General features: G+C 46.6%; 2 protein-coding genes across 4 annotated transcripts; one reads left to right on the forward strand and one right to left on the reverse strand.

The window, feature by feature from the left end:
- Positions 1–10,180: 10,180 nt before the first annotated feature.
- LOC142925714 (uncharacterized) lies at positions 10,181–21,656 on the reverse strand. Of its 2 annotated transcripts, none has more exons than XM_076069110.1 (7): positions 19,947–21,656; positions 16,829–16,959; positions 15,055–16,026; positions 14,045–14,253; positions 13,595–13,722; positions 13,183–13,341; positions 10,181–11,533 (listed from the first exon to the last, which is right to left on the reverse strand). In XM_076069110.1, exons 4-7 carry the CDS (start codon positions 14,217–14,219, stop codon positions 11,378–11,380), a joined length of 618 nt encoding a protein of 205 aa, XP_075925225.1. In that variant the 5' UTR covers positions 14,220–14,253; positions 15,055–16,026; positions 16,829–16,959; positions 19,947–21,656; the 3' UTR covers positions 10,181–11,377. The 2 variants fall into 2 exon arrangements, with proteins under 2 accessions (XP_075925225.1, XP_075925226.1); XM_076069111.1 differs by having other exon boundaries at positions 11,444–11,642.
- A 160-nt stretch (positions 21,657–21,816) lies between these two features.
- On the forward strand, positions 21,817–30,195 carry LOC116945282 (uncharacterized). 2 transcript variants are annotated; one of them, XM_076069108.1, is made up of 11 exons: positions 21,817–22,012; positions 22,165–22,492; positions 23,302–23,419; positions 24,769–24,838; positions 25,134–25,222; positions 26,527–26,634; positions 27,853–27,962; positions 28,264–28,300; positions 29,136–29,213; positions 29,760–29,810; positions 30,054–30,195. In XM_076069108.1, the coding sequence occupies exons 1-11, from the start codon at positions 21,952–21,954 to the stop codon at positions 30,054–30,056; spliced, it is 1,053 nt and encodes a 350-aa protein (XP_075925223.1). In that variant the 5' UTR covers positions 21,817–21,951; the 3' UTR covers positions 30,057–30,195. The 2 variants fall into 2 exon arrangements, with proteins under 2 accessions (XP_075925223.1, XP_075925224.1); XM_076069109.1 differs by having other exon boundaries at positions 22,195–22,492.
- The last annotated feature ends 41,894 nt before the right edge of the window (positions 30,196–72,089 follow it).

Here is a 72,089-nt window from a genome sequence, read left to right on the forward strand (position 1 = left end):
GGTGAGAGTGGATGTTGTATGAGTGAGCATGCACGGTGTAGAGGTGAGTGTGGATGGTATAGGGGAAAGCATGGATGGTGTAGTGGTGAGCGTGGATGGTGTAGGGGTGAGAGTGGATGTGGTGGGGGTGAGCGTGGATGTGGTAGGGGTGAGCGTGGATGTTGCAGGAGTGAGCGTGGATTTTGTATGAGAGCGTGGATGTTGAAGGGGTGAGTGTGGATGGTGTAAGGGTGAGCGTGGATGTTGGAGGAGTGAGCGTGGATGATGTAGGAGTGAGCGTAGATGGTGTAGGGGGTGAGCATGGAGGTTGTAAAGGTGAGCATGGATGGTGTAGGAGTGAGCGTAGATGGTGTAGGGGGTGAGCGTGGAGGTTCTAAAGGTGAGCATGGATGGTGTAGGAGTGAGCGTGGATGTTGTAGGAGTGAGAGTGAATGGGGTTGGGGTGGGCGTGGATGGTGTTGGGGTGAGTGTAGATGTTGGCGAGGTGAGCGTTGATGTTGCAGGGGTGCGCGTGGATGTTGCAGGAGTGAGCGTGAATGTTGTAGGGGTGAGCGTGGATGGTGTAGGGGTGAGAGTGGATGTTGTAAAGGTGAGCGTGGATGGTGTTGGGGTGAGAGTGGATGTTGTATGAGTGAGCATGGACGGTGTAGAGGTGAGCGTGGATGGTATAGGTGAAAGCATGGATGGTGTAGTGGTGAGCGTGGATGGTGTAGGGGTGAGAGTGGATGTGGTGGGGGTGAGCGTGGATGTGGTAGGGGTGAGCGTGGACAGTGTAGGGGTGAGCGTGGATGGTGTAGGAGTGAGCGTGGATGGTGTAGGGGTGAGCGTGGATGGTGTAGGTGTGAGCGTGGATGGTGTAGGAGTGAGCGTGGACATTGTAAAGGTGAGCGTGGACAGTGTAGCGGTGAGCATGGACGTTGTAGGGGTGAACGTGGATGTTGTAGGGGTGAGCGTGGATGTTGTAGGCGTGAGGGTGGATGGTGTAGGGGTGAGCGTGGATGTTGTAGAAGTGAGCGTAGATGGTGTAGGAGTGAGGGTGGATGTTGTAGCGGTGAGCGTGGATGGTGTTGGGGTGAGGGTGGATGTTGTAGGGGTGAGCGTGGATGTTGTCGGGGTGAGGGTGGATGGTGTAGGGGTGAGTGTGGATGTTGTAGAGGTGAGCGTGCATGGTGTAGGGGTGAGCGTGGCTATTGTAGGGGTGAGCGTGGATGGTGTAGGGGTGAGCGTGGATGGTGTAGGGGTGAGCGTGGATGGTGTAGGGGTGAGCGTGGATGGTGTAGGGGTGAGCGTGGATGTTGTAGGGGTGAGCGTGGATGTTGCAGGAGTGAGCGTAGATGGTGTAGGGGGTGAGCGTGGAGGTTGTAAAGGTGAGCGTGGAGGTTGTAAAGGTGAGCGTGGATGGTGTAGGAGTGAGCGTGGATGTTGCAGGGGTGAGAGTGGATGGGGTTGGGTGTGGCGTGGATGGTGTTGGGGTGAGAGTGGATGGTGTCGGGGTGAGAGTGGATGGTGTCGAGGTGAGTATGGATGTTGGAGAGGTGAGCGTGGATGGTGTAGGGGTAAGCGTGGATATTGCAGGAGTGAGCGTGGATGGTGTAGGGGTGAGAGTGGATGTTGTAAAGGTGAGCGTGGATGGTGTAGGGGTGAGAGTGGATGTTGTATGAGTGAGCATGGATGGTGTAGATGTGTGGATGGTATAGGGGAAAGCGTGGATGGTGTAGTGGTGAGCGTGGATGGTGTAGGGGTGAGCGTGGATGGTGTAGGGGTGAGCATGGATGGTGTAGGAGTGAGCGTGGACATTATAAAGGTGAGCGTGGACGGTGTAGCGGTGAGCGTGGACGTTGTAGGGGTGAACGTGGATGTTGTAGGGGTGAGTGTGGATGTTGTCGGGGTGAGGGTGGATGGTGTAGGGGTGAGCGTGGATGTTGTAGAAGTGAGCGTAGATGGTGTAGGAGTGAGGGTGCATGTTGTAGCGGTGAGCGTGGATGGTGTTGGGGTGATGGTGGATGTTGTAGGGGTGAGCGTGGATGTTGTCAGGGTGAGGGTGTATGGTGTAGGGGTGAGTGTGGATGTTGTAGAGGTGAGCGTGGATGGTGTAGGGTTGAGCGTGGCTATTGTAGGGGTGAGCGTGGATGGTGTAGGGGTGAGCTTGGATGGTGAAGGTGTGAGCGTGGATGGTGTAGGAGTGAGCGTGGATGGTGTAGGGGTGAGCGTGGATGGTGTAGGGGTGAGCGTGGATGTTGTAGGGGTGAGAGTGGATGTTGCAGGAGTGAGCGTAGATGGTGTAGGGGGTGAGCGTGGAGGTTGTAAAGGTGAGCGTGGAGGTTGTAAAGGTGAGCGTGGATGGTTTAGGAGTGAGCGTGGATGTTGTAGGGGTGAGAGTGGATGGGGTTGGGTGTGGCGTGGATGGTGTTGGGGTGAGAGTGGATGGTGTCGGGGTGAGAGTGGATGGTGTCGGGGTGAGAGTGGATGGTGTCGGGGTGAGTATGGATGTTGGAGATGTGAGTGTGGATGGTGTAGGGGTGAGCGTGGATGTTGCAGGAGTGAGCGTGGATGGTGTAGGGGTGAGAGTGGATGTTGTAAAGGTGAGCGTGGATGGTGTAGGGGTGAGAGTGGATGTTGTATGAGTGAGCATGGATGGTGTAGATGTGTGGATGGTATATGGGAAAGCGTGGATGGTGTAGTGGTGAGCGTGGATGGTGTAGGGGTGAGCGTGGATGGTGTAGGGGTGAGCGTGGATGGTGGAGGAGTGAGCGTGGACATTGTAAAGGTGAGCGTGGACGGTGTAGCGGTGAGCGTGGACGTTGTAGGGGTGAACGTGGATGTTGTAGGGGTGAGCGTGGATGTTGTAGAAGTGAGCGTAAATGGTGTAGGAGTGAGGGTGCATGTTGTAGCGGTGAGCGTGGATGGTGTTGGGGTGATGGTGGATGTTGTAGGGGTGAGCGTGGATGTTGTCAGGGTGAGGGTGTATGGTGTAGGGGTGAGTGTGGATGTTATAGAGGTGAGCGTGGATGGTGTAGGGGTGAGCGTGGCTATTGTAGGGGTGAGCGTGGATGGTGTAGGGGTGAGCTTGGATGGTGAAGGTGTGAGCGTGGATGGTGTAGGAGTGAGCGTGGATGGTGTAGGGGTGAGCGTGGATGGTGTAGGGGTGAGCGTGGATGTTGTAGGGGTGAGAGTGGATGTTGCAGGAGTGAGCGTAGATGGTGTAGGGGGTGAGCGTGGAGGTTGTAAAGGTGAGCGTGGAGGTTGTAAAGGTGAGCGTGGATGGTGTAGGAGTGAGCGTGGATGTTGTAGGGGTGAGAGTGGATGGGGTTAGGTGTGGGGTGGATGGTGTTGGGGTGAGAGTGGATGGTGTTGGGGTGAGAGTGGATGGTGTCGGGGTGAGAGTGGATGGTGTCGGGGTGAGTATGGATGGTGTAGTGGTGAGCGTGGATGGTGTAGGGGTGAGCGTGGATGTTGTAGAGGTGAGCGTGAATGGTGTAGGGGTGAGCGTGGCTATTGTAGGGGTGAGCGTCGATGGTGTAGGGGTGAGCGTGGATGGTGTAGGAGTGAGCGTAGCTATTGTAGGGGTGAGCGTGGATGGTGTAGGGGTGAGTGTGGATGTTGCAGGAGTGAGCGTGGATTTTGTATGAGAGAGCGTGGATGTTTAAGGGGTGAGTGTGGATGGTGTAGGGGTGAGCGTGGATGGTGTAGGGGTGAGCGTGGATGTGGCAGGAGTGAGCGTGGGTGTTGTAGGAGTAAACGGAGATGGTGTAGGGGTGAAGGTGGATGGTGTAGGGGTGAGCGTGGACGTTGTAAAGGTGAGCATGGATGATGTAGGAGTGAGCGTAGATGGTGTAGGGGGTGAGCCTGGAGGTTGTAAAGGTGAGCATGGAGGTTGTAAAGGTGAGCGTGGATGGTGTAGGAGTGAGCGTGGATGTTGTAGGGGTGAGAGTGAATGGGGTTGGGGTGGGCATGGATGGTGTTGGGGTGAGTGTGGATGTTGGCGAGGTGAGCATGGATGTTGCAGGGGTGAGCGTGGATGTTGCAGGAGTGAGCGTGAATGTTGTAGGGGTGAGCGTGGATGGGGTAGGGGTGAGTGTGGATGTTGTAGAGGTGAGCGTGGATGGTGTACGGGTGAGCGTGGCTATTGTAGGGGTGAGCGTGGATGGTGTAGGGTTGAGCTTGGATGGTGAAGGTGTGAGCGTGGCTGGTGTAGGAATGAGCGTGGCTGGTGTAAGAGTGAGCGTGGATGGTGTAGGGGTGAGCGTGGATGGTGTAGGGGTGAGCGTGGTTGTTGTAGGGGTGAGAGTGGATGTTGCAGGAGTGAGCGTAGATGGTGTAGAGGGTGAGCGTGGAGGTTGTAAAGGTGAGCGTGGAGGTTGCAAAGGTGAGCGTGGATGGTGTAGGGGAAAGCATGGATGGTGTAGTGGTGAGCGTGGATGGTGTAGGGGTGAGAGTGGATGTGGTGGGGGTGAGCGTGGATGTGGTAGGGGTGAACGTGGATGTTGCAGGAGTGAGCGTGGATTTTGTATGAGAGCGTGGATGTTGAAGGGGTGAGTGTGGATGGTGTAAGGGTGAGCGTGGATGTTGGAGGAGTGAGCGTGGATGATGTAGGAGTGAGCGTAGATGGTGTAGGGGGTGAGCGTGGAGGTTGTAAAGGTGAGCATGGATGGTGTAGGAGTGAGCGTAGATGGTGTAGGGGGTGAGCGTGGAGGTTCTAAAGGTGAGCATGGATGGTGTAGGAGTGAGCGTGGATGTTGTAGGAGTGAGAGTGAATGGGGTTGGGGTGGGCGTGGATGGTGTTGGGGTGAGTGTAGATGTTGGCGAGGTGAGCGTTGATGTTGCAGGGGTGCGCGTGGATGTTGCAGGAGTGAGCGTGAATGTTGTAGGGGTGAGCGTGGATGGTGTAGGGGTGAGAGTGGATGTTGTAAAGGTGAGCGTGGATGGTGTTGGGTTGAGAGTGGATGTTGTATGAGTGAGCATGGACGGTGTAGAGGTGAGTGTGGATGGTATAGGTGAAAGCATGGATGGTGTAGTGGTGAGCGTGGATGGTGTAGGGGTGAGAGTGGATGTGGTGGGGGTGAGCGTGGATGTGGTAGGGGTGAGCGTGGACAGTGTAGGGGTGAGCGTGGATGGTGTAGGAGTGAGCGTGGATGGTGTAGGGGTGAGCGTGGATGGTGTAGGTGTGAGCGTGGATGGTGTAGGAGTGAGCGTGGACATTGTAAAGGTGAGCGTGGACAGTGTAGCGGTGAGCGTGGACGTTGTAGGGGTGAACGTGGATGTTGTAGGGGTGAGCGTGGATGATGTAGGAGTGAGCGTAGATGGTGTAGGGGGTGAGCGTGGAGGTTGTAAAGGTGAGCATGGATGGTGTAGGAGTGAGCGTAGATAGTGTAGGGGGTGAGCGTGGAGGTTCTAAAGGTGAGCATGGATGGTGTAGGAGTGAGCGTGGATGTTGTAGGAGTAAGAGTGAATGGGGTTGGGGTGGGCGTGGATGGTGTTGGGGTGAGTGCAGATGTTGGCGAGGTGAGCGTTGATGTTGCAGGGGTGCGCGTGGATGTTGCAGGAGTGAGCGTGAATGTTGTAGGGGTGAGCGTGGATGGTGTAGGGGTGAGAGTGGATGTTGTAAAGGTGAGCGTGGATGGTGTTGGGGTGAGAGTGGATGTTGTATGAGTGAGCATGGACGGTGTAGAGGTGAGTGTGGATGGTATAGGTGAAAGCATGGATGGTGTAGTGGTGAGCGTGGATGGTGTAGGGGTGAGAGTGGATGTGGTGGGGGTGAGCGTGGATGTGGTAGGGGTGAGCGTGGACAGTGTAGGGGTGAGCGTGGATGGTGTAGGAGTGAGCGTGGATGGTGTAGGGGTGAGCGTGGATGGTGTAGGTGTGAGCGTGGATGGTGTAGGAGTGAGCGTGGACATTGTAAAGGTGAGCGTGGACAGTGTAGCGGTGAGCGTGGACGTTGTAGGGGTGAACGTGGATGTTGTAGGGGTGAGCGTGGATGTTGTAGGCGTGAGGGTGGATGGTGTAGGGGTGAGCGTGGATGTTGTAGAAGTGAGCGTAGATGGTGTAGGAGTGAGGGTGGATGTTGTAGCGGTGAGCGTGGATGGTGTTGGGGTGAGGGTGGATGTTGTAGGGGTGAGCGTGGATGTTGTCGGGGTGAGGGTGGATGGTGTAGGGGTGAGTGTGGATGTTGTAGAGGTGAGCGTGCATGGTGTAGGGGTGAGCGTGGCTATTGTAGGGGTGAGCGTGGATGGTGTAGGGGTGAGCGTGGATGGTGTAGGGGTGAGCGTGGATGGTGTAGGGGTGAGCGTGGATGGTGTAGGGGTGAGCGTGGATGTTGTAGGGGTGAGCGTGGATGTTGCAGGAGTGAGCGGTAGATGGTGTAGGGGGTGAGCGTGGAGGTTGTAAAGGTGAGCGTGGAGGTTGTAAAGGTGAGCGTGGATGGTGTAGGAGTGAGCGTGGATGTTGCAGGGGTGAGAGTGGATGGGGTTGGGTGTGGCGTGGATGGTGTTGGGGTGAGAGTGGATGGTGTCGGGGTGAGAGTGGATAGTGTCGGGGTGAGAGTGGATGGTGTCGAGGTGAGTATGGATGTTGGAGAGGTGAGCGTGGATGGTGTAGGGGTGAGCGTGGATATTGCAGGAGTGAGCGTGGATGGTGTAGGGGTGAGAGTGGATGTTGTAAAGGTGAGCGTGGATGGTGTAGGGGTGAGAGTGGATGTTGTATGAGTGAGCATGGATGGTGTAGATGTGTGGATGGTATAGGGGAAAGCGTGGATGGTGTAGTGGTGAGCGTGGATGGTGTAGGGGTGAGCGTGGATGGTGTAGGGGTGAGCGTGGATGGTGTAGGAGTGAGCGTGGACATTATAAAGGTGAGCGTGGACGGTGTAGCGGTGAGCGTGGACGTTGTAGGGGTGAACGTGGATGTTGTAGGGGTGAGCGTGGATGTTGTCGGGGTGAGGGTGGATGGTGTACGGGTGAGCGTGGATGTTGTAGAAGTGAGCGTAGATGGTGTAGGAGTGAGGGTGCATGTTGTAGCGGTGAGCGTGGATGGTGTTGGGGTGATGGTGGATGTTGTAGGGGTGAGCGTGGATGTTGTCAGGGTGAGGGTGTATGGTGTAGGGGTGAGTGTGGATGTTGTAGAGGTGAGCGTGGATGGTGTAGGGGTGAGCGCGGCTATTGTAGGGGTGAGCGTGGATGGTGTAGGGGTGAGCTTGGATGGTGAAGGTGTGAGCGTGGATGGTGTAGGAGTGAGCGTGGATGGTGTAGGGGTGAGCGTGGATGGTGTAGGGGTGAGCGTGGATGTTGTAGGGGTGAGAGTGGATGTTGCAGGAGTGAGCGTAGATGGTGTAGGGGGTGAGCGTGGAGGTTGTAAAGGTGAGCGTGGAGGTTGTAAAGGTGAGCGTGGAGGTTGTAAAGGTGAGCGTGGATGGTTTAGGAGTGAGCGTGGATGTTGTAGGGGTGAGAGTGGATGGGGTTGGGTGTGGCGTGGATGGTGTTGGGGTGAGAGTGGATGGTGTCGGGGTGAGAGTGGATGGTGTCGGGGTGAGAGTGGATGGTGTCGGGGTGAGTATGGATGTTGGAGAGGTGAGTGTGGATGGTGTAGGGGTGAGCGTGGATGTTGCACGAGTGAGCGTGGATGGTGTAGGGGTGAGAGTGGATGTTGTAAAGGTGAGCGTGGATGGTGTAGGGGTGAGAGTGGATGTTGTATGAGTGAGCATGGATGGTGTAGATGTGTGGATGGTATATGGGAAAGCGTGGATGGTGTAGTGGTGAGCATGGATGGTGTAGGGGTGAGCGTGGATGGTGTAGGGGTGAGCGTGGATGGTGGAGGAGTGAGCGTGGACATTCTAAAGGTGAGCGTGGACGGTGTAGCGGTGAGCGTGGACGTTGTAGGGGTGAACGTGGATGTTGTAGGGGTGAGCGTGGATGTTGTAGAAGTGAGCGTAAATGGTGTAGGAGTGAGGGTGCATGTTGTAGCGGTGAGCGTGGATGGTGTTGGGGTGATGGTGGATGTTGTAGGGGTGAGCGTGGATGTTGTCAGGGTGAGGGTGTATGGTGTAGGGGTGAGTGTGGATGTTGTAGAGGTGAGCGTGGATGGTGTAGGGGTGAGCCTGGCTATTGTAGGGGTGAGCGTGGATGGTGTAGGGGTGAGCTTGGATGGTGAAGGTGTGAGCGTGGATGGTGTAGGAGTGAGCGTGGATGGTGTAGGGGTGAGCGTGGATGGTGTAGGGGTGAGCGTGGATGTTGTAGGGGTGAGAGTGGATGTTGCAGGAGTGAGCGTAGATGGTGTAGGGGGTGAGCGTGGAGGTTGTAAAGGTGAGCGTGGAGGTTGTAAAGGTGAGCGTGGATGGTGTAGGAGTGAGCGTGGATGTTGTAGGGGTGAGAGTGGATGGGGTTGGGTGTGGGGTGGATGGTGTTGGGGTGAGAGTGGATGGTGTTGGGGTGAGAGTGGATGGTGTCGGGGTGAGAGTGGATGGTGTCGGGGTGAGTATGGATGGTGTAGTGGTAAGCGTGGATGGTGTAGGTGTGAGCGTGGATGTTGTAGAGGTGAGCGTGAATGGTGTAGGGGTGAGCGTGGCTATTGTAGGGGTGAGCGTCGATGGTGTAGGGGTGAGCGTGGATGGTGTAGGAGTGAGCGTAGCTATTGTAGGGGTGAGCGTGGATGGTGTAGGGGTGAGTGTGGATGTTGCAGGAGTGAGCGTGGATTTTGTATGAGAGAGTGTGGATGTTTAAGGGGTGAGTGTGGATGGTGTAGGGGTGAGCGTGGATGGTGTAGGGGTGAGCGTGGATGTGGCAGGAGTGAGCGTGGGTGTTGTAGGAGTAAACGGAGATGGTGTAGGGGTGAGGGTGGATGGTGTAGGGGTGAGCGTGGACGTTGTAAAGGTGAGCATGGATGATGTAGGAGTGAGCGTAGATGGTGTAGGGGGTGAGCGTGGAGGTTGTAAAGGTGAGCATGGAGGTTGTAAAGGTGAGCATGGATGGTGTAGGAGTGAGCATGGATGTTGTAGGGGTGAGAGTGAATGGGGTTGGGGTGAGTGTGGATGTTGTAGAGGTGAGCGTGGATGGTGTACGGGTGAGCGTGGCTATTGTAGGGGTGAGCGTGGATGGTATAGGGTTGAGCTTGGATGGTGAAGGTGTGAGCGTGGCTGGTGTAGGAGTGAGCGTGGCTGGTGTAAGAGTGAGCGTGGATGGTGTAGGGGTGAGCGTGGATGGTGTAGGGGTGAGCGTGGATGTTGTAGGGGTGAGAGTGGATGTTGCAGGAGTGAGCGTAGATGGTGTAGAGGGTGAGCGTGGAGGTTGTAAAGGTGAGCGTGGAGGTTGCAAAGGTGAGCGTGGATGGTGTAGAAGTGAGAGTGGATATTGTAGGGGTGAGAGTGGATGGGGTTGGGGTGGGCGTGGATGTTGGAGAGGTGAGCGTGGATGGTGTAGGGGTGAGCGTGGATGGTGTAGGGGTGAGCGTGGATGTTGCAGGAGTGAGCGTGGATGTTGTAGGGGTGAGCGTGGATGGTGTAGGGGTGAGAGTGGATGTTGTATGAGTGAGCATGGACGGTGTAGATGTGAGTGTGGATGGTATAGGGGAAAGCGTGGATGGTGTAGTGGTGAGCGTGGATGGTGTAGGGGTGAGCGTGGATGTTGTAGAGGCGAGCGTGGATGGTGTAAGGGTGAGCGTGGCTATTGTAGGGGTGAGCGTGGATGGTGTAGGGGTGAGCATGGACGTTGTAAAGGTGAGCATGGATGATGTAGGAGTGAGCGTAGATGGTGTAGGGGGTGAGCGTGGAGGTTGTGAAGGTGAGCATGGATGGTGTAGGAGTGAGCGTGGATGTTGTAGGGGTGAGAGTGAATGGGGTTGGGGTGGGCGTGGATGGTGTTGGGGTGAGTGTGGATGTTGGCGAGGTGAGTGTGGATGTTGCAGGGGTGAGCGTGGATGTTGCACGAGTGAGCGTGAATGTTGTAGGGGTGAGAGTCAACAGAAGGTGTATATCGGATTAATTGTTTATGTGGCAGCTGCTACATTGGACAGACGGGACGTAACATCAGCGTAAGACTTAAAGAACATAAGAGAAATATTAAATTATCTCAAACACAACTGTCGGCAGTGGCAGAACATGCTTGTCAACAAGGACACTCAATTGATTTTGACAATGTTGCAGTGTTGTGTAAAACTAATTATTACTGGCAAAGACTAATTAGAGAATCCATTGAAATTGAGAGGAACAAGAATAACTTTAATCGCTCTGACAGCTACAGGCTTAGTGCGGCCTGGAAGCGTATAATTAAATAATACACATTACATTTTGATTTAAAGAATTACTAATCTACAACTCATTACTAATCATAACCAATGACTGATTACTAATCGATCATATAATTACAATACCCCCCCCCTCCGCCTCTAATCACTGCACCTGATATGAGTTAAGTGATGACGTCACCCTGCTGCTCTATATAAAACCGGGAGCAAGGGAGGGCTTTACCATTCTGGCGAATTGCCCGATGATGCTGGTTGTATTTACCAGCGAAACGTCGTACTCAAACTGTAAATGTGGATTCGCTCTTCAACACACCGGTGGGCTAAAGTAGTGAATTATTTGTCTTTTTGTCAACGTGACACCTTTTTTTGCTGATTGGCCGTGTCGGGTGGTGGAGGGTTACGACACATTTATAAATAAACGCGATCTAACCCAAAAAACCTTTATTATGAATTCGTCAATCTAGATAATTTATAAGTGCATAGCTCCATTGGCTTCCTAATATCGGAAGGAAGAGCGTTCCAGACGGCCGCAGAAGTGCATTTGAACGCACGCGATGTGTTGGGGCGAGCACTGTTATTGAGCGTCTATAAACGTTGTCACAGCACACAAGGAGGCGGTGTGGCCAGAGCCACACATTCCCAGCGCTGATATTTTACACACCGCACCGGATGCTCGTTTAAGGCCGAGCCAACCTAGGGGAGGCCCCAGACCGGTTCCGATATCCGATATCGCTCTCCTCTAACGTTTGACATAGCCAGGAATTCAACTTACAATGCCGGGTTCATAGAGCGGTGGCCACGGCCATGAATTTGACTCGGGAACGCCAGGTTCAAAGCAGCAATTCATAATTTACTTTGACAAGTGAAACATAAAAAAAACAATATATCCGCAACAATAACAGCAAAATAACGACACTGCTGCATGTCGTGACGCGGCGAGGCGACAGCATGACGACACCTGCGTGGGGTTCGCTGTGCTGCATCGCGTGGTTGAACTTCTTTTGCTCCGTACGTAGCCAACCGCGATAATCGGACTGCGGGGCAAGGACAGTTGTTCCCTCCACATTTAGAAACGTGCGTTTAAACAGATTATTTGATGTTCGGTTGGGGGCGAGGGAGCGGGGGGGACGACAATGCCGGCATGGCTCTCTCACCCAGCAGCACGTGGCCTCCTTCGTGCGAGAAGCACACGCCGGGCGTCGTGGGCGCGGAGGTGCAGGGCGTCACGGCGAAGCGGCGTGCTGGCTCCCCCAGGGACGCTCCGTTGAGCCGGGCCCCGCGCACGCAGCCCGGCCCTCCAGCGGCCCTGGGGTGGGGGGGGCGGTGACGGCACACCCGGGGCGCGCGACGCCTCCCGATAGAACGGCGCTCCTCCTTCTCGGCCCGCATGGCTACCGTCAGCGCCACGTAGCGCGCTAATGCAAGACAGGAAACAAATGCATTACGAGCGCAAAACAGAGCTACATACAAACAACACCAAACACCGGCATAGACTCGGCCTTGAACATGTGATCTCTCTCTCTCCACTGTTAATAACACAAAATAACTTTGCGCGCCATTGTGGAGAACATAACAAAGATAAATAAGCAGACAATTCGTTCTCCTTAACGTATTTGATTAACGTAAAAAATAAATGTATGGATTTGTACAGATCTCATCAGCCGCATCGTGGCCTTATGGAAGTGAATATAATTCTCACGTGGAAGGGCGGGTGGAAAAGTGCTGCCCCTTATTCTTTGGACAAAAGTATCTCAGAACTAGTTCAGCATTATCCGCTTCCGCGGGCTATTCTCTAGCAGGGGGCGGCACACTGCTTTGCGAGAGACACCAATAAGTCTGTCAACGAGCGTGAGCGCTCGCGATCGTGTGCTCTTACGAGTCCGTGCCATCGGAAATGCGCGCCGCTCACACGGAGTAGCAGCGCCACTTTAAGTGTCGAACAAAACTGGTCTGAGACTCAAGCATGGATGAGGAACGTCTCCCACAGGTGACCGCCTCCAGTTCCTCAGGTTTGGAGACTCCCGGCGAAACTGCACTGGCCGCATCGCCGCACAAGGCTTGCGGGCGGGAACGGGAACAGGAGCAACAGCAGGAGTAGCAGCAGCAGGAGTAGCAGCAGCAGGAGCAGGAGCAGCAGGAGTAGCAGCAGCAGCTGGAGTAGCTGGAGTAGCTGGAGCAGCAGGAGTAGCTGCAGCAGCAGCAAGAGCAGCAGGAGTAGCAGCAGGAGCAGCAAGAGCAGCAGCAGGAGTAGCAGCAGGAGTAGCAGCAGGAGCAGCAGCAGGAGCAGCAGCAGCAGGAATAGCAGCAGCAGCAAGAGCAGCAGCAGCAGGAGCAGCAGCAGGAGTAGCAGCAGCAGCAAGAGCAGCAGCAGGAGCAGCAGGAGTAGCAGCAGCAGGAGTAGCAGCAGCAGCAAGAGCAGCAGGAGCAGTAGCAGCAGAGCAGCAGGGTAACCGTGGGATGCGGATCATTGACGGCGTCGATTTGGGGTCCTGTTAAGGCCGGCGCTGTGCACTGCTCAGCAAGATAGGATGGGGCAGATTGGTACAGACCCTTGTAGATCAGACGCAGAATCTTTATTTAGACTGCAGGAGGAATGTGATGAGTTATGAGGCTCTTTTTCATAGATGTCCAGTATGGGTGGGCCAACAAGAAGAGCAGGCATGGTTTGTAAATAATCCTATGGTTTGATGGGTCACCAATGTAACCCATCTCGTATTGGGAACGTTATCGGATAAGATTTCCGCTTTGGAACTCTCAGGCGAGCCGCGCCATTTGACACAGCCCCGGGGGGGGAAGGTGGATGTCCGGTGCTGGCACAGCCGGAGGCGCCATCGCGACAGTCCACCGTTTCACGGAGTGACGCTGACGGCACAAATCGCAACAAAACTCAGAATAAAACCCTCGAATCGGGAAAAACGCCCCGACACAGCACGACGAACGTGGGCGGCTTTCTACCTGCAGGTGTCGCCGGCCCGTGCCGCTCGCGACGCCACCCAGGTAGAGCGGGGAGCGCAGGCCGAACTCCGGGCCCCTGCGGCGTGTCGGGGCGGCCTTCGCCGCCGAGCCGTCCACGTTCAGCTCCCCGTGAGCCTCGGGGCCCACCACCACCTCCACCTGCGCGACACGAAGCGGCGGACCGGCGGGCAACGTCACGCTGGGGGGTTGCCACCTCTGGGGTGCAAACACAACCGGGGCGCATCACGATGTCACATCTAAAGTGATGTACAGATCACTATGAGCATCGAGGCCCACAGGGCTCCCCCACTACGCTGCTTTCTCTGTCTATACGGCTAGAAGGGAGATGTTTCGACTGTTGTAAGTAATGAGCTCCAATGTGTAACATCTGCAAATAACGGACTGCATTCACCATCAGCAGCTGCTGGGACAAGGGCTGCGCCTCCAGGTGCATGTCCAGGTGCCGCCTGTCGTCGTCCCCGCCGGTGGACGCGTACGCGAGCAACCCGTTGGCGTCGGTCTTCAGCTCCAGCGAGGTGCCTGTGAGAGGCACAGAGAGGGCACCGCCAACGTTGCTCACACATTAAAACTACACTATTTTTATTTGACCAGGTAAGGTGTCCTGAGCTATATAGCTCTTTTTCAGAAGTGACCCGCTTAAACACTCACAAATACGCCCACACACACACACACACACTCTCCCACGTACACAAACTCCCACATAAACATTCACCCACGTAGATCTAAAACTCATTCCTTTAGAACTGCTTTTTGTGTACAGTTTGTTGGTCTTTTTCCCTGCACCTCGGACAAGCACGGTTGGCTACATACGGTGCCAAAGAAGTTCAACACACGTACGTACATTTCCACACTTCGTCAGCTGCGGTGGATCGCGCTGCGCATGCGTTTCCCCCACAAGAGGCGGTCGTGCGTGGCTCCGGCACCGGCACTGTTGCCCCCCTGCCCCCGCACGCCCCCTGCGTGTCCCCCCCACGGCCCCGCACAGCCACCCTCGCCGGGCCACGCCGGCACACCATCCTGCACGGGCCTCAGGTGCCGCGCTGATGAACCCTGGCCACACGGTCACCATCGGTCACCACCAGTCACCACCACAACCAGCCATGGTCACCACCGGTCACACAGTCACCTGTCTCTGTTTATTGTATTACCGTACTAAATTACCAGCATAAGTCTGGCCCAAGTGTGAACAATGGAGGAGGTGGATCATTTCTGTGGATGGATCCAAGACAGTCGTGGATATTCCAGACTTTTATAGCCAGGACCCATGTCTGATGACTAAGTGTTGAAGATGACAATATTGACGACGACAATGACAATGCTATCGACGATGATGTTGAGGATGATGGTGACGATGACTTTGTACGACGCGCGAGTGTGATAGCCACGTGTCCCCGCGGCGCTGCAGAGACACAGATGCACATGCACATACGCGTAGACACAGACACACGCAGAGACACAGACGCACATGCGCATACGTGTAGGCACAGACACACGCAGAGACACAGATGCACATGCACATACGCGTAGACACAGACACACGCAGAGACAGACGCACATGCACATACGTGCAGGCAGACAGACGCAGAGACACAGACGCATATGAGCATACGTGCAGGCAGACACACGCAGAGACACAGACGCACATGCGCATACGCAAAGACACAGACACACGCAGAGACACAGAAGCACATGTGCATACGCGTAGGTACAGACACACACAGAGAGACACAGATGCACACACACGCAGGCAAAGACGCACACGCGCAAGAAAGAACGACAAAGTGACACGAACACACGCACGCACGCGCTAGGGGGGGTGCACACGCATCGAGCTTGTCTCTTCTAACAAACCAGAGCCTGCGGTGGCAATACGGAAATTCCACGTTCCTATGGCCAAGACAGGGGAGACCGAGGCGGCATCTGGAGGAGTTGCACAGAGCGAAGAGGTAAATGGTTGGAGCCTTCGTTGTATCCGTCGCTCATGGTCCGCAGGGTGTCCTCTTTGTCTTCAGGACCACCGCCCCCTCTTGAGGGCGACGGACAGAATCTCACCCTGCCCACACACACAGACTGTTGGGATGAGTGCTGTTCGCGAGCACCTGTGAAGGTCAGCACGGCACACAAGAGGGTGAGTTACCAACACCATGCCCGACCACCTTTGTCTTCCTAGTGGCGATGTTTACACACTGCAAAAAATACTCATTTTTGGCCAAGTCAACCTAGGAGAGGCCCAGGACCAAATCAGATAATCGTCACTGCTGTTGGCCGTGAGTGGCAATCGAACTCAGGTTGCCGGATTCGTAGCGCATTGCGCTAACCGTTGCACCACCACTCCCCACGATGTACCACTCCCCGCAGTCACCTCTCGATTAGCCTGGGTAAGAGTGTTAAAGGCTGTATGGGGGACCTTTTGTCTTTGTTTTTATTATTGTTTGCAGTGATCAAGAAGGGCAACGTGCTTCACTTAGACATGGATGGGGGATGTGAGCCGCGTCAAGGGCCCGGTGCCCGGGCTGCTCACACACACACACACACAGCAGGAGCTGCACGTTGGAGGGCTGCCCCGTGAGTCTCTCCCCACCGCACCACTACCACCACAACCACCGCCACCGCGCGTCACACGTGACAGGAGTCACCGACCGTTGATACTGGGGTGGGTGGTGTGGCCGGCTTCAGGCCGGGCCGGTACTTGCAGGGAGTAGTAGAAGAGCAGGCCGCTTGGCTGCATGGTGCGGAACGTGAGCCTCGTCTCAGCACGGGGAAGGGCTCCTTGACGGCCAGCGACATGAACCCGTCGCCCGCCAGGTAGGCCTTGCGCGACACCTGCACGCCGAGGTCAGAGGGGGTGCGAGCGCTTGAGAGGCCGCGGGGCCAGCGGCGGGACCTCGGGGAGCACGGTTGCAAGTCGAGCGTCTCGGCTGCACGCGAGGGATGCGTGACAGACGCATCGTAAAGGTTTTTGGGTTAGATCTGGCAAATCGCCCGATGACCTGGTGAAAACGTCACAGTACTCGAATTGTAAACGTTGTGGATTTACACACAAACAACAAAACCAAGTCTGCTGAAGTAGTCACTATTTGGCACGTTTTGTTCACGTGACAAACCTTACTAATTGGCCATGTCGGGTGGTGGTGGGTTAATGAAACATTTATATTCACACGGTCTATCCCAAAAATCCTTTACTATGATTAATATTGGTCACGAAAGCCTTCTACGTGTTAGACTGCGTAACACTTTCTTTCTAAACATTGTGTGACGTTACTCTTCTAACGAGACGTTTCTTTCTCGGAGGTTTTGCGAGCATGTGAGCTCTACGCACATTTTAGCGGGTTCAAAGCGTGATTCACATCTCATTGGGCGGCTACAAACCGACAAGTTGAGAGACTTCCAGTGACAATCACCCGGGTTCAGTTACGCAAACATTTGATCCTTCTAAAAACGAAATAACTTTTTTTTAACTAAGCTATTTTTATTTCACCTGGCCACAAGCCACAACTCAACAAAAGTGGCTTACAAAGTGGACATTTATAGCTGCCAAATACTTTAAACGCACGTTGATTGTAAATGTGGGAGGGAAATAAACTGGAGGACCCGGAGAACGAACGGCAAGGTGCGGTGCGCGTACCAGCACGTCGTCTGATCAGCTGGCGCTCACTCCGATCATGTTCCTTCTGCAGGTCCAGGTTGGTGTCCTGCACCTTGAGGCTCAGGAAGCAGCACTTGAGCCCCGTCTCCATCGTCACGTGGGTACGGCTCCTGCGAGACGCGACGACGCCAACCCCTTGGGGGTCAAATCTGTGCCATCGATCACCGATTCTGACACACTTCCAGGACAGTTGTATGTAGTCTCAGTAGCACTATCAGTGATTTAAACTCTAACAATGGCTGCTGCACCCCTTTCACTAAGAATGCAATGCAACCTGACAGATTCACCACCAACCACTGGGCAGACACCGGGAGTGCGCTACGATAGAGACCCATTGCTGGTAACAGACTACGAGTGCCACACACCCCTTCCCCCTAACTCTCTGTAAAATATGAAAAAAAACTTTTTTTATTTTACCAGGTGAGCCCCACTGAGCTATAGATCTCTTTTTTAGAAGCGACCTGGCCACAAATGTTAGCCCAACAAAGTGGGTTATCATGTGGAAATGTATCGCAACCAAATACTCTAAACGCATATTTCTAAATGTAGAGGGAAAAGTCGGAGGACCCGGAGAAAAATCCACATGATCACGGGAAGAACATGCAGTCTCCAAATATACAGCAGGCGTTGGGGTCAAAATCGAACCCACGACCTCCTGTATACCAGGCGAATGCATTAACCTGACTGTCCTCAAAGATTCCTTGAGGAAGTAACCTTCTAATGTAAGTATGTATGCATGTTGAACTTCTTTCGCACCGTACCTTGGCCAACCGTGCTGTTATAATCATGATAAGTTTATATCTATGACTACAGGACTGCCAACAACACAGTCCCGTATATTTCATAAAAATGGTTGTATATTAAGTCAACACGTGTAAAAGATCGATTGAAATGAATTGGAAGGAGATAATATTTAAACTACCCCTACAGGTGGCAGTGCTACAGTATTGCATTTCAACCAATACTAAGAATTATATAATGTTAGTGCTCCTGTTAAATCAGGCTGCGCTCCTGACCTGAAGGATGGTTTGAGGATACAGCCTTCCAACATATCTGGTATAGATCATACTACTTCATGTAAAACTACAGTACAGCACTGATAGCAATACAGTCCATTACATGTTGTATTAAGGGTTGTTCATGCGTTAGAAGTAGACAGTAATTGAAATTACGCCTGCAGGTGGCAGAGAACCACGCCACGCTGGTGCGCTACACGGCGCTGCTGCAGAACCTAACGGTGCGCGTGGAGCGAATGGAGCAGGGCCATGACTGCTACACAGAGCTGGACTATAAGCTGCTGCGGGTGGAGATCAGGAAGATGGAGCAGCTGGTACAGCAGCTGAAGCTGGACGTCTCCAGCGCCACGCACGATCATCTCCACCCCTGGTTCAGTCACGATTGTCTCAAAGGCACGCAATTGTTTCCATCAGGGGTGCTGCAATGCCCACGGTTCCTTTTGGGCAGATATGCAGACTCAGCTTTTGCAGCTGAAGGTGGCACGTAAAAAGGGGAGTACCTTGGATCACTGGAATGCGGAGGCAGCAGTTCTTGCAGTCGCTGGACTGTGTTGGATGGCTTCTCATAGAGAGCTGAATTGAACTTCACGAGCAAATTTGTGAGGAAAATGTTAAAGCCACTGCTTCAGAATTTTCATAAATTTTGTGAAATCTGTACACAGTATCTGAACATGGAAAAGCTGTACTGTACTTTCTACTGCATGTACAAAATGGTGTTAAAGCTCGTGAAAAAATACACATACTGACAAAAAATTACAGCCCTTTATCATTGCACTCTGGTCATGGCGGAGCATTTGGGGGGGGGTTGGGTGGCACTTCATGTAAAATTAGGGATTTCGATCGGATCATTGGGGTTTATCTATATATAAAAAGGAAATTTGTAAATGTGTCTGTTCAAAATGTTTAGCATACTTCCTGACATGCAACTTGAAATGTGCCATGTGGGTACTTTCCAGACTGTACACAATGCAAAAATTAGAAAAATAGACTTTTGTTTTTTTTGGGGGGGAGGGGGGGGGGCGTAATAATGGATATATTTTGCACGGCAAGTGAGCTGTGACTTCACATCTGTGATGTCACCCGCGCATGCGGAAGCGTCACGCAGTGTGCCTGTTTTTAATTGTATCACTTAAAGAACCAGGCTCCAGTCTACATTATAGACTGCCAGTACACTCACCCAGCTTAATAACCAGGCTCCAGTCTACATTATAGATTGCCAGTACACTCACTCCGATGAAGAACCAGGCTACAATCTACATTAGTGTTTTAATTATTATTTATTTTTAATTTTTTATTCACTTTATTATTTTTCTATCTACGTGACTTTACCAAAAGAACCAAGGAATAGTATGAACTATTCACATATTTTGAAAAAAAAGTGAATATCACTTTTACTGTATGATGATATACAAGAAACTGGTAGGTTATAAAAACCAAATAAGAATTGAAAGTAAAATACTTTGTTAGAGCTGCCTGAGGTTGTAATTTTAAGCATTTTTTTCCTCCGAATGAAGTGAAACACTTAATTATTGATTTCCAAATGTAATGACGCCATATTATTTATGAAAAAAATTCAGAGAAAGAACATAACACCGATTACTAGTCATTGTTGTAAATGTTCAGTGCAGTAACTCATAACATAACTTGCTTCCTCTGGTTTTCCCCTCCACATTTAGAAACATGCATTTAGAATATTTGGCTGCTATAAATGTCCACGTGATAAGCCACTTCGTTGAGCTAACATTTGTAGCCAGGTCGCTTACGAAAACGAGCTGTACAGCTCAGTGGGCCTAACCTGGTAAAATAAAAAAGGTTGCATTCTCAGGCACGTTCTTTGGCTGCTGTTCCATCATCCGCCTTGTCCAAATGCCATCATCTCTTCAAGAAATTATTCTCCTCGTGCGTTTATGACTAAAATAAAACAAATTAGGTTACCCTGTGTGTATGTATCACACGCTCGTCTTATAGACACACACAAAGACAAAAGACCCCCGCTTTAGCCTTAACATATTTTTTGTAAAATATATGGTTCAAAGAAGGCCGTATCGGGCATAGGCAGGTGTTGTCTGACCATACTTCACCAGTGCGTGCCGGTAACGCTGGGAGAGCGGGAGGTAGCGGGGCTTGACCAGGACCGGTTCAGATATCAGTCGCCTCTGATGTTCGCCGTGGTCGGGAACCGAACTCGGCTTGGATTTGAAGCGCCGTGTGCCAACCACTGTGCCACCGCTCCATCCCCACTGTACAGCACCGTACTCAACAACAACAAAAGCTTCAAAATACAATTCTGCAATAACGTATCATGCAGATAAATAACTCGTGCGTACAAAGTATGTGTGGGTGACGATCGTCCAGTAAATCAATGATCGCTCACGGAATAATTCTTCAAACAGTCGTGAAGATTAAAGCTGCAGGCATTGGCCACGCGGCACACAACACATGAGCCTCATAAACACCAATCTTGAGACTCGGTGAAGATTTGCTCAGTAAATAATTGACATTATTATGTCATTGTTATTATAGGACCAAACTTAGTACACGTAATGCTCTCGTGTGCGTGTTCGTGTAGCGGTTAGCGCGTTGCTTTGCTGTGAACCTGGCGACCCGGGTTCGATTCCCGCTCACGGCCAACACCGGTGACGATTTTATCTGAACCGGTCCTGGGCCTCCCCTAGGTCCACTCAGCCTCAAATGAGTACCTGGTGCGGTGTGTAAACATCGCCACTGGGGAGACAAAGACGGTCGGGCGTGGTGCTGGCCACCCACCCCCTCGTGTACCGTTCCGGCCTTCATAGGTGCTCGCTAACAGCACTTGCCCCTACAGTCTGTTAAGGCTACACGGGAGATATTTGTCTTTGTTGTGTCTATAAATGATGAGTAGCGATGGTAGTCTGTACTCGAGAGAGATGTTTGTACTGTACACGTGTCTGGAGCGTTATACACGAGGGGGTGGGTGGCCAGAAGCACGCCCGGCCGCCTTTGTCTCCCTTGTGGCGATGTTTACGCACGGCACTCGGCACTCATTTGAGGCTGAGTCGACTTAGAGGAGGGCGTAGAAGCGGACCGGTGTTGGCCCCGAGTGGGAATCGAACTCGGCTCGCCGGGTTTATAGCGCAGACACATCAACACACAGACATCAACACACAGACATCAACACACAGACACATCAACACACAGACACATCAACACACAAACACATCAACACACAGACACATCAACACACAGACACATCAACACACAGACACATCAACACAAACACATCAACACAAACACACCAACACACAGACACATCAACACACAAACACATCAACACACAGACACATCAACACACAAACACAGACACATCAACACACTGACACATCAACACACAAACACATCAACACACAAACACATCAACACAAACACATCAACACACAGACACATCAACACACAGACACATCAACACAGACACATCAACACACACATCAACACACAAGGCACATCAACACACAGACACATCAACACACAAACACATCAACACACAACCACACACCCCTCACCCTCCCCTATAAAATATCCCAATTACTTAAATACTTCAACTAACTTTACTTTATTAAAACACGTCACGCGAGTCTAAGTCCAATCGTGTGTTCTGATTATTTTTAATTTATAAGTCAAATGGCTGTGCGCCTCGAGGCGCCGACATCAACAGCCGCTCTGGTCAATGGCCATCAAAATCAACAGCCGCGCAAACGAACCAGATCACATTTGATACACTTACAGAACGCCATCGCACGGCGTTTATATGACATGCTACGTAACGATGTTGTCGTGGATTGTAACGCGTTCACCATTGTTGTTGTTGTTTTTGTTGTGGTTCTCGTGAAGGGCGCGGTTCTCGCGAGATCTCGTGACGGGCGCGGCTCTCGCGAGATCTCGGTAACCCGGAAGGGGCGGGGTCTCAGAGACGGCAGGGCGGAAGCACGCATCAGACGGCGGAGGGAGGCGGAGAAGTTGGCTGTGACAGTGGCGCGGAACACGAAGACGGCCAAGCAACGCGAATCACAGCCCAGCAGTGCCGTGGAGTCCACGACGGCGACAACAGCTATGGCGAACGAAGCCGACATCCTCTCGCTCTGCGTGGCCATGGCGAACATGACTTTCCAAGGTGCGCGTCACTATCGCACAACACAGCAGCAATAACACACAACACAAACCTATAACATACAAAACACACATCAGCATTAATGTACAACATACAGCACTGTCGCACATGTATTATAATGTAAGTTCACAAATTAATATTCTCCACTGACTCAGATTTTAGTCCCCCCACCACCGTGTCCACAGAGCATGAAGTGTGCATGGAGACCCAGGCTACAGCCAGGAGTCCTCATAGAGGCCCCAGACCCCACATGTTTGAGGAGTTGTCTGGGTTCCCCGCACGTGGTGGAAAGAGAGGCGAATATGCACACCATATGGGCACCTGGAAAACAAGGAATGGTGCAGGATGGACACGAGGTGATGGCGGAGGCTCTTGTAGTAGCGGAGGACGAGATGCTAGAGATGGCCGAATCCCCCGCTCCCATCGTATGAGTGGACGTGGAAATGTGGACAAGGGGGATAGGTCGGGTTCCTGCCAGCGCCGGTAAGTTTAACTGAGCGCACACCGTGCATGTGTGTGCAGAGGGGACGCGGTGATTAGGCCACTGCACTATGTACCTGGGGACCTTAGTTTGATTTCCAGCCATGGCTACATCAGTGGAGATTGATATATGAACCGGTCCCCGGGCCTGCCCAAAGTCGATTTGTACCTGCTGCATTGTGAAAACTTTAGCAGCAATGGGGCAGTGAAGGCGGCCGGGTGCGGCTGACCAAACCACCCACCCCTTTACATGCCATTTAGGCCTTAATAGGCGCTCACTGACATCACTTGCTCTTACAACCTAGGTAGGCTACAAGAGGGTTATTTACTCTATATGATCCGGAAGGCCACCACAATACTCTTTTCCCATAGCGGTGAATGAGGCTCTCACCTCAATCCTCGGAGCCCACATCTGATTCTCCATGGTGCGCACGCCCTGGTTTTCATACAGCATCTAGAGATGTGTTCGAGTTAGACGCTATATACATCCATCAGTGTTTAGCTATTGCGTTATTTTTAGAGTCGGGGCATAATTTCAGCTGGGTCTGTCTGGGTCAGTAACATTTTGACTAATAACCTCAACCCGGCGCACCACATCCAGTATACATCTTGCTCTGCCTGTGGCTATTAGTCACGTTCCTATTATAGTCGACTAGCGACCTAGAATATAATGCAAACCTCGAGTAGAGCCTGGACACTGCCTCTGTCTGGGCAAAGCGCAGGTTTTTCTCATGTGCCTAATTCTTGCCCTCATCGCTGATGTTCTGTGCTGTTGTGTTTTGTTTGTGGTGCACCTGCGTTGCCACCACCAGCGGACCCTATACGATGTCCATCTGCAAGGCGCAGCGGCAGCAGCTGCTGATGGCCAAGCGGCGCATCTTCAAAGCCGATTCTGCGGTGCCAAGCCAATTGTGCTGGTTCGAGATCTCGGTAAATGTACTGGGGGGTGTGCAAACGTGGAGATGGAGTATCCTAGGTATCAGGTTTTGAGAAAGAAATGCCAATTATAAAAGGTTAACAGTTGCACCAAAATAATTATAGAATATAGAGACTTGTCATTTTGGTGACCCAGGTCACTCTCGGAAATGTATGCATTTAAACTTATTTCACACCATACATAGCCAACCATGCTGACCGGAGGTGCGGGAGGACAACTAAACACAACAAGTAGTTATAGGGAAATGAGTTGTCAATTTATATTTAAGAGTGCATAGCTCCAGTAGCTTCCTGATATTGGAAGAGCGTTCCAGAAGGCCGCAGAAGTGCATTTGAATGCGCTCGATGCAGTGACTATCTTTTTTCGATGAGTGGCCAAAAGCCACTACGAGGATGACTGGAGCTCATGTGATGGTTTATGCTCCTTGACAAAAAGTGAACACATCCTGGTCTCTTGAATTCTCAACTGGTTAAACAAACTAAACTTTGACGTTGTAAAGTATCTAGTTTAAATCGACATGCAACATTGATATATAAGAATAGATGTTAGCCTTTCTGGCAATAAAAATAGTGTTAAGATGTTATAACACCATTTTGAAACCTTTTGCAAGGAATCATGTCTGCATTAACCATATATGCTCGTGGTGAACATGCAAACAAAAAACATGCTCTGGTAGTATATGCATTGTCTTTTAAACTGATTGGTCCACACCATAGACAGCTTTCTTTAGAGCCATGCCCTCTTAAACTTGTGATGCTATGACACTTTTCCTATATGGACGCAACCATATATTTATACCTGGTTCAGTTTGTTAACATCACCAATGGGGAGACAAACACAGCTTGGTGTGGTGCTCACCACATCACCGTCTGGTGTACCTTTCCGGCCTTAATTAGTGTTCACGAAGAGCACTCGCTGCCCCCAATACTCTGTAAGCCTAAACAGGGAGTATTTTCTGTGGTTGGTTGAGCAAACCCACTGCACTCTGGTCCCGGCTCCAGTAATCACCCTGCTGTTAGAGTGGGTATCTGAGCTTGGTCAATTTGACCTAAAATAAACGTACAGGGCCATTACGTAGACAATGTTAGCAGTGACAAAGACAGCCAGGTCTGTGTGTTACTATGCCCACTGCTGTGCCAAGTCAACTCAGCGCGGCTCAGGCAGCGACAGGTTGTTTTTCTACTGCAAAAGCCGTGTCACTGAGTGACACGCAATGCGTGTAGATGACATGGTGATGCTGTGTCCTCACATTGTGCTTAAAATTGGTGCACCCCAACAGACCCTGTCATAGCAGCCAGTTTATGCTAATGGGGGATGCGACATGTGCGTGTTCTTTTTACAGAAATGTTTGAGCCAAAAATATGACCCTACCAACAAAGCTCTGGACTTGAAGGCGGTCAGAATTAATGAAGGTAATTGAAACAAACATTTGTGTTTTTTTAAGTTTACTTTGCACTCCTGCACATTGACAACTTGTCACAACTCAGCTTTATTATTTGAGCCGAGAATCGTTCATACTGTTTCTTTAGTCTCATTTGTTCTAGTTTATTCATCCTGTTAGCCTAAAGATATCATTGTCATGTCATTTTAACTAATATTTAATTAATTCATCCTTATACGCATCACTCACTGTATGCATCGCGAGGGTAGGAGTTGAGTTGAACGCAACGCGTAATGAATGCACGATCACCCTCCCCCACTCCCCAGAGCTGGAGGCACGTGGTGTCGACCTGGTTTTGAACCGGAAGGACCACATGGATGGTCTGAACAAGATCATCCGAGAGAATATTCCAATGGTACGGCCTTCTCCTCTCCCCACGTGTTTTAATGCTTTGCACCTAAGGTATAGTGTTGCTGCGTTAGCTCTCTTGGTCCATTCGTCTGTAGGGCATTATTACTCTTAAAACACATTCCTGCAGAGGGAGCTGGTAGGAACGTTGCTTGCCTCGAATGATGGCTCAACGAATTGGCGGCTTATAATTTAGAGATTGTGAGCATCCGCATACTCCAAACGCATGTTGTTGATTCTCCACGTGGAGGGAAAAATGTCGTGAAGATGGCCGGACGTGGTTGGTGGCCACCCACCCCCTCGTGTGTGCCGTGGCCGCCTTCCCCACCCCGCCCCTCCCTCCCCACCCAGCCCCTCCCCACCCTCCCCTCTCCACCCAGCCCCACCCCTCCCATTTTTGGATGGACGACAGACGGACACAATAATCCCTTGTGGGCTGGGTGGAACCAGGAGGTTCCTACCAGTACAAAATACGTACCAAACTGCAGTATAATGTGGCATTGGTATTAGCGACTAGATTAATTAGTGCTGGATTAGAGGCGCGTCGCCACACGTGGATGTTGGTGCGTGCTTCATGGTTGCGTAGCCCCCATTTTACCTCGCGGTCATCGCCGACCATCGACTTGAGATAAAACCAAAACGAGGCACGGCACGACATTTACATTGCTGCTATTGCTGCTAAACCGTAGGTGGTGGCACTGCACTGCGCTACGAACCTAGCGGCCCAAGTGTCTATTCCCGCTCACGGCCAAAATCAGTGACAATTATTCTGAACCGGTCCTGGGCTTCCACTAGGTCGACTCAGCCTCAAATGAGTACCTAGTGCGGTGAGTAAACATCGCCACTGGGGAGACAAAGGCGGTCGGCGTGGTGCTGGCCACCCACCCCCTCGTGTGCCATCCTGGCCTTCATAGGTTCTCGCTAACAGCACTTGCTCCTAGTCTGTTAAGGCTATACTGGGGATCTTTGTCTTTTGCCTCCCTTAGAGGGGAGCGGTAGTGCAGTTGTTCGCACGCTGCGCTATGAATCGAGCGACCAGAGTTCGATTTCCGCTCACGGCCAACACCAGTGACGATTATCTGAACCGGTCCTGGGCCTCCTCTCGGTCGACTTAGCCTCAAATGAGTACCTAGTGCAGTGTGTAAACATCACCACTAGGGAGACAGAGGCGGTCGGCGTGGTGCTGACCACCCTTGTGTACCGTGCTGGCTTTCATAGGTGCTCGCTCACAGCACTTTCTGCAAAAGACTGTTAAGGCTATAAGAGGGACCTTTTTCTTTTCTGTGCCTCCCTTGCTTTCCACTCCCACAGATCACATCCCTGAATCTAACGTGCAATGACCTGCACCGGTTGGATGACCTGGCAAAACTTGCCCAGCACACTCCATCTCTCAAGAAGCTGAACCTCTCCAAAAACAATGTGGGTGTGAGCGCCGTTCAATAAATCGCGACGTGACGCTCGCATGCCTGGTGCACCTCTGGTGCGAGCGTCGCGTTGGTTCAGATTCCTCGCCACAGCGAGTCGACCGTTCGTTACGCGATTCAATCCAAGTATCGATATACCTACTATTATATCTTATATCGTCTCCTTTTGTTTTGGTACTTGTTCATTTCCGATTCGCTTGATATTATTTTAAGCATGTATTGGGTATCAGATATGCCTTTAATTAGTGGAAACGTAATTAATTATTTAAATGCAATGAATACACAAATGTGAAACGTACTATTGCAGTTTAGTACATCAACATGTATCACCTATGGGTGGTACCTGTTGATGTACTTTGTACAGTAGGCCCGCAACTCCGCATCAATACGTCAATTAACTTCAGTCATTGCACTCACAACGCATGCACCAAATGGTGTGTCGGAACCAGTTCTTTATTATTCATGCAAATTATATGCACGTTAAATTAGGCTAATGACACATAAGAGACAGACAAGGCAGACAACTAATTATATGGACAAAACATATTGGGCTGCATGAACAAGATAGGCAACAAGACAGTGCAGACAAGAGAGTACAGTGAGACATACGATGAGACGGTCAGTACAAATGGGACACAGTACATACTGGACAGGACAGACCACACAAACAAAATACAATTAATACAAACAAAAGACGAAACATAGCATGGACTCTTGAATTTGACCATTATGCTGAAATGGGCTAATTAATCAATTAAGTTGAGAGCTGATACATTCACTTAGAATATGTGATTGCAGTATTTGGCCTCCTTTGTTAACCCTTTTCAACGAATATTAAAGGAATTTCTGCATTGACTCTGCCCATTCGTAATGGAGGGCAATGTAACGTTCATAAAATGTGATCCAATATAAACGAAATGTTTGTATAATGTGTTGTTACTATCAAGGACACCCAACTGAATACCGCACACCAATGATGAAAGGGTTAACCAAAAGAGATGCAAACTATAGCACAAGGGACTGTTTACAAATATGCATACACATTTTGCCGTGACAGCTGCGCGTCAGCTTTTGCACGCTAAGGCAAATGCATTCTGCAAAGCGTTACAATCCATGCGTGGGCATGGATTGTAATGCTTAACTTGTGGTAAGTTGCCCAGAAGCATGGCCCTTATGCCCCTAATTGTATGGAAATATCTCCCCTGCCATGCAGCTCAAAGATGTGAGGGAACTTTACCCACTGAAGGCCTTCAATTTGAAAGAGCTATGGCTGAACGGGAATCCGCTGTGCGACTCCTTCCACGACCCAAATGCCTACATGAGGTACCGCTCCTTCGTCATGAACGCGACATTGCCCGCTTACCCATTCGCCTGTCCGTCCACGCAGCTCCCCACTCACCCAGGCACTCACTCGTCCTCATGCTTATCCACCCACTCATCTACATGGTTTATCTTTGTGGTTGCCTGTTCAACCAATGGCTCGCCCGCACGCCTACTCCCCCACCCTCCAGCTTCACCCATGCACTCAACACCCCGCTCGCTCATGCGTTCATCCACCCGGTCACTCACACACACTCCCTTGGCCTTGTGTCCCATCTCTAACTGCATGTGTGTGTGTCAACAGCTTCGTGCGAAACCACTTTCCACAGCTCGTGATCCTGGTGAGTGACCCTCCACAGATGCCGGCCCTCAAGCTATCCCCACTCTCTGTGATATTTGTGTCTCCGTGCATTCCAGTTTCCCCACACATGCAAAAGTGCTTGTGATCAGAGGATTTTGCCAAATGCACCAAGTAAAACACTTCTGAAGAAGGTCATCATTTCCTGCCTTGGTCAAACTACTGCTGGATGAATACCTCCCCTAAGCCATTGAAATTTCTCATGATTGCGAAATTGTAATAACCCACCTAGCACCTGCCCATGAACAACTGTTAGATGGGTTCCATCTCATTGCTGCATTCTTGATCATCAGCCATTAACCCTTATAAAGACGTGTCCTGCCCGAGCCCACTTAAGTTTCTTAATTGTTTGTATAAGAGTTCACTTAAGAAAAGGTTACGTGCAGTTTACAGATGACACAGAGGAACATGAGCAGCTGTTGAATGTCATCTGTTTTTTGTTTTTGTCCTGCTGGCGGTTATCAACATCATCACTTATTGCTTCAATCATCTATCTCTAACGCCATCTTTGACTATCTTCGTCACACATCTACCATCGTTACCACAATCATCACTATCATCATCATTGCCACAAACACCACCACTATTGCCGTCATCTTCATCCTGACCGCCAACATCATAATGTAATTCCATCATCACCATGATCCCTTTCACCATAACTACTACTTCCACAACAATCATTACCATCTTTACCATTATCTTCATCACCACGACTACTGTTTCCATAATCATGCTCACCACTATAATCAATCACAATCATTATCGCCATGATCTATACCACTTTTTACAACCACTACCTTCACCATTGTCACCATCAGGATGGGCAGATGCTTTCGCAGCTGCGAAGTTCTACGCCTGTGGTGCCCTCCACGCCTGCGGTGGTGCACAGAATTGCGGTACGCTTCGCTGCAACAATGAGAAATATTTATTCTCCCAACTTTTCGAGGGCCATGCGGCTCTTTGGCCACAACCCTGGCATTACTCCTACCACTTCCCATCCTCCATTTTGTCCACAGCCAGATGAAAGGAACAATATTTATTTTAAAATAATTATTATTAGAGGTTTAACGTATGCTTGAAATGGCTTAAGCATATACCAAGCTCTAATCAATCACTTGTTTACATATTCACCATTTTATTTTACAAAACATTGGCAAAAACTTAAACTTAATCAGCAGCAGCTTAACAGTTGCACCTCTTGTGCACTGACTTTGTGACATTATGACTGTTTCCGAAGTCGGCCAACATCAAAGCGTGCAGCTCCCATAGGAAAGCGAGCAAAGCGGCACAATGTAAGGGGTTTACATGACCCACTTGGAGTGGCGTCGCCCATTCAGGCTGCCATGGGATCCAGGCCAGGCCTAGTTATCTGGTTGGCAAACTGGGTAGTCATGTTGACGTCTCTCCTGTGTGCGTGCGCGCCCACTCTCGGGTGGCTGCAGGAGAACAGCTGGCAGTTCCAGCAGTGTGCGAACACCCTCATGGAACTGAACGTGAGTGCCGTCCCATCCGCACCGTTTATGGACACGACTGATAGCAAACGGTCGGGCGCATTCGCGTTTGACGAGCATCACTAACGATACCGCCCATCTCCCCTTCTATTCCACCCCTCTCTCTCCCCCCTTCCCTCATCACTGTCGCCGTCCGCCTCGGATCTCCGAAAACCGCGGTCGCCTACCTTCATCGTTCCTTTTCGTCCGACTACCGGACGGATTCCACGGGAGGCGTTCGTACAGTGAGCAGGCGTCCGCCGCAGATTGCTGGCGATCTCGGCACACATTCTCCTACCAACCCTTTCCTCCACAACCCTTATACATTGCAATTTATTTGTTTTTACCCCATTTGGGGGGAGAGGAAAAAAATAAAAAAATAACTATATTTGAAACTGTGTCCTCAAACTCACGACACACTAACACCTTGTACCCTGGTTGTTATTTCCCCCCACCTATAACCATGACATCACAAGACGCTGGCATGACGCAATGGTTGGTACACAATCCAGAAGTCGCTAGTTTGATCTGTTATCGTGGTAATCAATGGAAACGTTTCTTAAATCCATCCGGCTTATGTCCACACAACCGATATGCTTGAGTGGATAAACAATTGGAAGAACGCAAACATCCCAAAGAAGCGCCTCATTGGCCCCTCACCACCGCAAGCAGTGGGACTCCATACATCAGATCCAACCTGGCCATGGCAGGAGAAATTTCCTCCACAAATTGAAAAAAAAAAGTGTCACCAAAATGCCACTGCAGGGCACCGCAACAGTGGAACACGTGCACACACCAGGAAGCTCTCTTGACCTGGTGAAGACCTCCAATACCAATAAGAGGCCACGGTCTTGGGTTATTCTTTGTGCTTTTGGGGTCCCTGACTCTGTTCACAATCATTAAGGACCATTATGGTGGGAAGGCCCGTGTAAACATACGGACCCGAGTGTCAGAGCCATTTCCTCCTGTTTACCGTGGGGTGCGACGGGGATGTCATCTGGCTCCGATACTATTTCACATAATTCCCGGTCGTGGCCAATAGCAGTGGTAAATTATATTTGAACCGGCCCTACTCCTCCCCTAAGTCGACTCAATCTTAATTGAATACCAGGTGTGGTTGGTAAAAATCAGCGCTGGGGAAACAAAGGCGTTTCTGGCAATAACACCCCAGCATGACAAGTTTGCGTCTGACTGGCAGTTTCTTAGCACAAGCCACTGTATAAAGTACAGACGATATGCATCTGACATTATATTCTCAGCATTTATGCGTTTATGTTTATAAGCAGTGTTTAGTAATAATTTTTAAAGAACCTCAAAATATTCAACTTAATTTTCGTTCACACGGTGAAAAACAAATGCAGTGCTGCTCAGCGGATTCAGGGTGAGACAACTGCAGCCAAACTGGAGTTGGTTAGAAGCACACTGCCCAGGTACGGAAACTTGTCTACTTTCTGTACTATTGCCCCATCACTCACACGATGACAAACATCCCCCCTATAGCCTTAACAGACTGTTGGGGCAGGTGGTGTTAGCGAGCACCTATTAAGGCTGGCATGGTATGCGATGGGGTAGATGGCCAGCACCATGCCCAACTGCCTTTGTCTCCCAAATGGTGTTGTTTACACACCGCACTAGGTACTCATTTGAGGCTGAGTCGACCTAGGGGAGGCCCAGGACCGTTTCACATAATCCTGACTGGTGTTGACCTTGAGCAGGAATCAAACTCAGGTCACCGGGTCTGTCGCGCTGCGCGCTAAATACGTATCATCATCATCATCATCACTGATATGGATAGGTGAGTTGATAGAAATTACATTTAATTCAACAGTTAATGGGCCAATTAACCAGTAGTTAATTAAATATGGGAGCAGTGGTTTACACACTGAAATATTAATTTGGAGACCCGAGTTTGAATCCAGCAATGTGACGGAGACATCGAGCGACGGAGACGAGACTGAGACGGCGAGCGACGGAGAGAGACAGAGACATCGAGCGACGGAGAGAGACAGAGACATTGAGCGACGGACAGAGACGGAGACAGCGAGCGACGGAGACATCGAGAGACGGAGACATCGAGCGACGGAGACATCGAGAGACGGCGACATCGAGAGACGGAGAGAGACGGAGACAGCGAGCGACGGAGACATCGAGCGATGGAGACATCGAGCGACGGAGAGAGACGGAGACATCGAGCGACGGAGAGAGACGGAGACATCGAGCGACGGAGAGAGACGGAGACAGCGAGCGACGGAGAGAGACGGAGACAGCGAGCGACGGAGAGAGACGGAGACAGCGAGCGACAGAGACGAAGACAGCGAGCGACGGAGAGAGACGGAGACAGCGAGCGACGGAGAGAGACGGAGACAGCGAGTGACGGAGAGAGACGGAGACAGCGAGTGACGGAGAGAGACGGAGACAGCGAGCGACGGAGAGAGACGGAGACAGCGAGCGACGGAGAGAGACGGAGACAGCGAGCGACGGAGAGAGACGGAGACAGCGAGCGACGGAGAGAGACGGAGACAGCGAGCGACGGAGAGAGACGGAGACAGCGAGCGACGGAGAGAGACGGAGACAGCGAGCGACGGAGAGAGACGGAGACAGCGAGCGACGGACAGAGATGGAGACAGCGAGCGACGGAGAGAGACGGAGACAGCGAGCGACGGAGACAGACGGAGACAGCGAGCGACGGAGAGAGACAGAGACAGCGAGCGATGAAGAGAGACAGGGACGACACAAAGGGACAGTGAGGGATAGGGGAAGGAAGCGGAGTGAGCGAGACGGGCAGAGCGCGGCGAGCGAGCTGCGGCTAAGCGGAATGACGGAGTCACAGACGTACTGTGAAGAGTTGTAATACAAGATGTGTCGGAGAAAACAAGAAAGTTGTTCGCGTCAAGTCGACCACTACAAATATAACCAACACTACCAAGACTTGGCCCACCCTGTTGGAGGCGACGGCCCATTATCACCATTAACATCACTACCATCATCAACATCACCATCACCAACATAATTAACTATCATCACTGCCATTACCGTCATTAACATCACCAACGTATTTATCACCATCAGTAACAGACATAGCATCACCATCATCACCAGCACCATCACTCAGCTCACTATACAGGGGGGGATGTACCGGTTCCAACATCATGTGGAGGTGTGAGGTGGTGCGAGGTGGTGTGATGAGGTGTGACAAGGCGTGTGGATGTGTGAGGTGTGTGGATGAGCGAGGGGGTGAGCGAAGATGGAATCAGGGTATATGGAGGGGCGTGAAGGTCTGGAGATGAGGGGCGTGAAAGTGTGAAGAGCGGTGTGGTGGCGGTGGTGTGTGGTGGTTTGTCGTGGTGGTGATGGTGCGTGGTGGTGTGTGGTGGTGTGTGGTGGTGTGTGGTGGTGCGTCGTGGTGATGGTGGTGCGTGGTGTTGTGTAGTGGTGGTGGTGTGTGGTGGTGCGTGGTGGTGTGTGATGGTGTGTGATGGTGCGTGGTGGTGCGTGGTGGTGCGTCGTGGTGCGTGGTGGTGCGTGGTGGTGTGTGGTGGCGTGTGGTGGTGCGTGGTGGTGTGTGGTGGTGCGTTGTGCTGCGTGGTGGTGTGTGGTGTTGGTGGTGCGTGGTGGTGTGTGGTGCGTGGTGGTGCGTGGTGGTGCGTAGTGGTGTGTAGTGGTGTGTGGTGGCGTATGGTGGTGCGTGGTGGTGCGTGGTGGTGTGTGGTGCGTGGTGGTGGTGTGTGGTGGTGCGTGGTGGTGCGTGGTGGTGTGTCGTGGTGCGTGGTGGTGCGTAGTGGTGTGTAGTGGTGTGTGGTGGCGTGTGGTGGTGCGTGGTGGTGGTGGTGTGTGGTGGGGCGTGGTGTGTGGTGGTGCGTGGTGGTGCGTGGTGGTGTGTGGTGGTGCGTGGTGCTTAGTGGTGTGTGGTGGTGCGTGGTGGTGTGTGGTTGTGTGTGGTTGTGTGTGGTTGTGTGTGGTTGTGTGTCGTGGTGTGTGGTTGTGTGTCGTGGTGTGTGGTGGTGAGGTGCGTGGTGGTGGTGTGAGGTGTGTGGTGGTGTGTAGTGGTGGTGGTGCGTGGTGGTGCGTGGTGGTGCGTGGTGGTGTGTGGTGGTGTGAGGTGTGTGGTGGTGTGTAGTGGTGGTGGTGTGTGGTGGTGCGTGGTGGTGCGTGGTGGTGTGAGGTGTGTGGTGGTGTGTAGTGGTGGTGGTGTGTGGTGGTGCGTGGTGGTGTGAGGTGTGTGGTGGTGTGTAGTGGTGGTGGTGTGTGGTGGTGCGTGGTGGTACGTGGTGGTGTGTGGTGGTGTGAGGTGTGTGGTGGTGTGTAGTGGTGGTGGTGTGTGGTGGTGCGTGGTGGTGCGTGGTGGTGTGTGGTGGTGCGTGGTGGTGTGAGGAGGTATGAGGAGTAGTCCACGTCACGCTGCTCGTTGATGACGTCGAGCGTTGCCGTCTGGCTGTGCCGCTGGTTGCAGAGCGAGCAGCTGGGCGTGCGGCACCAGGAGGAGGAGGATCAGTCCACGTGTCTCCTCCTCCTGCTCCTCCTCCTCACCGTGCTCCAAGCAGCGCGGCTCCGCGTCCTTGCGGCCGCCGGGGCCCCTGGGGGCACCGCCACCACCACAACAACGACGACGACGACGACGAAACTAGGACAACAACAATAACACTGGCACAACAACAACACTTGGAGGATGACAACACAGAGATAACAATAAACAACAATACTGGGACAACAGCGATTCCAACAACGACGACGACGCTGCGTGGAGAATCACAACAGTGATGATGACGGTGACAGCGATGACAGAGACAACAATGAACACAACAACACTGATCACAACCACTACAATAACAACGTGGCCATTAGCACCACCACCAACAACACGGGTTGCCATAGTACTACAACCACACCCCACAACAACAACCACCACCATCACCAACAACGCAACTACCAGACAGAGCAACAAGGTGACTATGACCAGCCTTGCCCTCTCCTGCTGTGCTGCCTTGCCCACCATGCCCTGAGACTGCCCTACCCCTGCCCATCCCCAGTTTTGCCCTCCTCTACACTACCCCACCCAGCCATACGCCTCTACCCCAATACTCTACCCTACACAGCCTTGCCCTCCCTGCCTCCTACCCTACTCTAAACCCTGCCCTTCCCTCCTCTCCTTCACTGCCCCCTACACCTGCGTCCTGTCCCCCTGGCCCAGTCGTGTCCTGCCCTTTGTCACTGCCCTGCTCCGTGCCCCCTGCCCTCATGCTGCTGCTGCTGCTGCGTGTAGATGTGGATGATGTTGTAGAGGAGGAGGCTGTGTTGGAGGTGTACACGCCGTGGCGGTGCAGCACCACCTCCTGGCGGCACCACGGCCCCCCCCCCGTACCCCCAAGGAGGGTGGGAGGGGGGTGACAATGAACAGGTGAGCGTGCAGGCTAGTCACTGCACAGGTGAGTACTGTACAGGCAAGTGCACAGGCGAATGAGTATACAGGTGAGTGTGCAAGAGAATGTACAGGTGAGTGAGCGTTCATGTCAGTGTACAGGTGAACGTGCAGGTGAGTGTCACAGGCGAGCGTTCGGGCGAGCAACTGCAACGCGTCGTTGCCGCACTTGTGGCCCAGGTTGTGCTGGCAGGGCACGATGACCACGGGCTTGGAGAACATCTCCAGGCAGAGGGGCCACAGCTGCTGACGTGCTCCAGGTGGTCGTAGCGCGCCTGGGATTCGCGATCAGCAACGACGTCCGGCCCCGCACAGCGCCTCTGCACGCTCATCGCTACAGCTGTCACGCACAGGCAGAAAGCCTCGTCCCTACAGCTGTAACGCACAGGCGGACAGCCTCGTCCCTACAGCTGTCACGCACAGGTGGACAGCCTCGTCCCTACAGCTGTAACGCACAGGCGGACAGCCTCGTGCCTACAGCTGTAACGAACAGGCGGACAGCCTCGTCCCTACAGTTGTCACGCACAGGTGGACAGCCTCATCCCCAAAGCTGTCACGCACAGGCGGACAGCCTCGTCCCTACAGCTGTCACGCACAGGCGGACAGCCTCGTCCCTACAGCTGTCACGCACAGGCAGACAGCCTCATCCCTAAAACTCACGCACAGGCAGACAGCCTCGTCCCTAAAACTGTAACGCACGTGCATTGGAAGCGCTACCAACTCACGGAATTTGAAACACATTCCACTGTTACATGGACTTCCTGAGAAAGAGGTATGGTGTAGGTCTAACAATGGGCTTGTCAAATCAGAAGCTATCAGTGGGTAAGAGGTGAGTGTGCGGTTGGCAGTGACATGCAGTGGGAAATTCTAAAATGTGAGGTTTTTTTACTAAATCGGGGTAGGTTCCCAATGAATGTGTAGATTTAAGGATCAAACATAGCCTCTGGCAAGGAAACGGGTATACAAGTGAGCTGCTGGGAGATGGAACTGTTGTAAGGTTATGGCATGGTGCTTTTGTGAATGGTATACAGCTCCATTTTGTAAGAGTGCTTCTATGCAAAGACCGTGGTGCTGAAGAGACATTTCAACATCGCACATGTTATAAATAACCATTTTAATTGCATAACTCAGCCCCCAACTCACGGCGTTATAACTGCGGGCAACGAGTTTCAACCACAAATGCCTGCTAGGATGTCCCTGCCGTGTTGCCTGGCAAATGGCCCTCTGACCCGGTTAACGCGAAGACGCAATTCACCAAAAGTAAAAAATGAGTGTTGACCCAGACTCAGCGCTTGGGCGCCGCGGTGGCGAGATGTTCACTACCTCGCCTGCTGTAATATTTGGAATTTGTTTGCGTCTCTCCCCTCGGTCGCGTGTTTTTTTTTTTCTCCAGGCCCTCTGGGTTTCTTCCTCCACATTTAGTATCAATCAGGATCACGCGTTTAAGAGTATTTGGCTGCTAACATTTCCACACGATGATAAGCCACTTCGTTGGACTATAATGTGTGGCCAGGTCTCTTCTGAAAAAAAAGGCTACAATGGCTCAGTGGGCCCCACCTGCTAAAATAAACAAATAGTTTAGTGGCGTCCAGCGTTCAGCTCTCACGAGCCCCCTCCCCTCGCCCCACAGTTGGCCTCGGGGTTGGGCCAACCCCCCCCCCCCCCAGGCCAATCGGGACTCAGCCCCCCTGGTCGAGGCACTGCGTCCCCACATTGAATCTACGCAGCTCAGCGACGGTAGCGAGGACCTCGGGTCGACCTTTTATCTTTCGACGTGTGTTTACAGAAACGAGTATAGCGAGTCATTCACGTTTGATGATTTTACCACGAGTCGAATAAATGTGTTCATTTTACATCGGTAAAAACACTTTTGTATGACTTAATAAACATTGCAATACTGTTTGCAATTTACTCAGGGCCCTCGTAGCCTGAATCCGGCCCTGTCTGGTCGGCGTCTCTCGCCCCTGAGGAGTCGAGCGCGCCCGGCGAGGGAAGCATGGCCTCCACCTCGTCGCGCTCGTGTCACTACGAGGAGGAGGAGGGCGAGGAGGTGGCGAGGCGGACGGAGGCCCCGAGGCAGCTGCTCGGGGCCTCTGCTGCGCGCCGGGGACGACGCGGGGCTGGCGAGCCTCGCGGCCTCCGTGCTGGTGAGCGTGCCTAGCAGTTGCACCATTCAATTCCGCTCGTCCAGACGGGGAGAATTCAATCACATTTATTCGATGCGACGTTTCTTATGGGATTTAATAAGCGACAACATTTTGACCCCAAACCGAGAGGATTCTGGGATGTTTGTGGTTTATTGGTAATAACTCTGGAAGGAAACGTCGCTGACCCATCAAGGTGGTACTCCTACTGCTCGCCTCGTCGAGAGGAATCCAAATATATGAGTCGTTAAGCTATGGGATATGAAATGGACGATCGACCAATAAAACAACATGTATTATGGGGTTGAATGCTTTTTGCTATTCACAAACTAGAACAAAAGCAGTCATGCAAATATCTGATTTAACACCGCACAGCAAAACCAGTTGCACCATTCAATTCCGCTCGTCCAGACGGGGAGAATTCAATCACATTTATTCGATGCGACGTTTCACATGGGATTTAATAAGCGACAACATTTTGACCCCAATCCGAGAGGATTCTGGGATGTTTGTGGTTTATTGGTAATAACTCTGGAAGGAGACGTCGCAGACCCATCAAGGTGGAACTCCTACTGCTCGCCTCATCGAGAGGAATCCAAAGATATGAGTAGTTCAGCTATGGGATATGAAATGGACGAGCGACCAATAAAACAACATGTATTATAGGGTTGAATGCTTTTTGCTATTCACAAAATAAAACAAAAGCAGTCATGCAAATATCTTATTTAACACAGCACAGCAAAATCAGTTGCACCATTCAATCCCGCTCGTCCAGACGGGGAGAATTCAATCACATTTATTCTTTGCGACGTTTCATATGGGATTTATTGAGCGACAACATTTTGACCCCAAATCGAGAGGATTCTGGGATGTTTGTGGTTTTTTTGTAATAACTCTGGAAGGAAACGTCGCAGACCAATCAAAGTAGTAATCGTACTGCTCGCCTCATCGAGAGGAATCCAAAGATATGAGTGGTTAAGCTATGGGATATGAAATGGATGAGCGACCAATAAATCAACATGTATTATTGGGTTGAATGCTTTTTGCTATTCACAAAATAAAACAAAAGCAGTCATGCAAATATCTTATTTAACACAGCACAGCAAAATCAGTTGCACCATTCAATCCCGCTCGTCCAGACGGGGAGAATTCAATCACATTTATTCGATGCGACGTTTCTTATGGGATTTAATGAGCGACAACATTTTGACCCCAAACCGAGAGGATTCTGGGATGTTTGTGGTTTTTTTGTAATAACTCTGGAAGGTAACGTCGCAGACCAATCAAGGTGGTACTCCTACTGCTCCCCTCATCGAGAGGAATCCAAAGATATGAGTGGTTAAGCTATGGGATATGAAATGGACGAGCGACCAATAAAACAACATGTATTATGGGGTTGAATCCTTTTTGCTATTCACAAAATAAAACAAAAGCAGTCATGCAAATATCTTATTTAACACAGCACAGCAAAATCAGTTGCACCATTCAATCCCGCTCGTCCAGACGGGGAGAAGTCAATCACATTTATTCAATGCGACGTTTCTTATGGGGTTTATTGAGCGAAAACATTTTGACCCCAAATCGAGAGGATTCTGGGATGTTTGTGTTTTTTTTTGTAATAACTCTGGAAGGAAACGTCGCAGACCCATCAAGGTGGTACTCGTACTGCTCGCCTCATCGAGAGCAATGCAAAGATATGAGGGGTTAAGCTATGGGATATAAAATGGACGCTCGACCAATTAAACAACATGTATTATGGGGTTGAATGCTTTTTGCTATTCACAAAATAAAACAAAAGCAGGAAAGCAAATATCGTATTTAACACAGCACAGCAAAATCAGTTGCACCATTCAATCCCGCTCGTCCAGACGGGGAGAATTCAATCACATTTATTCGATGCGACGTTTCTTATGGGATTTAATGAGCGACAACATTTTGACCCCAAACCGAGAGGATTCTGGGATGTTTGTGGTTTTTTTGTAATAACTCTGGAAGGAAACGTTGGAGACCCATCAAGGTGGTACTCGTACTGCTCGACTCATCGAGCGGAATCCAAAGATATGAGTGGTTAAGCTATGGGATATGAAATGGACGAGCGACCAATAAATCAACATGTATTATGAGGTTGAATGCTTTTTGCTATTCACAAACTAGAACAAAAGCAGTCATGCAAATATCTGATTTAACACAGCACAGCAAAATCAGTTGCACCATTCAATTCCTCTCGTCAAGACGGGGAGAATTCAATCACATTTATTCTATGCGACGTTTCTTATGGGATGTATTGAGCGACAACATTTTGACCCCAAATCGAGAGGATTCTGGGATGTTTGTGGTTTTTTTGTGATAACTCTGGAAGGAAACGTCGCAGACCCATCAAGGTGGTACTCGTACTGCTCGCCTCATCGAGAGGAATCCAAAGATATGAGTGGTTAAGCTATGGGATATGAAATGGACGAGCGACCAATAAAACAACATGTATTATGGGGTTGAATGCTTTTTGCTATTCACAAAATAAAACAAAAGCAGTCATGCAAATATCTTATTTAACAAAGCACAGCAAAATCAGTTGCACCATTCAATCCCGCTCGTCCAGACGGGGAGAATTCAATCACATTTATTCTTTGCGACGTTTCATATGGGATTTAATGAGCGACAACATTTTGACCCCAAACCGAGAGGATTCTGGGATGTTTGTGGTTTTTTTTGTAATAACTCTGGAAGGAAACGTCGCAGACCCATCAAAGTGGTACTCTTACTGCTCGACTCATCGAGCGGAATCCAAAGATATGAGTGGTTAAGCTATGGGATATGAAATGGACGAGCGACCAATAAATCAACATGTATTATGAGGTTGAATGCTTTTTGCTATTCACAAACTAGAACAAAAGCAGTCATGCAAATATCTGATTTAACACAGCACAGCAAAATCAGTTGCACCATTCAATCCCGCTCGTCCAGACGGGGAGAATTCAATCACATTTATTCGATGCGACGTTTCTTATGGGATTTATTGAGCGACAACATTTTGACCCCAAATCGAGAGGATTCTGGGATGTTTGTGGTTTTTTTGTAATAACTCTGGAAGGAAACGTCCCAGACCCATCAAGGTGGTACTCGTACTGCTCGCCTCATCGAGAGGAATGCAAAGATATGAGGGGTTAAGCTATGGGATATAAAATGGACGCTCGACCAATAAAACAACATGTATTATGGGGTTGAATGCTTTTTGCTATTCACAAAATAAAACAAAAGCAGTAAAGCAAATATCTTATTTAACAAAGCACAGCAAAATCAGTTGCACCATTCAATCCCGCTCGTCCAGACGGGGAGAATTCAATCACATTTATTCTTTGCGACGTTTCATATGGGATTTAATGAGCGACAACATTTTGACCCCAAACCGAGAGGATTCTGGGATGTTTGTGGTTTTTTTTGTAATAACTCTGGAAGGAAACGTCGCAGACCCATCAAAGTGGTACTCTTACTGCTCGCCTCAACGAGAGGAATCGAAAGATATGAGTGGTTAAGCTATGGGATATGAAATGGACGAGCGACCAATAAAACAACATGTATTATGGGGTTGAATGCTTTTTGCTATTCACAAAATAAAACAAAAGCAGTCATGCAAATATCTTATTTAACACAGCACAGCAAAATCAGTTGCACCATTCAATCCCGCTCGTCCAGACGGGGAGAATTCAATCACATTTATTCGATGCGACGTTTCTTATGGGATTTATTGAGCGACAACATTTTGACCCCAAATCGAGAGGATTCTGGGATGTTTGTGGTTTTTTTGTAATAACTCTGGAAGGAAACGTCCCAGACCCATCAAGGTGGTACTCGTACTGCTCGCCTCATCGAGAGGAATGCAAAGATATGAGGGGTTAAGCTATGGGATATAAAATGGACGCTCGACCAATAAAAAAACATGTATTATGGGGTTGAATGCTTTTTGCTATTCACAAAATAAAACAAAAGCAGTAAAGCAAATATCGTATTTAACACAGCACAGCAAAATCAGTTGCACCATTCAATCCCGCTCGTCCAGACGGGGAGAATTCAATCACATTTATTCGATGCGACGTTTCTAATGGGATTTAATGAGCGACAACATTTTGACCCCAAACCGAGAGGATTCTGGGATGTTTGTGGTTTTTTTGTAATAACTCTGGAAGGTAACGTCGCAGACCAATCAAGGTGGTACTCCTGCTGCTCCCCTCATCGAGAGGAATCCAAAGATATGAGTGATTAAGCTATGGGATATGAAATGGACGAGCGACCAATAAAACAACATGTATTATGGGGTTGAATGCTTTTTGCTATTCACAAAATAAAAAAAAAGCAGTCATGCAAATATCTTATTTAACACAGCACAGCAAAATCAGTTGCACCATTCAATCCCGCTCGTCCAGACGGGGAGAATTCAATCACATTTATTCTTTGCGACGTTTCATATGGGATTTATTGAGCGACAACATTTTGACCCCAAATCGAGAGGATTCTGGGATGTTTGTGGTTTTTTTTGTAATAACTCTGGAAGGAAACGTCGCAGACCCATCAAGGTAGTAATCGTACTGCTCGCCTCATCGAGAGGAATCCAAAGATATGAGTGGTTAAGCTATGGGATATGAAATGGATGAGCGACCAATAAAACAACATGTATTATTGGGTTGAATGCTTTTTGCTATTCACAAAATAAAACAAAAGCAGTCATGCAAATATCTTATTTAACACAGCACAGCAAAATCAGTTGCACCATTCAATCCCGCTCGTCCAGACGGGGAGAATTCAATCACATTAATTAGATGAGGCGTTTCTTATGGGATTTAATGAGCGACAACATTTTGACCCCAAACCGAGAGGATTCTGGGATGTTTGTGGTTTTTTTGTAATAACTCTGGAAGGTAACGTCGAAGACCCATCAAGGTGGTACTCATACTGCTCCCCTCATCGAGAGGAATCCAAAGATATGAGTGGTTAAGCTATGGGATATGAAATGGACGAGCGACCAATAAAACAACATGTATTATGGGGTTGAATGCTTTTTGCTATTCACAAAATAAAACAAAAGCAGTCATGCAAATATCTTATTTAACACAGCACAGCAAAATCAGTTGCACCATTCAATCCCGCTCGTCCATACGGGGAGAATTCAATCACATTTATTCAATGCGACGTTTCTTATGGGGTTTATTGAGCGACAACATTTTGACCCCAAATCGAGAGGATTCTGGGATGTTTGTGGTTTTTTTGTAATAACTCTGGAAGGAAACGTCGCAGACCCATCAAATTGGTACTCCTACTGCTCGCCTCAACGAGAGGAATGCAAAGATATGAGTGGTTAAGCTATGGGATATGAAATGGACGCTCGACCAATTAAACAACATGTATTATTGGGTTGAATGCTTTTTGCTATTCACAAAATAAAACAAAAGCAGTCATGCAAATATCGTATTTAACACAGCACAGCAAAATCAGTTGCACCATTCAATCCCGCTCGTCCAGACAGGGAGAATTCAATCACATTTATTAGATGAGGCGTTTCTTATGGGATTTAATGAGCGACAACATTTTGACCCCAAACCGAGAGGATTCTGGAATGTTTGTGGTTTTTTTGTAATAACTCTGGAAGGAAACGTCGCAGACCCATCAAGGTGGTACTCGTACTGCTCGCCTCATCGAGAGGAATCCAAAGATATGAGTGATTAAGCTATGGGATATGAAATGGACGAGCGACCAATAAAACAACATGTATTATGAGGTTGAATGCTTTTTGCTATTCACAAAATAAAACAAAAGCAGTCATGCAAATATCTGATTTAACACAGCACAGCAAAATCAGTTGCACCATTCAATCCCGCTCGTCCAGACGGGGAGAATTCAATCACATTTATTCGATGCGACGTTTCTTATGGGATTTATTGAGCGACAACATTTTGACCCCAAATCGAGAGGATTCTGGGATGTTTGTGGTTTTTTTGTAATAACTCTGGAAGGAAACGTCGCAGTCCCATCAAGGTGGTACTCCTACTGCTCCCCTCATCGAGAGGAATCCAATGATATGAGTGGTTAAGCTATGGGATATGAAATGGACGAGCGACCAATAAAACAACATGTATTATTGGGTTGAATGCTTTTTGCTATTCACAAAATAAAACAAAAGCAGTCATGCAAATATCTTATTTAACACAGCACAGCAAAATCAGTTGCACCATTCAATCCCGCTCGTCCAGACGGGGAGAAGTCAATCACATTTATTAGATGAGGCGTTTCTTATGGGATTTAATGAGCGACAACATTTTGACCCCAAATCGAGAGGATTCTGGGATGTTTGTGGTTTTTTTGTAATAACTCTGGAAGGAAACGTCGCAGACCCATCAAAGTGGTACTCGTACTGCTCGCCTCATCGAGAGGAATCGAAAGATATGAGTGGTTAAGCTATGGGATATAAAATGGACGCTCGACCAATTAAACAACATGTATTATGGGGTTGAATGCTTTTTGCTATTCACAAAATAAAACAAAAGCAGGAAAGCAAATATCGTATTTAACACAGCACAGGAAAATCAGTTGCACCATTCAATCCCGCTCGTCCAGACGGGGAGAATTCAATCACATTTATTCGATGCGACGTTTCTTATGGGATTTAATGAGCGACAACATTTTGACCCCAAACCGAGAGGATTCTGGGATGTTTGTGGTTTTTTTGTAATAACTCTGGAAGGAAACGTCGGAGACCCATCAAGGTGGTACTCGTACTGCTCGACTCATCGAGCGGAATCCAAAGATATGAGTGGTTAAGCTATGGGATATGAAATGGACGAGCGACCAATAAAACAACATGTATTATGAGGTTGAATGCTTTTTGCTATTCACAAACTAGAACAAAAGCAGTCATGCAAATATCTGATTTAACACAGCACAGCAAAATCAGTTGCACCATTCAATTCCTCTCGTCAAGACGGGGAGAATTCAATCACATTTATTCGATGCGACGTTTCTTATGGGATTTAATGAGCGACAACATTTTGACCCCAAACCGAGAGGATTCTGGGATGTTTGTGGTTTTTTTGTGATAACTCTGGAAGGAAACGTCGCAGACCCATCAAGGTGGTACTCGTACTGCTCGCCTCATCGAGCGGAATCCAAAGATATGAGTGGTTAAGCTATGGGATATGAAATGGACGAGCGACCAATAAAACAACATGTATTATTGGGTTGAATGCTTTTTGCTATTCACAAAATAAAACAAAAGCAGTCATGCAAATATCTGTTTTAACACAGCACAGCAAAATCAGTTGCAATATTCAATCCCGCTCGTCCAGACGGGGAGAATTCAATCACATTTATTAGATGAGGCGTTTCTTATGGGATTTAATGAGCGACAACATTTTGACCCCAAACCGAGAGGATTCTGGGATGTTTGTGTTTTTTTTGTAATAACTCTGGAAGGAAACCTCGCAGACCCATCAAGGTGGTACTCCTACTGCTCGCCTCAACGAGAGGAATCGAAAGATATGAGTGGTTAAGCTATGCGATATGAAATGGACGAGCGACCAATAAAACAACATGTATTATGGGGTTGAATGCTTTTTGCTATTCACAAAATAAAACAAAAGCAGTCATGCAAATATCTTATTTAACACAGCACAGCAAAATCAGTTGCACCATTCAATCCCGCTCGTCCAGACGGGGAGAATTCAATCACATTTATTCGATGCGACGTTTCTTATGGGATTTATTGAGCGACAACATTTTGACCCCAAATCGAGAGGATTCTGGGATGTTTGTGTTTTTTTTGTAATAACTCTGGAAGGAAACGTCCCAGACCCATCAAGGTGGTACTCGTACTGCTCGCCTCATCGAGAGGAATGCAAAGATATGAGGGGTTAAGCTATGGGATATAAAATGGACGCTCGACCAATAAAAAAACATGTATTATGGGGTTGAATGCTTTTTGCTATTCACAAAATAAAACAAAAGCAGTAAAGCAAATATCGTATTTAACACAGCACAGCAAAATCAGTTGCACCATTCAATCCCGCTCGTCCAGACGGGGAGAATTCAATCACATTTATTCGATGCGACGTTTCTTATGGGATTTAATGAGCGACAACATTTTGACCCCAAACCGAGAGGATTCTGGGATGTTTGTGGTTTTTTTGTAATAACTCTGGAAGGTAACGTCGCAGACCAATCAAGGTGGTACTCCTGCTGCTCCCCTCATCGAGAGGAATCCAAAGATATGAGTGGTTAAGCTATGGGATATGAAATGGACGAGCGACCAATAAAACAACATGTATTATGGGGTTGAATGCTTTTTGCTATTCACAAAATAAAACAAAAGCAGTCATGCAAATATCTTATTTAACACAGCACAGCAAAATCAGTTGCACCATTCAATCCCGCTCGTCCAGACGGGGAGAATTCAATCACATTTATTCTTTGCGACGTTTCATATGGGATTTATTGAGCGACAACATTTTGACCCCAAATCGAGAGGATTCTGGGATGTTTGTGGTTTTTTTGTAATAACTCTGGAAGGAAACGTCGCAGACCCATCAAGGTAGTAATCGTACTGCTCGCCTCATCGAGAGGAATCCAATATTATGAGTGGTTAAGCTATGGGATATGAAATGGATGAGCGACCAATAAATCAACATGTATTATTGGGTTGAATGCTTTTTGCTATTCACAAAATAAAACAAAAGCAGTCATGCAAATATCTTATTTAACACAGCACAGCAAAATCAGTTGCACCATTCAATCCCGCTCGTCCAGACGGGGAGAATTCAATCACATTTATTCGATGCGACGTTTCTTATGGGATTTAATGAGCGACAACATTTTGACCCCAAACCGAGAGGATTCTGGGATGTTTGTGGTTTTTTTGTAATAACTCTGGAAGGTGACGTCGCAGACCAATCAAGGTGGTGCTCCTACTGCTCCCCTCATCGAGAGGAATCCAAAGATATGAGTGGTTAAGCTATGGGATATGAAATGGACGAGCGACCAATAAAACAACATGTATTATGGGGTTGAATGCTTTTTGCTATTCACAAAATAAAACAAAAGCAGTCATGCAAATATCTTATTTAACACAGCACAGCAAAATCAGTTGCACCATTCAATCCCGCTCGTCCAGACGGGGAGAAGTCAATCACATTTATTCAATGCGACGTTTCTTATGGGGTTTATTGAGCGAAAACATTTTGACCCCAAATCGAGAGGATTCTGGGATGTTTGTGGTTTTTTTGTAATAACTCTGGAAGGAAACGTCGCAGACCCATCAAGGTGGTACTCGTACTGCTCGCCTCATCGAGAGGAATGCAAAGATATGAGGGGTTAAGCTATGGGATATAAAATGGACGCTCGACCAATTAAACAACATGTATTATGGGGTTGAATGCTTTTTGCTATTCACAAAATAAAACAAAAGCAGTAAAGCAAATATCGTATTTAACACAGCACAGCAAAATCAGTTGCACCATTCAATCCCGCTCGTCCAGACGGGGAGAATTCAATCACATTTATTCGATCCGACGTTTCTTATGGGATTTAATGAGCGACAACATTTTGACCCCAAACCGAGAGGATTCTGGGATGTTTGTGGTTTTTTTGTAATAACTCTGGAAGGAAACGTCGGAGACCCATCAAGGTGGTACTCGTACTGCTCGACTCATCGAGCGGAATCCAAAGATATGAGTGGTTAAGCTATGGGATATGAAATGGACGAGCGACCAATAAAACAACATGTATTATGAGGTTGAATGCTTTTTGCTATTCACAAACTAGAACAAAAGCAGTCATGCAAATATCTTATTTAACACAGCACAGCAAAATCAGTTGCACCATTCAATTCCTCTCGTCAAGACGGGGAGAATTTAATCACATTTATTCTATGCGACGTTTCTTATGGGATTTATTGAGCGACAACATTTTGACCCCAAATCGAGAGGATTCTGGGATGTTTGTGGTTTTTTTGTGATAACTCTGGAAGGAAACGTCGCAGATCCATCAAGGTGGTACTCGTACTGCTCGCCTCATCGAGAGGAATCAAAAGATATGAGTGGTTAAGCTATGGGATATGAAATGGACGAGCGACCAATAAAACAACATGTATTATGGGGTTGAATGCTTTTTGCTATTCACAAAATAAAACAAAAGCAGTCATGCAAATATCTTATTTAACACAGCACAGCAAAATCAGTTGCACCATGCAATCCCGCTCGTCCAGACGGGGAGAAGTCAATCACATTTATTCAATGCGACGTTTCTTATGGGGTTTATTGAGCGAAAACATTTTGACCCCAAATCGAGAGGATTCTGGGATGTTTGTGGTTTTTTTGTAATAACTCTGGAAGGAAACGTCGCAGACCCATCAAGGTGGTACTCGTACTGCTCGCCTCATCGAGAGGAATGCAAAGATATGAGGGGTTAAGCTATGGGATATAAAATGGACGCTCGACCAATTAAACAACATGTATTATGGGGTTGAATGCTTTTTGCTATTCACAAAATAAAACAAAAGCAGTAAAGCAAATATCGTATTTAACACAGCACAGCAAAATCAGTTGCACCATTCAATCCCGCTCGTCCAGACGGGGAGAATTCAATCACATTTATTCGATGCGACGTTTCTTATGGGATTTAATGAGCGACAACATTTTGACCCCAAACCGAGAGGATTCTGGGATGTTTGTGGTTTTTTTGTAATAACTCTGGAAGGAAACGTCGGAGACCCATCAAGGTGGTACTCGTACTGCTCGACTCATCGAGCGGAATCCAAAGATATGAGTGGTTAAGCTATGGGATATGAAATGGACGAGCGACCAATAAAACAACATGTATTATGAAGTTGAATGCTTTTTGCTATTCACAAACTAGAACAAAAGCAGTCATGCAAATATCTTATTTAACACAGCACAGCAAAATCAGTTGCACCATTCAATTCCTCTCGTCAAGACGGGGAGAATTCAATCACATTTATTCTATGCGACGTTTCTTATGGGATTTATTGAGCGACAACATTTTGACCCCAAATCGAGAGGATTCTGGGATGTTTGTGGTTTTTTTGTGATAACTCTGGAAGGAAACGTCGCAGACCCATCAAGGTGGTACTCGTACTGCTCGCCTCATCGAGAGGAATCAAAAGATATGAGTGGTTAAGCTATGGGATATGAAATGGACGAGCGACCAATAAAACAACATGTATTATTGGGTTGAATGCTTTCTGCTATTCACAAAATAAAACAAAAGCAGTCATGCAAATATCTTATTTAATACAGCACTGCAAAATCAGTTGCACCATTCAATCCCGCTCGTCCAGACGGGGAGAATTCAATCACATTTATTAGATGAGGCGTTTCTTATGGGATTTAATGAGCGACAACATTTTGACCCCAAACCGAGAGGATTCTGGGATGTTTGTGGTTTTTTTGTAATAACTCTGGAAGGAAACGTCCCAGACCCATCAAGGTGGTACTCGTACTGCTCGCCTCATCGAGAGGAATGCAAAGATATGAGGGGTTAAGCTATGGGATATAAAATGGACGCTCGACCAATAAAACAACATGTATTATGGGGTTGAATGCTTTTTGCTATTCACAAAATAAAACAAAAGCAGTAAAGCAAATATCGTATTTAACACAGCACAGCAAAATCAGTTGCACCATTCAATCCCGCTCGTCCAGACGGGGAGAATTCAATCACATTTATTCGATGCGACGTTTCTTATGGGATTTAATGAGCGACAACATTTTGACCCCAAACCGAGAGGATTCTGGGATGTTTGTGGTTTTTTTGTAATAACTCTGGAAGGTAACGTCGCAGACCAATCAAGGTGGTACTCCTGCTGCTCCCCTCATCGAGAGGAATCCAAAGATATGAGTGGTTAAGCTATGGGATATGAAATGGACGAGCGACCAATAAAACAACATGTATTATGGGGTTGAATGCTTTTTGCTATTCACAAAATAAAACAAAAGCAGTCATGCAAATATCTTATTTAACACAGCACAGCAAAATCAGTGGCACCATTCAATCCCGCTCGTCCAGACGGGGAGAAGTCAATCACATTTATTCAATGCGACGTTTCTTATGGGATTTATTGAGCGAAAACATTTTGACCCCAAATCGAGAGGATTCTGGGATGTTTGTGGTTTTTTTGTAATAACTCTGGAAGGAAACGTCGCAGACCCATCAAGGTGGTACTCGTACTGCTCGCCTCATCGAGAGGAATGCAAAGATATGAGGGGTTAAGCTATTGGATATAAAATGGACGCTCGACCAATTAAACAACATGTATTATGGGGTTGAATGCTTTTTGCTATTCACAAAATAAAACAAAAGCAGTAAAGCAAATATCGTATTTAACACAGCACAGCAAAATCAGTTGCACCATTCAATTCCTCTCGTCCAGACGGGGAGAATTCAATCACATTTATTCTATGCGACGTTTCTTATGGGATTTATTGAGCGACAACATTTTGACCCCAAACCGAGAGGATTCTGGGATGTTTGTGGTTTTTTTTGTAATAACTCTGGAAGGAAACGTCGCAGACCCATCAAAGTGGTACTCCTACTGCTCGCCTCATCGAGAGGAATCGAAAGATATGAGTGGTTAAGCTATGGGATATGAAATGGACGAGCGACCAATAAAACAACATGTATTATGGGGTTGAATGCTTTTTGCTATTCACAAACTAGAACAAAAGCAGTCATGCAAATATCTGATTTAACACAGCACAGCAAAATCAGTTGCACCATTCAATTCCTCTCGTCAAGACGGGGAGAATTCAATCACATTTATTCGATGCGACGTTTCTTATGGGATTTAATGAGCGACAACATTTTGACCCCAAACCGAGAGGATTCTGGGATGTTTGTGGTTTTTTTGTGATAACTCTGGAAGGAAACGTCGCAGACCCATCAAGGTAGTAATCGTACTGCTCGCCTCATCGAGAGGAATCCAAAGATATGAGTGGTTAAGCTATGGGATATGAAATGGATGAGCGACCAATAAAACAACATGTATTATTGGGTTGAATGCTTTTTGCTATTCACAAAATAAAACAAAAGCAGTAAAGCAAATATCGTATTTAACACAGCACAGCAAAATCAGTTGCACCATTCAATCCCGCTCGTCCAGACGGGGAGAATTCAATCACATTTATTCGATGCGACGTTTCTTATGGGATTTAATGAGCGACAACATTTTGACCCCAAACCGAGAGGATTCTGGGATGTTTGTGGTTTTTTTGTAATAACTCTGGAAGGTAACGTCGCAGACCAATCAAGGTGGTACTCCTGCTGCTCCCCTCATCGAGAGGAATCCAAAGATATGAGTGGTTAAGCTATGGGATATGAAATGGACGAGCGACCAATAAAACAACATGTATTATGGGGTTGAATGCTTTTTGCTATTCACAAAATAAAACAAAAGCAGTAAAGCAAATATCGTATTTAACACAGCACAGCAAAATCAGTTGCACCATTCAATTCCTCTCGTCCAGACGGGGAGAATTCAATCACATTTATTCTATGCGACGTTTCTTATGGGATTTATTGAGCGACAACATTTTGACCCCAAACCGAGAGGATTCTGGGATGTTTGTGGTTTTTTTTGTAATAACTCTGGAAGGAAACGTCGCAGACCCATCAAAGTGGTACTCCTACTGCTCGCCTCATCGAGAGGAATCGAAAGATATGAGTGGTTAAGCTATGGGATATGAAATGGACGAGCGACCAATAAAACAACATGTATTATGGGGTTGAATGCTTTTTGCTATTCACAAACTAGAACAAAAGCAGTCATGCAAATATCTGATTTAACACAGCACAGCAAAATCAGTTGCACCATTCAATTCCTCTCGTCAAGACGGGGAGAATTCAATCACATTTATTCGATGCGACGTTTCTTATGGGATTTAATGAGCGACAACATTTTGACCCCAAACCGAGAGGATTCTGGGATGTTTGTGGTTTTTTTGTGATAACTCTGGAAGGAAACGTCGCAGACCCATCAAGGTGGTACTCGTACTGCTCGCCTCATCGAGCGGAATCCAAAGATATGAGTGGTTAAGCTATGGGATATGAAATGGACGAGCGACCAATAAAACAACATGTATTATTGGGTTGAATGCTTTTTGCTATTCACAAAATAAAACAAAAGCAGTCATGCAAATATCTGTTTTAACACAGCACAGCAAAATCAGTTGCACCATTCAATCCCGCTCGTCCAGACGGGGAGAATTCAATCACATTTATTCGATGCGACGTTTCTTATGGGATTTATTGAGCGACAACATTTTGACCCCAAATCGAGAGGATTCTGGGATGTTTGTGGTTTTTTTGTAATAACTCTGGAAGGAAACGTCCCAGACCCATCAAGGTGGTACTCGTACTGCTCGCCTCATCGAGAGGAATGCCAAGATATGAGGGGTTAAGCTATGGGATATAAAATGGACGCTCGACCAATAAAAAAACATGTATTATGGGGTTGAATGCTTTTTGCTATTCACAAAATAAAACAAAAGCAGTAAAGCAAATATCGTATTTAACACAGCACAGCAAAATCAGTTGCACCATTCAATCCCGCTCGTCCAGACGGGGAGAATTCAATCACATTTATTCGATGCGACGTTTCTTATGGGATTTAATGAGCGACAACATTTTGACCCCAAACCGAGAGGATTCTGGGATGTTAGTGGTTTTTTTGTAATAACTCTGGAAGGTAACGTCGCAGACCAATCAAGGTGGTACTCCTGCTGCTCCCCTCATCGAGAGGAATCCAAAGATATGAGTGGTTAAGCTATGGGATATGAAATGGACGAGCGACCAATAAAACAACATGTATTATGGGGTTGAATGCTTTTTGCTATTCATAAAATAAAACAAAAGCAGTCATGCAAATATCTTATTTAACACAGCACAGCAAAATCAGTTGCACCATTCAATCCCGCTCGTCCAGACGGGGAGAATTCAATCACATTTATTCTTTGCGACGTTTCATATGGGATTTATTGAGCGACAACATTTTGACCCCAAATCGAGAGGATTCTGGGATGTTTGTGGTTTTTTTGTAATAACTCTGGAAGGAAACGTCGCAGACCCATCAAGGTAGTAATCGTACTGCTCGCCTCATCGAGAGGAATCCAAAGATATGAGTGGTTAAGCTATGGGATATGAAATGGATGAGCGACCAATAAATCAACATGTATTTATGGGTTGAATGCTTTTTGCTATTCACAAAATAAAACAAAAGCAGTCATGCAAATATCTTATTTAACACAGCACAGCAAAATCAGTTGCACCATTCAATCCCGCTCGTCCAGACGGGGAGAATTCAATCACATTTATTCGATGCGACGTTTCTTATGGGATTTAATGAGCGACAACATTTTGACCCCAAACCGAGAGGATTCTGGGATGTTTGTGGTTTTTTTGTAATAACTCTGGAAGGTAACGTCGCAGACCAATCAAGGTGGTACTCCTACTGCTCCCCTCATCGAGAGGAATCCAAAGATATGAGTGGTTAAGCTATGGGATATGAAATGGACGAGCGACCAATAAAACAACATGTATTATGGGGTTGAATGCTTTTTGCTATTCACAAAATAAAACAAAAGCAGTCATGCAAATATCTTATTTAACACAGCACAGCAAAATCAGTTGCACCATTCAATCCCGCTCGTCCAGACAGGGAGAAGTCAATCACATTTATTCAATGCGACGTTTCTTATGGGGTTTATTGAGCGAAAACATTTTGACCCCAAATCGAGAGGATTCTGGGATGTTTGTGGTTTTTTTGTAATAACTCTGGAAGGAAACGTCGCAGACCCATCAAGGTGGTACTCGTACTGCTCGCCTCATCGAGAGGAATGCAACGATATGAGGGGTTAAGCTATGGGATATAAAATGGACGCTCGACCAATTAAACAACATGTATTATGGGGTTGAATGCTTTTTGCTATTCACAAAATAAAGCAAAAGCAGTAAAGCAAATATCGTATTTAACACAGCACAGCAAAATCAGTTGCACCATTCAATCCCGCTCGTCCAGACGGGGAGAATTCAATCACATTTATTCGATGCGACGTTTCTTATGGGATTTAATGAGCGACAACATTTTGACCCCAAACCGAGAGGATTCTGGGATGTTTGTGGTTTTTTTGTAATAACTCTGGAAGGTAACGTCGCAGACCAATCAAGGTGGTACTCCTGCTGCTCCCCTCATCGAGAGGAATCCAAAGATATGAGTGGTTAAGCTATGGGATATGAAATGGACGAGCGACCAATAAAACAACATGTATTATGGGGTTGAATGCTTTTTGCTATTCACAAAATAAAACAAAAGCAGTCATGCAAATATCTTATTTAACACAGCACAGCAAAATCAGTGGCACCATTCAATCCCGCTCGTCCAGACGGGGAGAAGTCAATCACATTTATTCTATGCGACGTTTCTTATGGGATTTATTGAGCGACAACATTTTGACCCCAAACCGAGAGGATTCTGGGATGTTTGTGGTTTTTTTTGTAATAACTCTGGAAGGAAACGTCGCAGACCCATCAAAGTGGTACTCCTACTGCTCGCCTCATCGAGAGGAATCGAAAGATATGAGTGGTTAAGCTATGGGATATGAAATGGACGAGCGACCAATAAAACAACATGTATTATGGGGTTGAATGCTTTTTGCTATTCACAAACTAGAACAAAAGCAGTCATGCAAATATCTGATTTAACACAGCACAGCAAAATCAGTTGCACCATTCAATTCCTCTCGTCAAGACGGGGAGAATTCAATCACATTTATTCGATGCGACGTTTCTTATGGGATTTAATGAGCGACAACATTTTGACCCCAAACCGAGAGGATTCTGGGATGTTTGTGGTTTTTTTGTGATAACTCTGGAAGGAAACGTCGCAGACCCATCAAGGTGGTACTCGTACTGCTCGCCTCATCGAGCGGAATCCAAAGATATGAGTGGTTAAGCTATGGGATATGAAATGGACGAGCGACCAATAAAACAACATGTATTATTGGGTTGAATGCTTTTTGCTATTCACAAAATAAAACAAAAGCAGTCATGCAAATATCTGTTTTAACACAGCACAGCAAAATCAGTTGCACCATTCAATCCCGCTCGTCCAGACGGGGAGAATTCAATCACATTTATTCGATGCGACGTTTCTTATGGGATTTATTGAGCGACAACATTTTGACCCCAAATCGAGAGGATTCTGGGATGTTTGTGGTTTTTTTGTAATAACTCTGGAAGGAAACGTCCCAGACCCATCAAGGTGGTACTCGTACTGCTCGCCTCATCGAGAGGAATGCCAAGATATGAGGGGTTAAGCTATGGGATATAAAATGGACGCTCGACCAATAAAAAAACATGTATTATGGGGTTGAATGCTTTTTGCTATTCACAAAATAAAACAAAAGCAGTAAAGCAAATATCGTATTTAACACAGCACAGCAAAATCAGTTGCACCATTCAATCCCGCTCGTCCAGACGGGGAGAATTCAATCACATTTATTCGATGCGACGTTTCTTATGGGATTTAATGAGCGACAACATTTTGACCCCAAACCGAGAGGATTCTGGGATGTTAGTGGTTTTTTTGTAATAACTCTGGAAGGTAACGTCGCAGACCAATCAAGGTGGTACTCCTGCTGCTCCCCTCATCGAGAGGAATCCAAAGATATGAGTGGTTAAGCTATGGGATATGAAATGGACGAGCGACCAATAAAACAACATGTATTATGGGGTTGAATGCTTTTTGCTATTCATAAAATAAAACAAAAGCAGTCATGCAAATATCTTATTTAACACAGCACAGCAAAATCAGTTGCACCATTCAATCCCGCTCGTCCAGACGGGGAGAATTCAATCACATTTATTCTTTGCGACGTTTCATATGGGATTTATTGAGCGACAACATTTTGACCCCAAATCGAGAGGATTCTGGGATGTTTGTGGTTTTTTTGTAATAACTCTGGAAGGAAACGTCGCAGACCCATCAAGGTAGTAATCGTACTGCTCGCCTCATCGAGAGGAATCCAAAGATATGAGTGGTTAAGCTATGGGATATGAAATGGATGAGCGACCAATAAATCAACATGTATTTATGGGTTGAATGCTTTTTGCTATTCACAAAATAAAACAAAAGCAGTCATGCAAATATCTTATTTAACACAGAACAGCAAAATCAGTTGCACCATTCAATCCCGCTCGTCCAGACGGGGAGAATTCAATCACATTTATTCGATGCGACGTTTCTTATGGGATTTAATGAGCGACAACATTTTGACCCCAAACCGAGAGGATTCTGGGATGTTTGTGGTTTTTTTGTAATAACTCTGGAAGGTAACGTCGCAGACCAATCAAGGTGGTACTCCTACTGCTCCCCTCATCGAGAGGAATCCAAAGATATGAGTGGTTAAGCTATGGGATATGAAATGGACGAGCGACCAATAAAACAACATGTATTATGGGGTTGAATGCTTTTTGCTATTCACAAAATAAAACAAAAGCAGTCATGCAAATATCTTATTTAACACAGCACAGCAAAATCAGTTGCACCATTCAATCCCGCTCGTCCAGACAGGGAGAAGTCAATCACATTTATTCAATGCGACGTTTCTTATGGGGTTTATTGAGCGAAAACATTTTGACCCCAAATCGAGAGGATTCTGGGATGTTTGTGGTTTTTTTGTAATAACTCTGGAAGGAAACGTCGCAGACCCATCAAGGTGGTACTCGTACTGCTCGCCTCATCGAGAGGAATGCAAAGATATGAGGGGTTAAGCTATGGGATATAAAATGGACGCTCGACCAATTAAACAACATGTATTATGGGGTTGAATGCTTTTTGCTATTCACAAAATAAAGCAAAAGCAGTAAAGCAAATATCGTATTTAACACAGCACAGCAAAATCAGTTGCACCATTCAATCCCGCTTGTCCAGACGGGGAGAATTCAATCACATTTATTCGATGCGACGTTTCTTATGGGATTTAATGAGCGACAACATTTTGACCCCAAACCGAGAGGATTCTGGGATGTTTGTGGTTTTTTTGTAATAACTCTGGAAGGTAACGTCGCAGACCAATCAAGGTGGTACTCCTGCTGCTCCCCTCATCGAGAGGAATCCAAAGATATGAGTGGTTAAGCTATGGGATATGAAATGGACGAGCGACCAATAAAACAACATGTATTATGGGGTTGAATGCTTTTTGCTATTCACAAAATAAAACAAAAGCAGTCATGCAAATATCTTATTTAACACAGCACAGCAAAATCAGTGGCACCATTCAATCCCGCTCGTCCAGACGGGGAGAAGTCAATCACATTTATTCAATGCGACGTTTCTTATGGGATTTATTGAGCGAAAACATTTTGACCCCAAATCGAGAGGATTCTGGGATGTTTGTGGTTTTTTTGTAATAACTCTGGAAGGAAACGTCGCAGACCCATCAAGGTGGTACTCGTACTGCTCGCCTCATCGAGAGGAATGCAAAGATATGAGGGGTTAAGCTATTGGATATAAAATGGACGCTCGACCAATTAAACAACATGTATTATGGGGTTGAATGCTTTTTGCTATTCACAAAATAAAACAAAAGCAGTAAAGCAAATATCGTATTTAACACAGCACAGCAAAATCAGTTGCACCATTCAATTCCTCTCGTCCAGACGGGGAGAATTCAATCACATTTATTCTATGCGACGTTTCTTATGGGATTTATTGAGCGACAACATTTTGACCCCAAACCGAGAGGATTCTGGGATGTTTGTGGTTTTTTTTGTAATAACTCTGGAAGGAAACGTCGCAGACCCATCAAAGTGGTACTCCTACTGCTCGCCTCATCGAGAGGAATCGAAAGATATGAGTGGTTAAGCTATGGGATATGAAATGGACGAGCGACCAATAAAACAACATGTATTATGGGGTTGAATGCTTTTTGCTATTCACAAACTAGAACAAAAGCAGTCATGCAAATATCTGATTTAACACAGCACAGCAAAATCAGTTGCACCATTCAATTCCTCTCGTCAAGACGGGGAGAATTCAATCACATTTATTCGATGCGACGTTTCTTATGGGATTTAATGAGCGACAACATTTTGACCCCAAACCGAGAGGATTCTGGGATGTTTGTGGTTTTTTTGTGATAACTCTGGAAGGAAACGTCGCAGACCCATCAAGGTGGTACTCGTACTGCTCGCCTCATCGAGCGGAATCCAAAGATATGAGTGGTTAAGCTATGGGATATGAAATGGACGAGCGACCAATAAAACAACATGTATTATTGGGTTGAATGCTTTTTGCTATTCACAAAATAAAACAAAAGCAGTCATGCAAATATCTGTTTTAACACAGCACAGCAAAATCAGTTGCACCATTCAATCCCGCTCGTCCAGACGGGGAGAATTCAATCACATTTATTCGATGCGACGTTTCTTATGGGATTTATTGAGCGACAACATTTTGACCCCAAATCGAGAGGATTCTGGGATGTTTGTGGTTTTTTTGTAATAACTCTGGAAGGAAACGTCCCAGACCCATCAAGGTGGTACTCGTACTGCTCGCCTCATCAAGAGGAATGCCAAGATATGAGGGGTTAAGCTATGGGATATAAAATGGACGCTCGACCAATAAAAAAACATGTATTATGGGGTTGAATGCTTTTTGCTATTCACAAAATAAAACAAAAGCAGTAAAGCAAATATCGTATTTAACACAGCACAGCAAAATCAGTTGCACCATTCAATCCCGCTCGTCCAGACGGGGAGAATTCAATCACATTTATTCGATGCGACGTTTCTTATGGGATTTAATGAGCGACAACATTTTGACCCCAAACCGAGAGGATTCTGGGATGTTAGTGGTTTTTTTGTAATAACTCTGGAAGGTAACGTCGCAGACCAATCAAGGTGGTACTCCTGCTGCTCCCCTCATCGAGAGGAATCCAAAGATATGAGTGGTTAAGCTATGGGATATGAAATGGACGAGCGACCAATAAAACAACATGTATTATGGGGTTGAATGCTTTTTGCTATTCATAAAATAAAACAAAAGCAGTCATGCAAATATCTTATTTAACACAGCACAGCAAAATCAGTTGCACCATTCAATCCCGCTCGTCCAGACGGGGAGAATTCAATCACATTTATTCTTTGCGACGTTTCATATGGGATTTATTGAGCGACAACATTTTGACCCCAAATCGAGAGGATTCTGGGATGTTTGTGGTTTTTTTGTAATAACTCTGGAAGGAAACGTCGCAGACCCATCAAGGTAGTAATCGTACTGCTCGCCTCATCGAGAGGAATCCAAAGATATGAGTGGTTAAGCTATGGGATATGAAATGGATGAGCGACCAATAAATCAACATGTATTATTGGGTTGAATGCTTTTTGCTATTCACAAAATAAAACAAAAGCAGTCATGCAAATATCTTATTTAACACAGCACAGCAAAATCAGTTGCACCATTCAATCCCGCTCGTCCAGACGGGGAGAATTCAATCACATTTATTCGATGCGACGTGTCTTATGGGATTTAATGAGCGACAACATTTTGACCCCAAACCGAGAGGATTCTGGGATGTTTGTGGTTTTTTTGTAATAACTCTGGAATGTAACGTCGCAGACCAATCAAGGTGGTACTCCTACTGCTCCCCTCATCGAGAGGAATCCAAAGATATGAGTGGTTAAGCTATGGGATATGAAATGGACGAGCGACCAATAAAACAACATGTATTATGGGGTTGAATGCTTTTTGCTATTCACAAAATAAAACAAAAGCAGTCATGCAAATATCTTATTTAACACAGCACAGCAAAATCAGTTGCACCATTCAATCCCGCTCGTCCAGACGGGGAGAAGTCAATCACATTTATTCAATGCGACGTTTCTTATGGGGTTTATTGAGCGAAAACATTTTGACCCCAAATCGAGAGGATTCTGGGATGTTTGTGGTTTTTTTGTAATAACTCTGGAAGGAAACGTCGCAGACCCATCAAGGTGGTACTCGTACTGCTCGCCTCATCGAGAGGAATGCAAAGATATGAGGGGTTAAGCTATGGGATATAAAATGGACGCTCGACCAATTAAACAACATGTATTATGGGGTTGAATGCTTTTTGCTATTCACAAAATAAAGCAAAAGCAGTAAAGCAAATATCGTATTTAACACAGCACAGCAAAATCAGTTGCACCATTCAATCCCGCTCGTCCAGACGGGGAGAATTCAATCACATTTATTCGATGCGACGTTTCTTATGGGATTTAATGAGCGACAACATTTTGACCCCAAACCGAGAGGATTCTGGGATGTTTGTGGTTTTTTGTAATAACTCTGGAAGGAAACGTCGGAGACCCATCAAGGGGGTACTCGTACTGCTCGACTCATCGAGCGGAATCCAAAGATATGAGTGGTTAAGCTATGGGATATGAAATGGACGAGCGACCAATAAAACAACATGTATTATGAGGTTGAATGCTTTTTGCTATTCACAAACTAGAACAAAAGCAGTCCTGCAAATATCTTATTTAACACAGCACAGCAAAATCAGTTGCACCATTCAATTCCTCTCGTCAAGACGGGGAGAATTCAATCACATTTATTCTATGCGACGTTTCTTATGGGATTTATTGAGCGACAACATTTTGACCCCAAATCGAGAGGATTCTGGGATGTTTGTGGTTTTTTTGTAATAACTCTGGAAGGAAACGTCGCAGACCCATCAAGGTGGTACTCGTACTGCTCGCCTCATCGAGAGGAATGCAAAGATATGAGGGGTTAAGCTATGGGATATAAAATGGACGCTCGACCAATTAAACAACATGTATTATGGGGTTGAATGCTTTTTGCTATTCACAAAATAAAGCAAAAGCAGTAAAGCAAATATCGTATTTAACACAGCACAGCAAAATCAGTTGCACCATTCAATCCCGCTTGTCCAGACGGGGAGAATTCAATCACATTTATTCGATGCGACGTTTCTTATGGGATTTAATGAGCGACAACATTTTGACCCCAAACCGAGAGGATTCTGGGATGTTTGTGGTTTTTTTGTAATAACTCTGGAAGGTAACGTCGCAGACCAATCAAGGTGGTACTCCTGCTGCTCCCCTCATCGAGAGGAATCCAAAGATATGAGTGGTTAAGCTATGGGATATGAAATGGACGAGCGACCAATAAAACAACATGTATTATGGGGTTGAATGCTTTTTGCTATTCACAAAATAAAACAAAAGCAGTCATGCAAATATCTTATTTAACACAGCACAGCAAAATCAGTGGCACCATTCAATCCCGCTCGTCCAGACGGGGAGAAGTCAATCACATTTATTCAATGCGACGTTTCTTATGGGATTTATTGAGCGAAAACATTTTGACCCCAAATCGAGAGGATTCTGGGATGTTTGTGGTTTTTTTGTAATAACTCTGGAAGGAAACGTCGCAGACCCATCAAGGTGGTACTCGTACTGCTCGCCTCATCGAGAGGAATGCAAAGATATGAGGGGTTAAGCTATTGGATATAAAATGGACGCTCGACCAATTAAACAACATGTATTATGGGGTTGAATGCTTTTTGCTATTCACAAAATAAAACAAAAGCAGTAAAGCAAATATCGTATTTAACACAGCACAGCAAAATCAGTTGCACCATTCAATTCCTCTCGTCCAGACGGGGAGAATTCAATCACATTTATTCTATGCGGCGTTTCTTATGGGATTTATTGAGCGACAACATTTTGACCCCAAACCGAGAGGATTTTGGGATGTTTGTGGTTTTTTTTTGTAATAACTCTGGAAGGAAACGTCGCAGACCCATCAAAGTGGTACTCCTACTGCTCGCCTCATCGAGAGGAATCGAAAGATATGAGTGGTTAAGCTATGGGATATGAAATGGACGAGCGACCAATAAAACAACATGTATTATGGGGTTGAATGCTTTTTGCTATTCACAAACTAGAACAAAAGCAGTCATGCAAATATCTGATTTAACACAGCACAGCAAAATCAGTTGCACCATTCAATTCCTCTCGTCAAGACGGGGAGAATTCAATCACATTTATTCGATGCGACGTTTCTTATGGGATTTAATGAGCGACAACATTTTGACCCCAAACCGAGAGGATTCTGGGATGTTTGTGGTTTTTTTGTGATAACTCTGGAAGGAAACGTCGCAGACCCATCAAGGTGGTACTCGTACTGCTCGCCTCATCGAGCGGAATCCAAAGATATGAGTGGTTAAGCTATGGGATATGAAATGGACGAGCGACCAATAAAACAACATGTATTATTGGGTTGAATGCTTTTTGCTATTCACAAAATAAAACAAAAGCAGTCATGCAAATATCTGTTTTAACACAGCACAGCAAAATCAGTTGCACCATTCAATCCCGCTCGTCCAGACGGGGAGAATTCAATCACATTTATTCGATGCGACGTTTCTTATGGGATTTATTGAGCGACAACATTTTGACCCCAAATCGAGAGGATTCTGGGATGTTTGTGGTTTTTTTGTAATAACTCTGGAAGGAAACGTCCCAGACCCATCAAGGTGGTACTCGTACTGCTCGCCTCATCGAGAGGAATGCCAAGATATGAGGGGTTAAGCTATGGGATATAAAATGGACGCTCGACCAATAAAAAAACATGTATTATGGGGTTGAATGCTTTTTGCTATTCACAAAATAAAACAAAAGCAGTAAAGCAAATATCGTATTTAACACAGCACAGCAAAATCAGTTGCACCATTCAATCCCGCTCGGCCAGACGGGGAGAATTCAATCACATTTATTCGATGCGACGTTTCTTATGGGATTTAATGAGCGACAACATTTTGACCCCAAACCGAGAGGATTCTGGGATGTTAGTGGTTTTTTTGTAATAACTCTGGAAGGTAACGTCGCAGACCAATCAAGGTGGTACTCCTGCTGCTCCCCTCATCGAGAGGAATCCAAAGATATGAGTGGTTAAGCTATGGGATATGAAATGGACGAGCGACCAATAAAACAACATGTATTATGGGGTTGAATGCTTTTTGCTATTCATAAAATAAAACAAAAGCAGTCATGCAAATATCTTATTTAACACAGCACAGCAAAATCAGTTGCACCATTCAATCCCGCTCGTCCAGACGGGGAGAATTCAATCACATTTATTCTTTGCGACGTTTCATATGGGATTTATTGAGCGACAACATTTTGACCCCAAATCGAGAGGATTCTGGGATGTTTGTGGTTTTTTTGTAATAACTCTGGAAGGAAACGTCGCAGACCCATCAAGGTAGTAATCGTACTGCTCGCCTCATCGAGAGGAATCCAAAGATATGAGTGGTTAAGCTATGGGATATGAAATGGATGAGCGACCAATAAATCAACATGTATTATTGGGTTGAATGCTTTTTGCTATTCACAAAATAAAACAAAAGCAGTCATGCAAATATCTTATTTAACACAGCACAGCAAAATCAGTTGCACCATTCAATCCCGCTCGTCCAGACGGGGAGAATTCAATCACATTTATTCGATGCGACGTGTCTTATGGGATTTAATGAGCGACAACATTTTGACCCCAAACCGAGAGGATTCTGGGATGTTTGTGGTTTTTTTGTAATAACTTTGGAAGGTAACGTCGCAGACCAATCAAGGTGGTACTCCTACTGCTCCCCTCATCGAGAGGAATCCAAAGATATGAGTGGTTAAGCTATGGGATATGAAATGGACGAGCGACCAATAAAACAACATGTATTATGGGGTTGAATGCTTTTTGCTATTCACAAAATAAAACAAAAGCAGTCATGCAAATATCTTATTTAACACAGCACAGCAAAATCAGTTGCACCATTCAATCCCGCTCGTCCAGACGGGGAGAAGTCAATCACATTTATTCAATGCGACGTTTCTTATGGGGTTTATTGAGCGAAAACATTTTGACCCCAAATCGAGAGGATTCTGGGATGTTTGTGGTTTTTTTGTAATAACTCTGGAAGGAAACGTCGCAGACCCATCAAGGTGGTACTCGTACTGCTCGCCTCATCGAGAGGAATGCAAAGATATGAGGGGTTAAGCTATGGGATATAAAATGGACGCTCGACCAATTAAACAACATGTATTATGGGGTTGAATGCTTTTTGCTATTCACAAAATAAAGCAAAAGCAGTAAAGCAAATATCGTATTTAACACAGCACAGCAAAATCAGTTGCACCATTCAATCCCGCTCGTCCAGACGGGGAGAATTCAATCACATTTATTCGATGCGACGTTTCTTATGGGATTTAATGAGCGACAACATTTTGACCCCAAACCGAGAGGATTCTGGGATGTTTGTGGTTTTTTGTAATAACTCTGGAAGGAAACGTCGGAGACCCATCAAGGGGGTACTCGTACTGCTCGACTCATCGAGCGGAATCCAAAGATATGAGTGGTTAAGCTATGGGATATGAAATGGACGAGCGACCAATAAAACAACATGTATTATGAGGTTGAATGCTTTTTGCTATTCACAAACTAGAACAAAAGCAGTCCTGCAAATATCTTATTTAACACAGCACAGCAAAATCAGTTGCACCATTCAATTCCTCTCGTCAAGACGGGGAGAATTCAATCACATTTATTCTATGCGACGTTTCTTATGGGATTTATTGAGCGACAACATTTTGACCCCAAATCGAGAGGATTCTGGGATGTTTGTGGTTTTTTTGTGATAACTCTGGAAGGAAACGTCGCAGACCCATCAAGGTGGTACTCGTACTGCTCGCCTCATCGAGAGGAATCCAAAGATATGAGTGGTTAAGCTATGGGATATGAAATGGACGAGCGACCAATAAAACAACATGTATTATTGGGTTGAATGCTTTCTGCTATTCACAAAATAAAACAAAAGCAGTCATGCAAATATCTTATTTAATACAGCACTGCAAAATCAGTTGCACCATTCAATCCCGCTCGTCCAGACGGGGAGACTTCAATCACATTTATTAGATGAGGCGTTTCTTATGGGATTTAATGAGCGACAACATTTTGACCCCAAACCGAGAGGATTCTGGGATGTTTGTGGTTTTTTTGTAATAACTCTGGAAGGAAACGTCCCAGACCCATCAAGGTGGTACTCGTACTGCTCGCCTCATCGAGAGGAATGCAAAGATATGAGGGGTTAAGCTATGGGATATAAAATGGACGCTCGACCAATAAAACAACATGTATTATGGGGTTGAATGCTTTTTGCTATTCACAAAATAAAACAAAAGCAGTAAAGCAAATATCGTATTTAACACAGCACAGCAAAATCAGTTGCACCATTCAATCCCGCTCGTCCAGACGGGGAGAATTCAATCACATTTATTCGATGCGACGTTTCTTATGGGATTTAATGAGCGACAACATTTTGACCCCAAATCGAGAGGATTCTGGGATGTTTGTGGTTTTTTTGTAATAACTCTGGAAGGAAACGTCCCAGACCCATCAAGGTGGTACTCGTACTGCTCGCCTCATCGAGAGGAATGCAAAGATATGAGGGGTTAAGCTATGGGATATAAAATGGACGCTCGACCAATAAAACAACATGTATTATGGGGTTGAATGCTTTTTGCTATTCACAAAATAAAACAAAAGCAGTCATGCAAATATCTTATTTAAGACAGCACAGCAAAATCAGTGGCACCATTCAATCCCGCTCGTCCAGACGGGGAGAAGTCAATCACATTTATTCAATGCGACGTTTCTTATGGGATTTATTGAGCGAAAACATTTTGACCCCAAATCGAGAGGATTCTGGGATGTTTGTGGTTTTTTTGTAATAACTCTGGAAGGAAACGTCGCAGACCAATCAAGGTGGTACTCCTACTGCTCCCCTCATCGAGAGGAATCCAAAGATATGAGTGGTTAAGCTATGGGATATGAAATGGACGAGCGACCAATAAAACAACATGTATTATGGGGTTGAATGCTTTTTGCTATTCACAAAATAAAACAAAAGCAGTCATGCAAATATCTTATTTAACACAGCACAGCAAAATCAGTTGCACCATTCAATCCCGCTCGTCCAGACGGGGTGAAGTCAATCACATTTATTCAATGCGACGTTTCTTATGGGGTTTATTGAGCGAAAACATTTTGACCCCAAATCGAGAGGATTCTGGGATGTTTGTGGTTTTTTTGTAATAACTCTGGAAGGAAACGTCGCAGACCCATCAAGGTGGTACTCGTACTGCTCGCCTCATCGAGAGGAATGCAAAGATATGAGGGGTTAAGCTATGGGATATAAAATGGACGCTCGACCAATTAAACAACATGTATTATGGGGTTGAATGCTTTTTGCTATTCACAAAATAAAGCAAAAGCAGTAAAGCAAATATCGTATTTAACACAGCACAGCAAAATCAGTTGCACCATTCAATCCCGCTCGTCCAGACGGGGAGAATTCAATCACATTTATTCGATGCGACGTTTCTTATGGGATTTAATGAGCGACAACATTTTGACCCCAAACCGAGAGGATTCTGGGATGTTTGTGGTTTTTTGTAATAACTCTGGAAGGAAACGTCGGAGACCCATCAAGGGGGTACTCGTACTGCTCGACTCATCGAGCGGAATCCAAAGATATGAGTGGTTAAGCTATGGGATTTGAAATGGACGAGCGACCAATAAAACAACATGTATTATGAGGTTGAATGCTTTTTGCTATTCACAAACTAGAACAAAAGCAGTCCTGCAAATATCTTATTTAACACAGCACAGCAAAATCAGTTGCACCATTCAATTCCTCTCGTCAAGACGGGGAGAATTCAATCACATTTATTCTATGCGACGTTTCTTATGGGATTTATTGAGCGACAACATTTTGACCCCAAATCGAGAGGATTCTGGGATGTTTGTGGTTTTTTTGTGATAACTCTGGAAGGAAACGTCGCAGACCCATCAAGGTGGTACTCGTACTGCTCGCCTCATCGAGAGGAATCCAAAGATATGAGTGGTTAAGCTATGGGATATGAAATGGACGAGCGACCAATAAAACAACATGTATTATTGGGTTGAATGCTTTCTGCTATTCACAAAATAAAACAAAAGCAGTCATGCAAATATCTTATTTAATACAGCACTGCAAAATCAGTTGCACCATTCAATCCCGCTCGTCCAGACGGGGAGACTTCAATCACATTTATTAGATGAGGCGTTTCTTATGGGATTTAATGAGCGACAACATTTTGACCCCAAACCGAGAGGATTCTGGGATGTTTGTGGTTTTTTTGTAATAACTCTGGAAGGAAACGTCCCAGACCCATCAAGGTGGTACTCGTACTGCTCGCCTCATCGAGAGGAATGCAAAGATATGAGGGGTTAAGCTATGGGATATAAAATGGACGCTCGACCAATAAAACAACATGTATTATGGGGTTGAATGCTTTTTGCTATTCACAAAATAAAACAAAAGCAGTAAAGCAAATATCGTATTTAACACAGCACAGCAAAATCAGTTGCACCATTCAATCCCGCTCGTCCAGACGGGGAGAATTCAATCACATTTATTCGATGCGACGTTTCTTATGGGATTTAATGAGCGACAACATTTTGACCCCAAATCGAGAGGATTCTGGGATGTTTGTGGTTTTTTTGTAATAACTCTGGAAGGAAACGTCCCAGACCCATCAAGGTGGTACTCGTACTGCTCGCCTCATCGAGAGGAATGCAAAGATATGAGGGGTTAAGCTATGGGATATAAAATGGACGCTCGACCAATAAAACAACATGTATTATGGGGTTGAATGCTTTTTGCTATTCACAAAATAAAACAAAAGCAGTCATGCAAATATCTTATTTAAGACAGCACAGCAAAATCAGTGGCACCATTCAATCCCGCTCGTCCAGACGGGGAGAAGTCAATCACATTTATTCAATGCGACGTTTCTTATGGGATTTATTGAGCGAAAACATTTTGACCCCAAATCGAGAGGATTCTGGGATGTTTGTGGTTTTTTTGTAATAACTCTGGAAGGAAACGTCGCAGACCAATCAAGTTGGTACTCCTACTGCTCCCCTCATCGAGAGGAATCCAAAGATATGAGTGGTTAAGCTATGGGATATGAAATGGACGAGCGACCAATAAAACAACATGTATTATGGGGTTGAATGCTTTTTGCTATTCACAAAATAAAACAAAAGCAGTCATGCAAATATCTTATTTAACACAGCACAGCAAAATCAGTTGCACCATTCAATCCCGCTCGTCCAGACGGGGTGAAGTCAATCACATTTATTCAATGCGACGTTTCTTATGGGGTTTATTGAGCGAAAACATTTTGACCCCAAATCGAGAGGATTCTGGGATGTTTGTGGTTTTTTTGTAATAACTCTGGAAGGAAACGTCGCAGACCCATCAAGGTGGTACTCGTACTGCTCGCCTCATCGAGAGGAATGCAAAGATATGAGGGGTTAAGCTATGGGATATAAAATGGACGCTCGACCAATTAAACAACATGTATTATGGGGTTGAATGCTTTTTGCTATTCACAAAATAAAGCAAAAGCAGTAAAGCAAATATCGTATTTAACACAGCACAGCAAAATCAGTTGCACCATTCAATCCCGCTCGTCCAGACGGGGAGAAGTCAATCACATTTATTCAATGCGACGTTTCTTATGGGGTTTATTGAGCGAAAACATTTTGACCCCAAATCGAGAGGATTCTGGGATGTTTGTGGTTTTTTTGTAATAACTCTGGAAGGAAACGTCGCAGACCCATGAAGGTGGTACTCGTACTGCTCGCCTCATCGAGAGGAATGCAAAGATATGAGGGGTTAAGCTATGGGATATAAAATGGACGCTCGACCAATTAAACAACATGTATTATGGGGTTGAATGCTTTTTGCTATTCACAAAATAAAGCAAAAGCAGTAAAGCAAATATCGTATTTAACACAGCACAGCAAAATCAGTTGCACCATTCAATCCCGCTCGTCCAGACGGGGAGAATTCAATCACATTTATTCGATGCGACGTTTCTTATGGGATTTAATGAGCGACAACATTTTGACCCCAAACCGAGAGGATTCTGGGATGTTTGTGGTTTTTTGTAATAACTCTGGAAGGAAACGTCGGAGACCCATCAAGGGGGTACTCGTACTGCTCGACTCATCGAGCGGAATCCAAAGATATGAGTGGTTAAGCTATGGGATATGAAATGGACGAGCGACCAATAAAACAACATGTATTATGAGGTTGAATGCTTTTTGCTATTCACAAAATAAAACAAAAGCAGTCATGCAAATATCTTATTTAACACAGCACAGCAAAATCAGTGGCACCATTCAATCCCGCTCGTCCAGACGGGGAGAAGTCAATCACATTTATTCTATGCGACGTTTCTTATGGGATTTATTGAGCGACAACATTTTGACCCCAAATCGAGAGGATTCTGGGATGTTTGTGGTTTTTTTGTGATAACTCTGGAAGGAAACGTCGCAGACCCATCAAGGTGGTACTCGTACTGCTCGCCTCATCGAGAGGAATCCAAAGATATGAGTGGTTAAGCTATGGGATATGAAATGGACGAGCGACCAATAAAACAACATGTATTATTGGGTTGAATGCTTTCTGCTATTCACAAAATAAAACAAAAGCAGTCATGCAAATATCTTATTTAATACAGCACTGCAAAATCAGTTGCACCATTCAATCCCGCTCGTCCAGACGGGGAGAATTCAATCACATTTATTCGATGCGACGTTTCTTATGGGATTTAATGAGCGACAACATTTTGACCCCAAATCGAGAGGATTCTGGGATGTTTGTGGTTTTTTTGTAATAACTCTGGAAGGAAACGTCCCAGACCCATCAAGGTGGTACTCGTACTGCTCGCCTCATCGAGAGGAATGCAAAGATATGAGGGGTTAAGCTATGGGATATAAAATGGACGCTCGACCAATAAAACAACATGTATTATGGGGTTGAATGCTTTTTGCTATTCACAAAATAAAACAAAAGCAGTCATGCAAATATCTTATTTAAGACAGCACAGCAAAATCAGTGGCACCATTCAATCCCGCTCGTCCAGACGGGGAGAAGTCAATCACATTTATTCAATGCGACGTTTCTTATGGGATTTATTGAGCGAAAACATTTTGACCCCAAATCGAGAGGATTCTGGGATGTTTGTGGTTTTTTTGTAATAACTCTGGAAGGAAACGTCGCAGACCAATCAAGGTGGTACTCCTACTGCTCCCCTCATCGAGAGGAATCCAAAGATATGAGTGGTTAAGCTATGGGATATGAAATGGACGAGCGACCAATAAAACAACATGTATTATGGGGTTGAATGCTTTTTGCTATTCACAAAATAAAACAAAAGCAGTCATGCAAATATCTTATTTAACACAGCACAGCAAAATCAGTTGCACCATTCAATCCCGCTCGTCCAGACGGGGAGAAGTCAATCACATTTATTCAATGCGACGTTTCTTATGGGGTTTATTGAGCGAAAACATTTTGACCCCAAATCGAGAGGATTCTGGGATGTTTGTGGTTTTTTTGTAATAACTCTGGAAGGAAACGTCGCAGACCCATCAAGGTGGTACTCGTACTGCTCGCCTCATCGAGAGGAATGCAAAGATATGAGGGGTTAAGCTATGGGATATAAAATGGACGCTCGACCAATTAAACAACATGTATTATGGGGTTGAATGCTTTTTGCTATTCACAAAATAAAACAAAAGCAGTAAAGCAAATATCGTATTTAACACAGCACAGCAAAATCAGTTGCACCATTCAATCCCGCTCGTCCAGACGGGGAGAATTCAATCACATTTATTCGATGCGACGTTTCTTATGGGATTTAATGAGCGACAACATTTTGACCCCAAACCGAGAGGATTCTGGGATGTTTGTGGTTTTTTTGTAATAACTCTGGAAGGAAACGTCCCAGACCCATCAAGGTGGTACTCGTACTGCTCGCCTCATCGAGAGGAATGCAAAGATATGAGGGGTTAAGCTATGGGATATAAAATGGACGCTCGACCAATAAAACAACATGTATTATGGGGTTGAATGCTTTTTGCTATTCACAAAATAAAACAAAAGCAGTCATGCAAATATCTTATTTAAGACAGCACAGCAAAATCAGTGGCACCATTCAATCCCGCTCGTCCAGACGGGGAGAAGTCAATCACATTTATTCTATGCGACGTTTCTTATGGGATTTATTGAGCGAAAACATTTTGACCCCAAATCGAGAGGATTCTGGGATGTTTGTGGTTTTTTTGTAATAACTCTGGAAGGAAACGTTGCAGACCAATCAAGGTGGTACTCCTACTGCTCCCCTCATCGAGAGGAATCCAAAGATATGAGTGGTTAAGCTATGGGATATGAAATGGACGCTCGACCAATAAAACAACATGTATTATGGGGTTGAATGCTTTTTGCAATTCACAAAATAAAACAAAAGCAGTAAAGCAAATATCGTATTTAACACAGCACAGCAAAATCAGTTGCACCATTCAATCCCGCTCGTCCAGACGGGGAGAATTCAATCACATTTATTCTATGCGACGTTTCTTATGGGATTTATTGAGCGAAAACATTTTGACCCCAAATCGAGAGGATTCTGGGATGTTTGTGGTTTTTTTGTAATAACTCTGGAAGGAAACGTCGCAGACCAATCAAGGTGGTACTCCTACTGCTCCCCTCATCGAGAGGAATCCAAAGATATGAGTGGTTAAGCTATGGGATATGAAATGGACGAGCGACCAATAAAACAACATGTATTATTGGGTTGAATGCTTTTTGCTATTCACAAAATAAAACAAAAGCAGTCATGCAAATATTTTATTTAACACAGCACAGCAAAATCAGTTGCACCATTCAATCCCGCTCGTCCAGACGGGGAGAAGTCAATCACATTTATTCAATGCGACGTTTCTTATGGGGTTTATTGAGCGAAAACATTTTGACCCCAAATCGAGAGGATTCTGGGATGTTTGTGGTTTTTTTGTAATAACTCTGGAAGGAAACGTCGCAGACCCATCAAGGTGGTACTCGTACTGCTCGCCTCATCGAGAGGAATGCAAAGATATGAGGGGTTAAGCTATGGGATATAAAATGGACGCTCGACCAATTAAACAACATGTATTATGGGGTTGAATGCTTTTTGCTATTCACAAAATAAAACAAAAGCAGTAAAGCAAATATCGTATTTAACACAGCACAGCAAAATCAGTTGCACCATTCAATCCCGCTCGTCCAGACGGGGAGAATTCAATCACATTTATTCGATGCGACGTTTCTTATGGGATTTAATGAGCGACAACATTTTGACCCCAAACCGAGAGGATTCTGGGATGTTTGTGGTTTTTTGTAATAACTCTGGAAGGAAACGTCGGAGACCCATCAAGGTGGTACTCGTACTGCTCGACTCATCGAGCGGAATCCAAAGATATGAGTGGTTAAGCTATGGGATATGAAATGGACGAGCGACCAATAAAACAACATGTATTATGAGGTTGAATGCTTTTTGCTATTCACAAACTAGAACAAAAGCAGTCATGCAAATATCTTATTTAACACAGCACAGCAAAATCAGTTGCACCATTCAATTCCTCTCGTCAAGACGGGGAGAATTCAATCACATTTATTCTATGCGACGTTTCTTATGGGATTTATTGAGCGACAACATTTTGACCCCAAATCGAGAGGATTC

Source organism: Petromyzon marinus, chromosome 23 (assembly GCF_048934315.1).
Source record: "Petromyzon marinus isolate PM22_M1 ecotype Great Lakes invasive population chromosome 23, UKy_Petmar_22M1.pri1.0, whole genome shotgun sequence".
In the NCBI taxonomy this organism is placed as follows: Eukaryota; Metazoa; Chordata; class Hyperoartia; order Petromyzontiformes; family Petromyzontidae; genus Petromyzon; species Petromyzon marinus.

Bases quoted from the DNA above. Each gene is read 5' to 3' on its own strand.
- LOC116945282 (XM_076069108.1), top strand. From the start codon at position 21,952: ATGGCGAACGAAGCCGACATCCTCTCGCTCTGCGTGGCCATGGCGAAC. The intron at 23,420-24,768 runs GTAAATGTACTG...TTCTTTTTACAG, and splicing joins TGTGCTGGTTCGAGATCTCG to AAATGTTTGAGCCAAAAATA. The intron at 28,301-29,135 runs GTGAGTGACCCT...TGTCACCATCAG, and splicing joins TTCCACAGCTCGTGATCCTG to GATGGGCAGATGCTTTCGCA.
- LOC142925714 (XM_076069110.1), bottom strand. From the start codon at position 14,219: ATGGTGTGCCGGCGTGGCCCGGCGAGGGTGGCTGTGCGGGGCCGTGGG. The intron at 13,723-14,044 runs GTACGTACGTGT...TGCCTCTCACAG, and splicing joins AGCTGACGAAGTGTGGAAAT to GCACCTCGCTGGAGCTGAAG. The intron at 11,534-13,182 runs GTAGAAAGCCGC...CCCCCACCCCAG, and splicing joins CGGGCCGGCGACACCTGCAG to GGCCGCTGGAGGGCCGGGCT.